The sequence below is a fragment of the Aquarana catesbeiana genome, linkage group LG12 (assembly GCF_042186555.1).
Source record: "Aquarana catesbeiana isolate 2022-GZ linkage group LG12, ASM4218655v1, whole genome shotgun sequence".
In the NCBI taxonomy this organism is placed as follows: domain Eukaryota; kingdom Metazoa; phylum Chordata; class Amphibia; order Anura; family Ranidae; genus Aquarana; species Aquarana catesbeiana.
This window is the reverse complement of record NC_133335.1, coordinates 184,497,082-184,569,170: the sequence shown is the minus strand read 5'-3', so window position 1 is coordinate 184,569,170 and position 72,089 is coordinate 184,497,082. Positions and strand designations below refer to the sequence as shown.

Sequence of the window (72,089 nt, the reverse complement as noted above, 5' to 3'; positions counted from 1 at the left end):
TAATGTCTAAACCGCTGGCAACAAAAGTGAGTACACCCCTAAGTGAAAATGCCCAAATTGGGCCCAATTAGCAATTTTCCCTCCCTGGTGTCATGTGACTCATTAGTGTTACAAGGTCTCAGGTGTGAATGGGGAGCAGGTGTGTTAAATTTGGTGTTATCGCTCTCACTCTCCCATACTGGTCACTGAGGATCTGAAAAAAAAACAATTTTTGCTCTATATAAAGATGGCCTAGGCTATAAGAAGATTGCCAAGACCCTGAAACTGAGCTGCAGCACAGTGGCCAAGACCATACAACGGTTTTGTAATTGTATTTTTATTTGAATTTTTTTTTGCAAAACAAAAAAACGTTACATCATAGTCATAGAATTACACATGTATCCGAAAACATGAAGTGCAAACAAGATGTCCAAGGTAGCAATACAAGAAGGAAGACTGTAGGTTACACATGAAAATATATTTTGTATGAGAATAAAAAAACTTATCGTATTGTAGAGGTCATACATATAAGTCATCAAAACAATGAGCATGTTATTGTTAGGAAGCCCTTGGTTTAGGGTGTAGAGATTTGAAGGGGAGCCCTGTACTCCGATTGATCCCATGGTTCCCAAATTTTATTAAATTGTGGGATGATGTCAGCCGTGGCCATAAGATACTCCATTCTTCTAATATCAGCTATGAGTTGGAGGAATCTAGACCACGGGGGAGAACAGTTGGACAACCAACACAAGTGAACAACTCTCTTGGCTGCTAACAATATGTACGAGGTCAAACATTTGGCTTGTTTAGTAATACCGGGAAAGGGTAGGCCCAAAAGGTATTGGGTCGAGCGGGGGCGTCTTGTTTATCAGTTTTATCAGCAGCATCACCTCGTGCCAAAAGGGTTTTATCAAAGGACAGAGCCAAAAAATTTGGAACATTGCGCCTGTATTGAGCCTGCATCTCCAACACATTGCAGAACACGATGGGTCGTATTTGTGAATGACCTCAGGGCTCTTGTACCAAAGCATAAGGATTTTGATAGAAGTTTCTCTTTGTACAACACGTTTAGAGGACTTAAAAGTGGATGTCCAGATCCTATTCCACATCTGGGAAGTTATAGGTCTATTTAACACCATACAGCAGTTTAACAGGACAGATTCCACTCAGAACAGGCCTCGCCATGGTCGACCAAAGAAGTTAAGTGCATGTGCTTAGTGTCATATCCAGAAGTTGTCTTTGGGGAATAGACATATGAGTGCTGCCAGCATTGCTGCAGAGGTTGAAGGGGTGGGGGGGTCAGCCTGTCAGTGCTCAGACCATACGCCGCACACCGCATCAAATTGGTCTGCATGGCTGTCGTCCCAGAAGGAAGCCTCTTCTAAAGATGATGCATAAGAAAGCCCTCAAACAGATTCAACTTAAGAACAAACCAACAGGACCCTAACTTGTTTGTAACCCGGGGGTCGCCTGTATTGATAAATTTTACAATTGTAACACTAGTTATGTAATATATTTTTTGCTCAGATTTAAGAGGATGTAAATCCACTAATGTAGCTCACCATTTTAACTCCATGCATGGGGGAGATTTATCACTGGTGCAGGTACAAGTATTTGAAAAGGTCAGGATCCCTCTAAGAGGAGAAGATGTGTTTTGTCTTCTTTGTAAGAGGAAAGTATTTTGGCTTAACACAATTTCACAATAACCATGAAATAAAACAAAGTTCAGAAATATTAATTTATGCCATTGCGTTGCAAATATATGTACACAACAAACTGTATGATTGTTTGAAGAGAAATGCATCTGTAGCAGGCTTTAAGTGTGAGGAGGAAGGGCAAGCAGTAAAAATGAAAGTGAAACCTTCTAAGCAGCTTACAAACTTTGTGGTCTTTCGGCACATAGCTTGAAGTGCTTTATTCCTCCCTCAAGAAGCAAAATGGCAGCAGGCCATATAAGAGACACAGTTTGGGAATATTTACTAACCTGACAGCAAATTATTCTAAATAAGAAACTTTCATGCTGTTTGCAAATTTTAAAGATTCTAACTACCGACAAGAATGAGTCCATACATTTAAAGAACACTTGCCATTTCAGATCTATCAAGGCAGTGCCTGTTGGTGGGCATCCACTCACCTGCTGCCCCCCATGTCCCTCACCTTGTTATGTCACTGCCACATCACCAGCTATCCCATTAAAGTGAATGGGACTGTCTGTGAGTCAACAGTGGGTCAGAGGAGGTGCCACTGCAGGACAGAGATGACAGTTGCTCTTTAAAAATTATGATTTAAATCGACATGATTTAAATCAAATCCACCCTGCAACAAGGATAACAATAATAATAGTGTAGCACCCTGGGGTTTAGTCAGGGAGCTCCTCACAAATTTTCTTCCCAGAAGTAGTTATCTTGGTCAATTGATAGAGAGCCATTGATTTCTCCCTAAGTTTGGCCTTGTTGCACTCTTCTCTTCTACCACTAGGTGGCCGGGTACTTGTTGATACTAGATATGAGAAGGGCAACCCAAGGTCAGGTTATGGGTATATGGGGTATCTCAGCCAATGGGCAGGGTTTTCTTGAATCCCTTGGCCTGCTGGGAGAACCTATATATTCGGGTGAGGTGATCTATATTCTGTGCCACCTGGCTGCCTGGCTTGACGTGTGTTGTATGCCCCGGGCTGCTAGGCCAGAGATTGGGCCTATCCCGGGGGCATCTGGCTGCCAGGCTGTGCGAGGGCCTATCCAGAAGTAAGAGGGCAGCGCAGGGTTGGGATTGCGGCTTGCAGTCCAACCAAAAGTGACGGTTCTGCCAGCCTGGAGAACCTGTCAGTGGTTGTAGGTAGAAGGGAAGCTGTTGCCACAAAGGGACCATCCACCTTGTTACCAGGGACCACAGTGAGTAACTGAAGCAAGTACCGGAACCATATTCTCACCGAACGGGCACAATAGAGAATTGGGAGACTTCAGGCGGTGATCAAGTCAGGGACGCTTGCAGAGCAGCCTTGTGAGTCAAGCCAGGGACCTCGCCGGTTAGCAGGGGTGAAGCTTGAGAAGTATCTGGAGTGCCACGCTAGGGACCCAACAGGGAAGCATGGGTGGCGTTTGAGGGGATACCACAGCAAACCTTGGAGGAGCTCAAGGGGTTCAGAGTCAGTGAATCAGAGGGTCTAGTGAGAGACCGGGAGCTCAGTTTTGAAGAACTACAAGAGGCAGTTGTAGTGAAGCTGAAAGGACTGTTACTATTGAGTTAGGAATTGTTAAAGACTGCAAGTGCAGATGTGTCTTCTTGCTGGGGCCTTTCCCTGCACGGCTGTTCTCTTATTGAAGTCTCGGAGTCTGCCAATTTAATTTGCAACTATCTAAGGGTGTCCTGGCCCTAACCCTCTTTCCCCCAAAAACACAAAAAGGACCGTTAAAAGAAATAAAAACCTCTTTTACATCCAAGAAGTGTCTGGCGCCCAATAACTTTGTCCATCTTGCCCCCACCATGCCTCACAACCCACCAAATACAGAAGGATGTCAGCTGTCTTTGGCTGGGAAAGTTCTCATTAGACTGGACAAGGCCAGAGACCTTGCTACAATAGTTTTTCATAACAATCATTGAAATGATGTTTGTGTTTATTATTTCATTTAAAGTAGAGTTCCACCCACTTTTACAACTCTTCAGCATCCCTCACTAAACTGTGCACTGTAAACGAATTGGATATTAAAAAAAAAAAATTCTCAGCACCTACTGTATATCTGCTGTATTCATTTTTCACTTCCTTCTCCCTGGCCGTGGCCCATCGCATCATTTCCTGTTTGCAATGCCTTCTGGGAAGGGGCGGCAACTTCCTCTGACACTGCCTTTGCTATGGATACCTGACCTGAAACCTATTACACTGCTTGTGCTGCACTGAGCATGTGCGAGATCTGCAAGAATGAGATCCAGGAAGAAATACAGTCTGGCTTCAGATGCCCACACTTAAGATGGCCACGGCCTGCTGTAGGTTTATAAAATAACAAACTACTGCTATAAACTAACAAAACAGACCTTAGTTTACAGACTAATTTTACTAGAATACATTAAGCTTGTGTATTATAGGGGTATTTTTATTTAAAAAGTATCATTTCGGCCGGAACACCACTTTAAAATAGGTAGATATTCACAATCATTAGATACAGTATGTGCAGTGGTAAAACCTAAGGGTGTGACTGATATATATGTTTGTTTGCCACTGGTTTGAAAGTAAAATACAACAATTTTTAGAAAATATTATTTTTCACATAGCTCTATATGCTTTTCTAATGGTGATTATATTTTGTTGTTGTTTTTTCCAACAAATGTAAAGCTCATTTACCAGTGGTGGATATATGAAGAGGTCTTTTTTGCTTGTGGAAAGTCTTTTTACATGCAAAGGAATTTTTTATATACATATTCTACATTTTCTTAAGTGTATATTGTTTTTAATACATGTACTGTATGTTTTTTGTGGTTTTTGTATATTTGTTTGCTGAAACTTTATAAAAGGGTTAATTGGCACAATTAAACACCGATCAATTTCAGCTGAGTATATGCTATTTTAGTGTTACGTTCAGTGGTGTTTTTTAGATTACGATTAAGCAAATATGATCCGTGAAACGTGTCAATCTCTGCTGTGTCTGCATTGATGTCATTTTGATGGATTTTTATCTTCAATAAAGTTACATTTATTCCTTCACACCTTGGAGTGCGGTCAACTTCTTCCTGTTTCTTTGATGTATCACACTGCTGCTTTACACAGACTCATCATTGGATCTCACCTCCCATGTGCTCGAGCTCCGTGCTCCCTCCCACAGTCTGTGATCAGCACTGTCATTGGAAGTTCCCTCCTTCTTCACCTCCCGCTCTTTGCACTACGCCTGTCGCCTCTCTCTGAGTTCACAGAAGTCAGAACTACAAAGGAGGCATTGGGTATCAATGCGCACTAACAGCATTGACTGTCAGCGCACATTCAGAATAACACTGGAAACAACATTGGGCGGTATAAATCTGCCACAATGTTGATTTGCAACAGAACCCCTGGGGACCATCAAAATTTTCTCATGGTCCACGGACCACTGGTTGGCAATCACTGTTATATGGCATAACTTTCTATCCTCTCTACCCTAGGCTGCCAGTCCATAGTCCTCTTTTGCCGCGTACACACGGCCGGACTTTCCGACAGAAAAAGTCTGCTGGGAGCTTTTGGTCAGACATTCCGATGGTGTGTATGCCCCTTTGGACTTTTTCTGTCGGCATTTCCGATGGACTCAGATATAGAACATGTTCTAAATCTTTCCGTCGGAAATGCCGACAGAGTTTAGCCCGTTGGCAAGTCCGCTCGTGTGTATGGGGCATTAGTGTGATAAAGTCCTTTGGTTCAGAAAGTTCACTTTATCTTCTGTGGGACCCTGCCTGGGTGCCCACAAAAAGGATTGCTCTCTTTGGAAGTGTCAGCTACATCAGTCGATAGTCTAGCTTTCCTTCCCCCATGCTCCAGCCAGCCTCAGGCAGAAACCTCTTCTACCTTTTATAGCACCACAGGGTATAGGGTAGAGGGAAGAGCCAAAAAAGACTGGGAAAAAACAGACCCCATGTTAACCCTTTACTAACCTTCTGGCAGCCTACTAGCTAAAGCACAGTATACATACCTGTAACTGAGGTTTTCAAAACATTTTTTGCCCTACACTGTAAGCAGCAGCCTACAACCCGCTTACATGCAATTAAAACAAATTGACCTTGTCTAACAATTTAAAAGAGGTTTTATTTGCAAATGTGTGCAACTAAAACCAGTTTTTAGGGCCGGTTTACACCACAATGCGTTTGCAGGTATCAGATTGCATGGTACTGCAGTGCCTTGCGATTTGGTGCGCCATGCTTTTCAAAAGTAGCTCATGCAATACTTTTTGTGCGTGCCGGTGTGATTTGCAGCCCATTCAAATAAATAGCCTGCAAAATCACACAGGAATGCGGACCACGTTCCTGTGTGATTGTGGTGTGAACTAGCCCTCAAGATAAATTGTCGGGGTCAATTTGTTTTAATAGCAGGCTAGATACTAAGTGTGCTGAGAAATCATTTTGTATTGTGTAATGCTCTTCCCTGTGCACCTTATTTCAAAAGCTAGTTCTACATTGTGGTGGTTGGTAGGGATAGGCCCGATGTTCAAGTTGAACAAAAGTTCGTCTCGAACAATGTGTGTTTGCCCGTTCAGCAAATACCGCACATTATGGGGCATTCACGGCAAATTTGAGCGCAAACACCCCATAATGCAGTACGAGATCGCAGTGCATTGATGTCTGATGATTGGCCAAAGCATACACCTGACCTGCGTGCTCTGCTGTGAAAGCCATGATTGGTCAAAAGCAGGGTGCCTTTAGCCAATCATGGCTCAGGGGGCTAAATCCACGCTCCACACTATATAAGGCTGCTTACACGGCAGCCGTATATAATGTAATGATTGAGAGAATGTTAGCTAGAGGCAGGTTAGTTAGTGGCATGCAGGCAGATATATATTTACCGTATATACTCGAGTATAAGTCGAGTTTTTCAGTACATTTTTTTGTGCTGAAAGTGCCCCCTCGATTTATACTCGAGTCAAGCACTTTTCTGCAGCAAAAAATGTCATTTTCTGAACCGACTTTGGGGCCCCATATCTCAGGGCCACTTGGTGCTAGGAACCCCAAATTTGGTGTGCAAACCCAGTGGAACTGGGGTTCCTAGCACCAAGTGGCCCTGAGATATGGGGCCCCAAAACCCGGTTCGGAAAATGTCATTCTCTGCTGCAGAAAAGTGCTTGACATTTTCTGAACTGATTTTTGGGGCCCTGTATCTCGGGGCCACTTGGTGCTAGAAACCCCAGCTTTGGAAATTTTATGGTGCTAGTTCCACTGGGTTTGCACACCAAATTTGGGGGTCTTAGCACTAAGTGGCCCCAAATTCGGTCAACTGTGTCCATCTGCAGCAATGTCATTTTGGGACCCTTTGGGTTCAGAGACCCCAAATTTTGGCTGCAGCTAGGGGGCAGCTAGGAACCCTTAACTACCGAGTTTGAAGTTCAGGAGACCTATGGCTGCAAATGGGCACAGTGAGGCATGCAAATGGGCACAGTGATGCTGCAAATGGGCATTGTTGACCCTCTTTTCCACTTACAGTAGCTGTGCATTTCTCACCCTCGTCTTATACATGGGTCAATAAGTTTTTCCCATTTTTTTGTGGTAAATTAGGGCCTTGACTTATACTCGGAACGACTTATACTCGAGTATATACGGTGTATATATATATATATATATATACACACACACACACACACACACACACACACAGTCAGGTCCATAAATATTGGGACATCAACACAATTCTAATCTTTTTGGCTCTATACACCACCACAATGGATTTCAAATGAAACAAACAAGATGTGCTTTAACTGCAGACTTTCAGCTTTAATTTGAGGGTATTTACATCCAAATCAGGTGAACGGTGTAGGAATTACAACAGTTTGTATATGTGCCTCCCACTTTTTAAGGGACCAAAAGTAATGGGACAATTGGCTGCTCTGCTGTTCCATGGCCAGGTGTGTGTTATTCCCTCATTATCCCATTTACAAGGAGCAGATAAAAGGTCCAGAGTTCATTTCAAGTGTGCTATTTGCATTTGGAATCTGTTGCTGTCAACTCTCAATATGAGATCCAAAGAGCTGTCACTATCAGTGAAGCAAGCCATCATTAGGCTGAAAAAACAAAACAAACCCATCAGAGAGATAGCAAAAACATTAGGTGTGGCCAAATCAACTGTTTGGAACATCCTTAAAAAGAAAGAACGCACCAGTGAGCTCAGCAACCCCAAAAGACCCGGAAGACCATGGAAAACAACTGTGGTGGATGACCGAAGAATTCTTTCCCTGGTGAAGAAAACACCCTTCACAACAGTTGGCCAGATCAAGAACACTCTCCAGGAGGTAGGTGTATGTGTGTCAAAGTCAACAATCAAGAGAAGACTTCACCAGAGTGAATACAGAGGGTTCACCACAAGATGTAAACCATTGGTGAGCCTCAAAAACAGGAAGGCCAGATTAGAGTTTGCCAAACATCTAAAAAAGCCATCACAGTTCTGGAACAACATCCTATAGACAGATGAGACCAAGATCAACTTGTACCAAAGTGATGGGAAGAGAAGAGTGTGGAGAAGGAAAGGAACTGCTCATGATCCAAAGCATACCACCTCATCAGTGAAGCATGGTGGTGGTAGTGTCATGGCGTGGGCATGTATGGCTGCCAATGGAACTGGTTCTCTTGTATTTATTGATGATGTGACTGCTGACAAAAGCAGCAGGATGAATTCTGAAGTATTTTGGGCAATATTATCTGCTCATATTCAGCAAAATGCTTCAGAACTCATTGGACGGCGCTTCACAGTGCAGATGGACAATGACCCAAAGCATACTGCAAAAGCAACCAAAGAGTTTTTTAAGAGAAAGAAGCGGAATGTTATGCAATGGCCAAGTCAATCACCTGACCTGAATCCGATTGAGCATGCATTTCACTTGCTGAAGACAAAACTGAAGGGAAAATGCCCCAACAACAAGCAGGAACTGAAGACAGTTGCAGTAGAGGCCTGGCAGAGCATCACCAGGGATGAAACCCAGCGTCTGGTGATGTCTATGCGTTCCAGACTTCAGGCTGTAATTGACTGCAAAGGATTTGCAACCAAGTATTAAAAAGTGAAAGTTTGATGGATGATTGTTAATCTGTCCCATTACTTTTGGTCCCTTTGAAAAGTGGGAGGCACATATACAAACTGTTGTAATTCCTTCACCGTTCACCTGATTTGGATGTAAATACCCTCAAATTAAAGCTGAAAGTCTGCAGTTAAAGCACATCTTGTTCGTTTCATTTCAAATCCATTGTGGTGGTGTATAGAGCCAAAAAGATTAGAATTGTATCAATGTCCCAATATTTATGGACCTGACTGTAATTTGGCATCCTTCTATTAATTGAAGTTCAATTTGGCCTGAGCCAAGTGATATAAATCATAAAATATAGCACCCTGACAGCCATGCATTTCAATGGAAAATTCTGAATAAGAAGCCAAGCTATTCCTATATGAAAACCATCTGGGCTCACCCAAATTCCACATGTTTTATACTAATTGGGCATACTACTATATAGGAAAGTTCAATTTGGCCCAAGCCAACTGATATAAATCATAAAATATGGCACCAAACGTGACACCATGACAAATTGAACTTTAACTAATAGAAGGATGCCAAAATATATGAAAACAAATCACATCTGGGTGAGCCAAGATGGTTCTCATATAGAAAAAGTTATTTATTCAGAATGTCCCCTTTAAATATATGGCAGTTAGGGAGACAGAATTGTTGTTAAAGCGGTTGTATACCCTTTTTCTTATTTTTACCTACAGGTAAGCCTATAATAAGGCTTACCTGTAGGTAAAATTAATATCTCCTAAACTTATAGGGTTTAGGAGATTTTCAGTTTGCATGCATCTGCTGACGTCAGAGGCGCGTGCGCTGTGAAGGCCCAGCAAAAGGTCCAGCAGGCGCTGCCAGACCTGGCCGGCAAGAAGACTCCAGCACGTATGCATGGGAGTGACGTAATCGCAGCTCCAGCCACTCACAGTGCCAGAGCTGCGAACCCGGAAGAAACGCCGAGGGAACATGTCAGCTCCCTCGACGTGGACCAGGATGAGATGTTGAGGCCTCGTTCTAAGATATTTCATAATAAAAGCAAATAAAAAACCCAAGGGGGCAACGCTGCGCGAAGAATAATAAAATTTGTGAATAAAAAATATATATATATCTTCAGCAAAACTGATGAATAATAATGCAAAAAAGAAAAACTAATGAATAATAATTGTGAAAAAGAAAAAGCAGCCAGTATCAAAAAAGTCCAGTATGCAAACTTCAAACAAATTGTAAAAGGGTGGATACAGCGCTAAAATTAATATGATCAGAGAAATTAATGTGAAAAAGAAAAGTGAAGTCCCATCACATAAAAAAAAAAATCCATGAGTGTCCGTTTTAAGTCCATCCATAAAAGATAGAAAATATACAATTTTCACACACAAAAAGCGTGGTGCATCCGGCTCCGCACACCCAAAGTGATATTCAGCTTACCAGATGGCGATGACTGCTATGGCAGTCTCGCCCAGCATAGGGATTTAATGGTTTCCCCAAAACCTAGGTGGTGATTGAAGTCTCCAAGGGATGATTCCTAATATCGCCAGCTAATGTTGCTGGTGAAAAGGAACCTCAAAGATTTTAACCACTTGCCGACCGCCTCACGCATATATACGTGAGCAGAATGGCACGGGCAGGCAAAATCACGTACCCATAGGTGATTGCCTTCCCGCGGGCGGGGGGGTCCTATCGGACCCCCCCCCCGGTGCCAGCGGCGGTCGGCATTTGGCTATGAGCGATGAGAGACGAGGGGGAGACCATCCGATCGTGGCCCCCCCCTCGCGATCGCTCCCAGCCAATGAGGAACATCCCCTGCCTGTGTATAGTACACACAGGCAGAGGATGTGATGTCATCTCTCCTCGGCTCGGCAGTTTCCGTTCTAGCGCCGAGGAGAGAAGACATGTAAGTGCACCAACACACACACACACAGTAGAACATGCCAGGCACACAAAACACCCCCGATCCCCCCCCCGATCGCCCCCCGATCCCCCCCCAATCACCCCTCCCCCCTCCCTGTCACACTGACACCAAGCAGTATTTTTTTTTTTTTTTTTATGATTACTGCATGGTGTCAGTTAGTGACAGTTACTGTGGTAGGACAGTGAGTGTTACCCCCCTTTAGGTCTACGGTACCCCCCTAACCCCCCCTAATAAAGTTTTAATCCCTTGATCACCCCCTGTCACCAGTGTCGCTAAGCGATCATTTTTCTGATCGCTGTATTAGTGTCGCTGGTGACGCTAGTTAGGAACGTAAATATTTAGGTTCGCCGTCAGCATTTTATAGCGACAGGGACCCCCATATACTATCTAATAAATGTTTTAACCCCTTGATTGCCCCCTAGTTAACCCTTTCACCACTGATCACCGTATAACCGTTACGGGTGACGCTGGTTAGTTGGTTTATTTTTCATAGTGTCAGGGCACCCGCCGTTTATTACCGAATAAAGGTTTAGCCCCCTGATCGCCCGGCGGTGATATGCGTCGCCCCAGGCAGCGTCAGATTAGCGCCAGTACCGCTAACACCCACGCACGCAGCATGCGCCTCCCTTAGTGGTATAGTATCTGAACGCATCAATATCTGATCCGATCAGATCTATACTAGCATCCCCAGCAGTTTAGGGTTCCCAAAAACGCAGTGTTAGCGGGATCAGCCCAGATACCTGCTAGCACCTGCGTTTTGCCCCTCCGCCCGGCCCAGCCCAGCCCACCCAAGTGCAGTATCGATCGATCACTGTCACTTACAAAACACTAAACACATAACTGCAGCGTTCACAGAGTCAGGCCTGATCCCTGCGATCGCTAACAGTTTTTTTGGTAGCGTTTTGGTGAACTGGCAAGCACCAGCCCCAGGCAGCGTCAGGTTAGCGCCAGTACCGCTAACACCCACGCACGCAGCGTACACCTCCCTTAGTGGTATAGTATCTGATCAGATCAATACCTGATCCGATCAGATCTATACTAGCGTCCCCAGCAGTTTAGGGTTCCCAAAAACGCAGTGTTAGTGGGATCAGCCCAGATACCTGCTAGCACCTGCGTTTTGCCCCTCCGCCCGGCCCAGCCCACCCAAGTGCAGTATCGATCGATCACTGTCACTTACAGAACACTAAACGCATAACTGCAGCGTTCGCAGAGTCAGGCCTGATCCCTGCGATCGCTAACAGTTTTTTTTGGTAGCGTTTTGGTGAACTGGCAAGCACCAGCCCCAGGCAGCGTCAGGTTAGCGCCAGTCGCGCTAACACCCACGCACGCACCGTACACCTCCCTTAGTGGTATAGTATCTGATCAGATCAATACCTGATCCGATCAGATCTATACTAGCGTCCCCAGCAGTTTAGGGTTCCCAAAAACGCAGTGTTAGTGGGATCAGCCCAGATACCTGCTAGCACCTGCGTTTTGCCCCTCCGCCCGGCCCAGCCCACCCAAGTGCAGTATCGATCGATCACTGTCACTTACAGAACACTAAACGCATAACTGCAGCGTTCGCAGAGTCAGGCCTGATCCCTGCGATCGCTAACAGTTTTTTTGGTAGCGTTTTGGTGAACTGGCAAGCACCAGCGGCCTAGTACACCCTGGTCATAGTCAAACCAGCACTGCAGTAACACTTGGTGACGTGGCGAGTCCCATAAATGCAGTTCAAGCTGGTGAGGTGGCAAGCACAAGTAGTGTCCCGCTGCCACCAAGAAGACAAACACAGGCCCGTCGTGCCCATAGTGCCCTTCCTGCTGCATTCGCCAATCCTAATTGGGAACCCACCACTTCTGCAGCGCCCGTACTTCCCCCATTCACATCCCCAACCAAATGCAGTCGGCTGCATGAGAGGCATTTTCTTTATGTCCTCCCGAGTACCCCTACCCAACGAACCCCCCCAAAAAAGATGTTGTGTCTGCTGCAAGCGCGGATATAGGCATGACACCCACTATTATTGTCCCTCCTGTCCTGACAATCCTGGTCTTTGCATTGGTGAATGTTTTGAATGCTACCATTCACTAGTTGAGTATTAGCGTAGGGTACAGCATTGCACAGACTAGGCACACTTTCACAGGGTCTCCCAAGATGCCATCACATTTTGAGAGACCCGAACCTGGAACCGGTTACAGTTATAAAAGTTAGTTACAAAAAAAAGTGTAAAAAAAAAAAAACAAAAAAAAAAAAAAACACATACAAAAATATAAAATAAAAAAAAAATAGTTGTCGTTTTATTGTTCTCCCTCTCTCTATTCTCTCTATTGTTCTGCTCTTTTTTACTGTATTCTATTCTGCAATGTTTTATTGTTATTATGTTTTATCATGTTTGTTTTTCAGGTCTGCAATTTTTTATACTTTACCGTTTACTGTGCTTTATTGTTAACCATTTTTTTGTCTTCAGGTACGCCATTCACGACTTTGAGTGGTTATACCAGCATGATGCCTGCAGGTTTAGGTATCATCTTGGTATCATTCTTTTCAGCCAGCGGTCGGCTTTCATGTAAAAGCAATCCTAGTGGCTAATTAGCCTCTAGACTGCTTTTACAAGCAGTGGGAGGGAATGCCCCCCCCCCACCGTCTTCCGTGTTTTTCTCTGGCTCTCCTGTCTCAACAGGGAACCTGAGAATGCAGCCGGTGATTCAGCCAGCTGACCATAGAGCTGACCAGAGACCAGAGTGGCTCCAAACATCTCTATGGCCTAAGAAACCGGAAGCTACGAGCATTTCATGACTTAGATTTCGCCGGATGTAAACAGCGCCATTGGGAAATTGGGAAAGCATTTTATCACACCGATCTTGGTGTGGTCAGATGCTTTGAGGGCAGAGGAGAAATCTAGGGTCTAATAGACCCCAATTTTTTCAAAAAAGAGTACCTGTCACTACCTATTGCTATCATAGGGGATATTTACATTCCCTGAGATAACAATAAAAATGATTTAAAAAAAAAAAAAAAATGAAAGGAACAGTTTAAAAATAAGATAAAAAAGCAAAAAAATAAAGAAAAAAAAAAAAAAAAAAAGCACCCCTGTCCCCCCTGCTCTCGCGCTAAGGCAAACGCAAGCGTCGGTCTGGCGTCAAATGTAAACAGCAATTGCACCATGCATGTGAGGTATCACCGCGAAGGTCAGATCGAGGGCAGTAATTTTAGCAGTAGACCTCCTCTGTAAATCTAAAGTGGTAACCTGTAAAGGCTTTTAAAGGCTTTTAAAAATGTATTCAGTTTGTCGCCACTGCACGTTTGTGCGCAATTTTAAAGCATGTCATGTTTGGTATCCATGTACTCGGCCTAAGATCATCTTTTTTATTTCATCAAACATTTGGGCAATATAGTGTGTTTTAGTGCATTAAAATTTAAAAAAGTGTGTTTTTTCCCCAAAAAATGCGTTTGAAAAATCGCTGCGCAAATACTGTGTGAAAAAAAAATGAAACACCCACCATTTTAATCTGTAGGGCATTTGCTTTAAAAAAATATATAATGTGTGGGGGTTCAAAGTAATTTTCTTGCAAAAAAAAATAATTTTTTCATGTAATCAAAAAGTGTCAGAAAGGGCTTTGTATTCAAGTGGTTAGAAGAGTGGGTGATGTGTGACATAAGTTTCTAAATGTTGTGCATAAAATGCCAGGACAGTTCAAACCCCCCCCAAATGACGCCATTTTGGAAAGTAGACACCCCAAGCTATTTGCTGAGAGGCATGTCGAGTCCATGGAATATTTTATATTGTGACACAAGTTGCGGGAAAGAGACAATTTTTTTTTTTTTTTTTGCACAAAGTTGTCACTAAATGATATATTGCTCAAACATGCCATGGGAATATGTGAAATTACACCGCAAAATACATTCTGATGCTTCTCCTGAGTACGGGGATACCACATGTGTGAGACTTTTTGGGAGCCTAGCCGCGCACGGGACCCCGAAAACCAAGCACCGCCTTCAGGCTTTCTAAGGCCGTAAATTTTTGATTTCACTCTTCACTGCCTATCACAGTTTCGGAGGCCATGGAATGCCCAGGTGGCAAACCCCCCCCCCCCCCAAATGACCCCATTTTGGAAAGTAGACATCCCAAGCTATTTGCTGAGAGGTATAGTGAGTATTTTGCAGACCTCACTTTTTGTCACAAAGTTTTGAAAATTGAAAAAAGAAAAAAAAAATTTTTTTTCTTGTCTTTCTTTATTTTCAAAAACAAATGAGAGCTGCAAAATACTCACCATGCCTCTCAGCAAATAGCTTGGGGTGTCTACTTTCCAAAATGGGGTCATTTGGGGGGGGGGGGGGGTTGTGCCACCTGGGCATTCCATGGCCTCCGAAACTGTGATAGGCAGTGAAGAGTGAAATCAAAAATTCACGCCCTTAGAAATCCTGAAGGCGGTGATTGGTTTTCGGGGCCCCGTACGCGGCTAGGCTCCTAAAAAGTCCCACACATGTGGTATCCCCGTACTCAGGAGAAGAAGCTAAATGTATTTTGGGGTGCAATTCCACATATTCCCATGGCCTGTGTGAGCAATATATCATTTAGTGACAACTTTGTGCAAAAAAAAAAAAAAAAAAAATTTCCCGCAACTTGTGTCAAAATATAAAACATTCCATGGACTCAACGTGCCTCAAAGCAAATAGCTTGGGGCGTCTACTTTCCAAAATGGGGTCATTTGGGGGGGGGTTTATGCCATCTGGGCATTTTATGGCATTCAAAACTGTGATAGGTAGTGAGGAGTAAAATAAAAAATGTACGCCCTTAGAAATCCTGAAGGCAGTGATTGGTTTTCGGGGCCACATACGCGGCTAGGCTTCCAAAAAGTCCCACACATGTGGTATCCCCATACTCAGGAGAAGCAGCTAAATGTATTTTGGGGTGCAATTCCACAAATGCCCATGGCCTGTGTGAGCAATATATCATTTAGTGACAACTTTTTGTAATTTTTTTTTTTTTTTTGTCATTATTCAATCACTTGGGACAAAAAAAATGAATATTCAATGGGCTCAACATGCCTCTCAGCAATTTCCTTGGGGTGTCTACTTTCCAAAATGGGGTCATTTGTGGGGGTTTTGTACTGCCCTGCCATTTTAGCACCTCAAGAAACGACATAGGCAGTCATAAATTAAAGGCTGTGTAAATTCCAGAAAATGTACCCTAGTTTGTAGGCACTATAACTTTTGCGCAAACCAATAAATATACACTTATTGACATTTTTTTTACCAAAGACATGTGGCCGAATACATTTTGGCCTAAATGTATGACTAAAATTGAGTTTATTGGATTTTTTTTAGAACAAAAATAGAAAATATCAATTTTTTTCAAAATTTTCGGTCTTTTTCCGTGTATAGCGCAAAAAATAAAAACGGCAGAGGTGATCAAATACCATCAAAAGAAAGCTCTATTTGTGGGAAGAAAAGGACGCAAATTTCGTTTGGGTACAGCATTGCATGACCGCGCAATTAGCAGTTAAAGCGACGCAGTGCCAAATTGTAAAAAGTGCTCTGGTCAGGAAGGGGGTAAATCCTTCCGGGGCTGAAGTGGTTAATGCGGAAGTCCACTTTGAGAAACTTGTCCAAACAAGGGAGGTAAAAAAACAGCCCTGGTCCTCTAGCTTGTCCTGGTAACAACCGCCCTAGTCGAAATATAATTATTATTATTATTATTATAGATTTGATGACACCCAAATATATCTGTCTACTCACCTCACTCCTTCAGTCTCCTCTCGCATTACTAACTTACTAACTGACATATCAGCATGGATGTTGCACCACTTCCTAACACTAAATCTCTCTAAAACTGAGCTATTAATATTCCCCCCCGCCCGTGCCCCCCTCCATGACTTTTCCATCAAAATCAACAATGCAACCATCAGTCCCTCCCCTCACGCCAGGGTACTCGGTGTAATCCTAGACTCTGACTTGTCATTTGAGCCTCAAATCCAATCGTTGTCAAAAGTTTGTAGAATTCACCTCCGTAACATCCCTAAAATTCGCACCTTTTTAACAAATGAAACCACCAAGCTCTTCATTCACTCCCTTGTTATCTCTCGCCTTGACTATTGCAACTCCCTTCTCATTGGCTTACCTCTCCATAGGCTATCCCCTCTTCAGTCTATCATGAATTCTGCTGCCAGACTTATACACCTTACCAACCGCTCAGTGTCTGCTACCCCTCTACTCCAATCCCTACACTGGCTCCCAATCACCCAGTGAATTAAATTTAAAATACTAACCACAACATACAAAGCCATTCACAACTCTGCCCCAAGCTACATCACTAATCTTCTTTTCAAATATCACCCAAATTGTCCTCTCCGCTCTTCTCAAGACCTCCTGCTTTCAAGCTCTCTCATCTCCTCCTCCCATGCTCGTCTCCAGGATTTCTCCAGAGCCTCTCTCTCCCATCCTCTGGAACTCGCTACCTCCATCTATCCGGCTATCCCCTACTCTTGCTACCTTCAGGCGATCCCTGAAAACTCATCTCTTCAGGAAAGCCTATCACGTCTCCAACTAATCTCCTACCACTTCCACCAGCTCATTCCCCACAGTTACAACCTTTTGTACCACCTGCCCCACCCTATTAGATTGTAAGCTCTTCTGAGCAGGGCCCTCTTAATCCTCTTGTATTTTATTGTATTATAACTGTATTGTCTCCCTTTTATATTGTAAAGCGCTGCGTAAACTGTTAGCGCTATATAAATCCTGTATAATAATAATAATAATAAAGGTAAAAAAACAGCCCTGGTCCTCTAGCTCGTCCTGGTAAGAACCGCCCTAGTCGAAATATAATAACTCGCTCATACTCCCTCCTATACTACTTACAATCTGGTAAAGGTGAAAGGTTCTGCGGTAGCAAGGGATTGATGTTCTGGTTCCCTCCCTAGCGGTCAGTTTCCAGTAGCAATCAGAACCAAACCCGGGTTACAGAGATCAATGACCTTGACACAGAACCAGATGGAGAGAGGGAAAGTGAGGATTAGCAGCAGAAGACAGATGAGGAGCACCTCACATACTCAGAGACCTGTAGGCTTCAAGGCTGCTACAAATTACAGCTGTTGCCACCCATATCCCTGGAAATCCTAGCAAAGGATCCGTAAGCTGGGATTTATTTTTTTACCAACAAAATGCAGATATATTAATGCACTATGTCACTTATCATGCCAAACCCCACGCCATCATTCTTCCACCACAGTGCGCGGGTCAGTATCACGTGACGCCTGAGGTTCCTCTATGGTCAGACACAAGCAGAGTGGTTCTCAGAAGGTGCGAATCACTCTGCTTGTATCAGTTGATATGAGTTATTATATTTCGACTAGGGCAGTTGTTACCAGGACGAGCTAGAGGACCACGGCTGTTTTTTTACCTCCCTTGTTTGGACAAGTGTCGCAAAGTGGACTTCCGCATTAAAATCTTTGAGGTTCCTTTTCACCAGCAACATGATCCATTAGCTGGCGATATTAGGAATCATCCCTTGGAAGCTTCAATCACCACCTAGGTTTTGGGGAAACCATTAAATCCCTATGCTGGGCGAGACTGCCATAGCAGTCATCGCCATCTGGTAAGCTGAATATGACTTTGGGTGTGCGGAGCCGGATGCACCACGCTTTTTGTGTGTGAAAATTGTATATTTTCTATCTTTCATGGATGGACATTAAACGGACACTCGTGGATTTTTTTTATGTGATGGGACTTCACTTTTCCTTTTCACAATAAAATGGAGGGCCACCCTAAAAAAAAAAAAAAAATTGCACCAAAAATCTTAAAAAAATGTAAAAAAAAAATATCCAACCGCTTTAAAGTTCACAATTTTATTCTAAACTTTGCAGATGATTGTTTAGTAAATAATCACCTTTGTGAATAAAGATCCAACCTGAATAAGAAGCTGTCCGAATAATCAGACAACCTCTGCATCATCAATAATTAGTTGTTAAAAGTAAAAATCCGAAAAGAATGTATTTTTGTACTAAATAAACGCTCTGCTCCCCTGTAGTGGGAGGTGTTCGGACAGGACTCGGGGTCCTTCGGGTTTTGTACACAGGGCTCAGTGTTGTCAGTGCTGAAACCAAATGAAGCGAACAAATCCCCTATGTTGGCCCTGGACCCGCCCCCTGAAACACATTGCCGTATTGGCTGGAGATCTAATCTGTCAGCCAATCACATGATGAACAGAAGCGTTAACAGTTCAGCTTACCCATCACTCCTCTTCCACACAGACGTCTGATGACAGACTCCTCCCCCAGAGGCACGTGGTTCCGGGAGGTGGAATTGCTTCCGGGTGTTGGTAGGAGTACACGTGCTGTGAGAAGAGTTCCGGATGGTATAGAGGCCGGTCAGTGGTGATCAGCAACATGTCCGATCTGATCAGAACTATTGACGATGATGAGGAGGTTCCGGAGGAGCCGGAGTCTGAGGAGGAGGACGAGGTAAGATCGGAGGGTGTGAAGAATGCTGTCCCTAATGTATGCAGTGCACAGGGGCCCCAAGGGGCATGGATTGGAGAAAGAAGGGTACGGGGGAGGCGCAAAGGTGAGCATTGGAGAAAGAAGGGTACGAGGGAGGCGCAGAGGTGAGCATTGGAGAAAGAAGGGTACGAGGGAGGCGCAGAGGTGAGCATTGGAGAAAGAAGGGTACGGGGGAGGAGCAGAGGTGAGCATTGGAGAAAGAGGGGTACGGGGGAGGCGCAGAGGTGAGCATTGGAGAAAGAAGGGTACGGGGGAGGCGCAGAGGTGAGCATTGGAGAAAGAAGGGTACGGGGGAGGAGCAGAGGTGAGCATTGGAGAAAGAGGGGTACGGGGGAGGCGCAGAGGTGAGCATTGGAGAAAGAAGGGTACGGGGGAGGCGCAGAGGTGAGCATTGGAGAAAGAAGGGTACGGGGGAGGCGCAGAGGTGAGCATTGGAGAAAGAAGGGTACGGGGGAGGAGCAGAGGTGAGCATTGGAGAAAGAGGGGTACGGGGGAGGCGCAGAGGTGAGCATTGGAGAAAGAAGGGTACGGGGGAGGCGCAGAGGTGAGCATTGGAGAAAGAAGGGTACGGGGGAGGCGCAGAGGTGAGCATTGGAGAAAGAAGGGTACGGGGGAGGCGCAGAGGTGAGCATTGGAGAAAGAAGGGTACGGGGGAGGAGCAGAGGCGAGCATTGGAGAAAGAAGGGTACGGGGAAGGTGCAGAGGTGAGCATTGGAGAAAGAAGGGTACGAGGGAGGCGCAGAGGTGAGCATTGGAGAAAGAAGGGTACGGGGGAGGCGCAGAGGCGAGCATTGGAGAAAGAAGGGTACGGGGGAGGAGCAGAGGCGAGCATTGGAGAAAGAAGGGTACGGGGGAGGCGCAGAGGTGAGCATTGGAGAAAGAAGGGTACGGGGGAGGCGCAGAGGTGAGCATTGGAGAAAGAAGGGTACGGGGGAGGCGCAGAGGTGAGCATTGGAGAAAGAAGGGTACGGGGGAGGCGCAGAGGCGAGCATTGGAGAAAGAGGGGTACGGGGGAGGCGCAAAGGTGAGCATTGGAGAAAGAAGGGTACGGGGGAGGCGCAGAGGTGAGCATTGGAGAAAGAAGGGTACGGGGGAGGCGCAGAGGTGAGCATTGGAGAAAGAAGGGTACGGGGGAGGCGCAGAGGTGAGCATTGGAGAAAGAAGGGTACGGGGGAGGCGCAGAGGTGAGCATTGGAGAAAGAAGGGTACGGGGGAGGCGCAGAGGCGAGCATTGGAGAAAGAGGGGTACGGGGGAGGCGCAAAGGTGAGCATTGGAGAAAGAAGGGTACGGGGGAGGCGCAGAGGTGAGCATTGGAGAAAGAAGGGTACGGGGGAGGCGCAGAGGTGAGCATTGGAGAAAGAAGGGTACGGGGGAGGCGCAGAGGTGAGCATTGGAGAAAGAAGGGTACGGGGGAGGAGCAGAGGCGAGCATTGGAGAAAGAAGGGTACGGGGGAGGAGCAGAGGCGAGCATTGGAGAAAGAAGGGTACGGGGGAGGAGCAGAGGCGAGCATTGGAGAAAGAAGGGTACGGGGGAGGAGCAGAGGTGAGCATTGGAGAAAGAAGGGTACGGGGGAGGAGCAGAGGCGAGCATTGGAGAAAGAAGGGTACGGGGGAGGAGCAGAGGTGAGCATTGGAGAAAGAAGGGTACGGGGGGCACAGAGGTGAGCATTGGAGAAAGAAGGGTACGGGGGGCACAGAGGTGAGCATTGGAGAAAGAAGGGTACGGGGGAGGAGCAGAGGCGAGCATTGGAGAAAGAAGGGTACGGGGGAGGAGCAGAGGTGAGCATTGGAGAAAGAAGGGTACGGGGGGCACAGAGGTGAGCATTGGAGAAAGAAGGGTACGGGGGAGGCGCAGAGGTGAGCATTGGAGAAAGAAGGGTACGGGGGAGGCGCAGAGGTGAGCATTGGAGAAAGAAGGGTACGGGGGAGGCGCAGAGGTGAGCATTGGAGAAAGAAGGGTACGGGGGAGGCGCAGAGGTGAGCATTGGAGAAAGAAGGGTACGGGGGGCACAGAGGTGAGCATTGGAGAAAGAAGGGTACGGGGGAGGCGCAGAGGTGAGCATTGGAGAAAGAAGGGTACGGGGGAGGCGCAGAGGTGAGCATTGGAGAAAGAAGGGTACGGGGGGCACAGAGGTGAGCATTGGAGAAAGAAGGGTACGGGGGAGGCGCAGAGGTGAGCATTGGAGAAAGAAGGGTACGGGGGAGGCGCAGAGGTGAGCATTGGAGAAAGAAGGGTACGGGGGAGGAGCAGAGGTGAGCATTGGAGAAAGAAGGGTACGGGGGGCACAGAGGTGAGCATTGGAGAAAGAAGGGTACAGTGAGGCGCAGAGGTGAGCATTGGAGAAAGAAGGGTACGGGGGAGGAGCAGAGGCGAGCATTGGAGAAAGAAGGGTACGGGGGAGGAGCAGAGGCGAGCATTGGAGAAAGAAGGGTACGGGGGAGGAGCAGAGGCGAGCATTGGAGAAAGAAGGGTACGGGGGAGGAGCAGAGGCGAGCATTGGAGAAAGAAGGGTACGGGGGAGGAGCAGAGGCGAGCATTGGAGAAAGAAGGGTACGGGGGAGGCGCAGAAGCGAGCATTGGAGAAAGAGGGGTACGGGGGAGGCGTAGAGGCGAGCATTCCGTTTGTGTTTGCTTTTTTTTTTTTTTTTTTCTTTGACGACTCGGTTGTTAAGGATGCGGCGGCTGGCTTTCTGGCCCCCTGCTTAGCAACCAGCTATATACACTGTTGAAATAACCACAAAACACATCAAAAATCGCATCACAAACACAACACTTGCATTTCTGGTGCGATTCCATTGAAGTCTATTACACGCAAAACAAGGAAAATAGTCCCCGACCCTTTTCAGAAACGCATCGGCTGCAAAACGCATAGATGTGAATGTGTACCATAGGAAACCATGTTAAATGGACTGTAGTGCTTTTCTGCAAACTGCACAACGCACTAAAAAAATGCATAGGTGTGAACCTAGGGTCAGGGTTCAATTGCAGTTTAGTTTTAAGTGCCCCCTCCTCTTAAGCTGCAAAGACATTGGACGTGGGGGGGGGGGGGGGGGGGTGGTGTTCACATGCCACGGTCATGCTTTGCAGAAATTATTGCTTTTGACGCACTTGGTGGGCAGCAGTCCCACTGAACGCAGCCTATCAAAGCAAATGGGGATGTGGCATGGTTGCGCCATGTTGGTGCAGCCGTTACAGGGTTAAAACTGGCAATGAGGAGGTGTCGTGTCACCTCCTTGCTGCCTTTCAAATGCCTCTGAAAAGTTATTTGGATGTGGATTGCTTTTCAGAAGAGCCTCAGTTTAGACACAAGTCTAAATTTAGCCTTATTGTTACCAGACAGACCAATGCTTTGGGACTGTTAGGCTCCTTTCACATTTCCAGCTGTTTTTGCCACTCTTCCTGAAAAGCTATTTTAAAACAGCAGCGCTAAACCCCAAAAAACTTGTGATCATTGTTAAGTGGACACCTTTTTAGGTGCTACCTTTAACCACTTACAGACCTGAAGATTTGCCTTCTTAATGACCAGGCCATTTTTTTGCGATACGGCACTGCGTCGGTTTAACTGACAATTGCGCGGTCGTGCGATGTTGTACCCAAACAAAATTGACATCAATTTTTCCCCACAAATAGAGCTTTCTTTTGGTGGTATTTGATCACCTCTGCGTTTTTTATTTTTCGCGCTATAAACAAAAAAAAGGACAATTTTGAAAAAAAACTATTACTTTTTGCTATAATAAATATCCCCAAAAATGTTTTAAAAAAAAAAAATTTTCTTTATCAGTTTAGGCCAGTATGTATTCTTATACATATTTTTGGTAAACAAATCGCAATAAGCATATATTGATTGGTTTGCGCAAATGTTATAGCGTCTAAAAACTATGGGAAAGGTTTGTTGCATTTTTATTTATTTTTTACTAGAACTAGAAATGGCGGTGATCTGCGTTTCTTTTTTTTTTTTACGGTACTGCGACATTATGGCAGACAGATCGGACACTTTTGACACATTTTTGGGACTATTGACATTTTTACAGCGATCGGTGCTATAAAAATGCACTGATTACTGTGTAAATGTTACTGGCAGGGAAGGGGTTAACACTAGGGGGCGATCAAGGGGTTAAATGTGTGAGTTTCTTACTGTGGGGGGGATGGGACTGACTGGGGGGGAGACATATCGCTGTATGTAATTACTACAAACAGCAGATGTGTCTCTTCTCCCCGGTCAGAACAGGGATTTATGTGTCTACACACACACATCGCCCTTCTGGCTCGTGCCTGCGATCGCGCCCACTGGCCAAGCGCATCGGGTCCTTCGACGTGCAGCGAGCGCCGCCTGCTATGGCTCTTAAAGGGGCTGACCGTACTGGTATATCGTTTTGCGGTAACTAACCACTTTACCAACGTAAATGTGCCTAGCCGGTCAGGCAAGTGGTTAAACAAAACAAAAAAATTGTGTAGAATTTGGAAAATATGTAACGCTGCCTTGGTATACATATTTTCCAGAAAAGCTATCTACGGTGGATCGTTTTTCAGAGGATGATAAAAATAGGTTTGCAGGCGTTCAGGTGGTAATGCACTTTATAGCAAAGGTTCCTAGGGGCGCCAAACGTTTAGGCCCCCATCTCCAGTTAAACTTCTGTTACGTTATGACAGCCCAGTGCATGCACAGGCTGCTGTAGACAATGTAATCGTGTGAGCCAGGGCTATGCTGACTATTGTGCCCACCACCTGTCAGTCCTGGCTGCTGTTAAGAGTGTGGTGGGTGGGCACAATAATCAGCTGTGGCTTTTGCCCACCACCGCCACCTTTTTTACAGACACGGGCACCTTCATTGTGGCTTGTTAAATCTGCAGACAGGGAATGCTGTAGCACCCCGCACAGAAGATATCTGCAGGCGTATGACATCATAGCCATTAAGTATAATAGCCAGTCGCATAGCATTTTTTTTTTTTTTTTTATAGGACAGGTCAGCAATGGCAGGTTTCATTTTTAATATAATAACGGGACTAGGAGGTCATTGGTAAACACTGGCTGCTGTGTATCTTGTATAATTGGAGAAAGAGAGCTGTATGATTCCAGTAACCCTTGACTGCTAAATACAGCGAACACTGAATGGAGCTGAAGGGTGTGATGATTACTTGTCATTGATTCCATTAACAGGAGCAACCAATTGTCCTCGGAAAGAAGAAGCAAGCCAACCATAAACGCAGTGAGGACTTCAATGCAGATTTTGTGTTTGCAGAGCGGGATGGAGGACAGGGTGATGACAGCTGGGTGATGGATGATGTTATGAAGCAGCTTAAAAAGGTACCAATAAAAGACACCCCCCCCCCCCTCCCCTGCCAATTGTGTATGTAGATGATGAGGCCTTTGTAAATCTCACTGCTTTGATCTTCCTTCTAAACTAGAGAACCGCAACGAGCTTAGATGAGAAGATTGAGTCGGTGAGAAAGAAGCGGAAGAACCAGGTCAGTAGCTGTGCCTAGATTTGTATTGTCCTCCCAGGATCAGCATTCTGATGTCTTTCCATTTCCTACAGGAAAAAGCAGAGAAAAACACTCAACAGTCAGAAAAGGAGGAAGACGTAAAGAGTGAGGAGGAGGAGGAGAATGAGGAGGAGAATAATGAAGAGAGCAATGAGGAGAGCGAGGAGGAATTCTCATCAGAGGAGGAAACTGTTCTAACTAAAGCAGGTAAGGTTCTTCACTGGCACCTTTTCTCTAGCCTCACTTTTACAATTGAATGGCTGTTGCATTAAGATTTTGCTCCTACAGCCTTGTTCACACAGGCATGCTACAGCGTATGCTCATGTTTGCCTGCACAGGTGATCCGTGAATCTCTGCTGGCAGTCCTATTGATTTCAGTTGCATGAACACAACCGCTGTTTCCAATGTGACATCTGTTAGGCTGCGGATGCACAACCCTGAATGCAGGCAGTTGGCATTGGGGGCCATGCAGCTGCTTGATCCCAATTGACATAAATAGGACTTTCTGCATGAGGATGCACAGAACGTGTGCATCCCCATGCCTGCAAACACAGCTCACATGGGTGTATGTTGTAGTGCACCCATGTGAAATGAGGCCTTATAGGCAGATTAGAACCTGCCCCATCTTTTTTGCCACCAAAGTCCCTGTTTGGAACATTCTAACTTTCCTCCACTTTACTGTTAACCTCTATGTTCCCGTTTGGGAGATTTTCCTTGAATTCCTGACCCAGTGGTATCACCATTAGTGAACAGAAATCTTCCCAGTGGTACACTCTATAAAAGTCTATTTGTTTACTCTCTTGCACCTCTGCATAAAAGATTGTAGAGTGTTTAAAGTGGTTGTAAAGATTTTTTAATTCAAATAATAAACATGTTATGGGTTTGCACAGAGCGGCACCTTACCTCCCCGTCTGGGGTCCCCCACTGGCACTGTCTGCTCCTCCTCTTACTCTGAGTGTCCCCATAGCATGCTGTGTGCTGTGGGTGCACTCATGCAGGTGTACTCCTGAGTACAGAGCAGCCCGGCCCCGCTCCCTCTTCACAGGCTTTGATTGACAGCAGCAGAAGCCAAGGGCTCCTGGCTCTGTGTCCTGTGAATATATGGAAGAGAGCGCAGCATTGTTGCAGACAGGCACAGCACTGGATCGAAAGAGGAGACATGTAAATATTTAAGGGGGGGGAGCTTATCATGGAAGGGGTTATTTACCTTCATGCAGAAACTGTATACCATTAGAACCACTATAAATTTTGAGACTTAAAAACACACAGGAAGGTGGATAGGTTTTAGTAGCAGGCAAAAGCAGACTTTTTTTTTTTTTATTTCTAAGAATTAAATTTTTCCTTTTTTCTTTATGGATGATTAGAGACATTATAACCACAGGCAAACATAAATCTATATGCTGGAAAATACAGATGTAGAACATGAATTGAGTCAGGAAGGTAACAATGCTAGAGTCAGTAGAGAATACGGTAGCCTAGTACATGTAAGTAGGGAGCGAGAACAAGACAGTGGGTGCTATGGCAGGGGTTGAAATCTTGGAGATGATTATTATCAATTAAAGTGGTTGTAAAGTCAGAAGGTTGTTTTAGCTTAAAGTGGATGTAAACCCAATTTTTTTTTTTCTGATATACTGTAGAGTATAAAATTTCCTATCATTTGAGCCCAGTCTTGCCACACAAAGTTAATCCAGCTCTGAGCAATCCTCTTTTATTGTTCAGTGAGAAAAATCTTGACAAACTGAGAAAAACTTTGTCAAATCCTCCCCCTTGCTGTGAGTGACAGCCTAAGACACAGGCATTATTTTTTAATTCCCACCCCCACTCCTTTCTTCAGCAGCTCTGCAAGGATTGGCTGTTCCACACCTCAGCATGATTTGGCATGCTGAAGTCATGTGGTTACTTTCCTGTCTTTTCACTGGATGTTAGAGATCATAGCAGAAGTTCAGTGTTAGAAATAAACAGGAAAAAATGCATATTGACAAGGGGAGTGTAGAGGTGGGCGGGTAGTCTACTGACATCATGACTCCACCCACCGAGCTCCAGACAACAGACCCACCCACAGAATATGCAGTTTTTAGGGTCTAATAACAGACAGAGGGAAGACATTTGACAGGTAAAGATACATGCAGGAGGCATGTATATCCTTATATATAACCCCTATGGCAGTAGTCTAGAAAGGATGACATTGGGTTTACATCCACTTTAATGCATTCTATGCATTAAGCTGAAAAACCTGTGTGCAGTAGCCCCCCCTAATACTTCCTGAGCCCCAGCTCTGTCCAGCGATGTGCGTGAATGCCTCAGCCATCCAGGACTCTCCCTCCTGATTGGCTGAGACACAGCATTGACGCCATTGGCTTCCGCTGTTAATCAAATCAGTTAGCCAATCAGGGGGGTGGGCCGAACCGAGAGTCTGTATCTGAATGGACACACAAAGCTGCGGCTCGGTTCGGGTACCCCCATAGCAAACTACTTGTTGTGGGAGCATTTGACGGGAGGGAGGGGCCAGGATCTGGGCTGCTCTATGCAAAACCACTGCTCAGAGCAGGTAAGTATGACCTGTTTATTATTTTTAGAAAAAATGAAACAAGACTTTAGTATCACTTTAAGCTCTGGGTCCCCCCCCCCCCCTTCATGACCAGGGCATATTTCTATATTTTTCTATTCTGCACTACACTACTTTAACTGGCAATTGTGCAGTCATGCAACACTGTATGAAAATTTAATTTTATATCATTTTTTGTTCATGTAAATAGAGCTTTTGGTCGTTTATTTTTTTTTATCACATAAATGAGAAAAAAACAAACTTATTTCTTCATAAATTTAGGCCAAAATGTATTCTGCTACATGTCTGAAAAAAAAAAAAAAATCCCAAAAAGTGTATATTGATTGGATTGTGTTTGTGATAAGTTATAGTGTCTACAAACGATGGGATATATATAGATATATAGATATATATAGATATATATGTGCATATGTAATATATATTTATTTAACTGTTGTTTTTATACCGGTAATGGCAGTGATCAGCGACTTATAGTGGGACAGCACAGCGAACAATCTGACACTGGGTGGGAACTGAGTGGCAATGACATCAATAGTGACACTATTACAGCAATCAGTGATGATAATATACACTGTCACTGCACAACACTGCCTGGGAAGGGGTTAACATCAAGGGGCAATCAAAGGGTTAACTGTGTGCCTAACAATGTCTAATGTGTGTAACGTGTGCTGATTTTTTAGTAGACACAGGGCTCTGTACTGTCATTTGCTAAGCCAGTCTGCAGGTCCCAGACATAAATCATTGACCAGGACCTGCCAACCGACTTGTGCTGTACCGAATGACAGCACAGATGGGGCGTGCGCTCCTTACCTGGAAATGCTGGATTATGTACATGTATGTGAATCAGTGCGGAGCGGCCACCCGTCCGCAGTAAAGAAGCAGTGGGCAGTCCACAACTGGATAAAGTAGTATACAAGTGCACCCATCTGTATGACTTCTGCATTTTTTCTCATTCAGATACACTAAGAGTTAAAGAAAAAAAGAAGAAGAAAGGAACTGGGGTACGATATTTGCATGACTGTGATATTTGCATGACCCAACCTGTCTCAACTTTTCACCTAATCAAATTAAAGAATGACTGACTCCAGCAAGACATTTTTTGTTTTTGTATTTTCTTTGATGGGGGACAGATTGGACATTGTTAGGTTTTTGCTGTCTTTGTCCTTATTAGAGATTTCCTCTTACTGCTTTGCATTATAACCAGAAAAGATGTTGGTGAAATCTGGCCCATGAGAACCCAGACTGCAATAGAAACCTAATCTGAGATTTCAACTGTTTCCATGCTGTGTGATAACAGACATCAGTAATTGTCTAAACTTCCACAAGCATGCTATCTACGGATTGTAAACCAGTTCTTACCCCTTCCCACCCAGCATCTCTTTAAAAGCTTCTGAATTCCAAGTGGAATGGGAAGGATTGACGAACATGTGACCACTGTAATTCGCTGTCACGGTGGTCATGTTATCGGGAGCCAGTCCTGCCCCAGCTACCGTTTGTTAGTGGGGGATAGAGAGCTGTCTTTGACAGGTCAATCTCAGTGCTGTGTGTGCATGCTGTCCGCACAGAGACATCAGCTGCCTAGTGACCCATATGTGCAGCGTGTAGACATTAAAGCCCACCCTTTTGCCTTTGCAAATGTGTGTTATGTGGGCGGCATCTGGGTGTGTGTGTGTGTGTGTGTGTGTGTGTATGGGCCCTTGCCAGTTAAATGTTTTATTCATTTATATGTTTTGATTTTCAGAACTCTGGTTTTTTTGAAGATGCTTCTCAGTTTGATGAAAGCTTGACTTTCCAGGACATGAATCTGTCTCGACCCCTGCTAAAGGTACTAGTAGGCAACACAATTTAAAACTGAATATACAAATGCATTAAATACAGAATTGCAGTTATGAGCCTTTTTTCTAGTTTATTATGATCTGTAATTTGCTATAGAATATTTGAGTTTTATAGAAGCTGTGGCATACAAACAGGAGTAACAGATGTTGCAGTAGCTTATGGGGGTCAAATAGTTTGCTTCTATACCACTTTTCCGGTAGGTGAAGGGCATTGGTTGAGGATTTTAGGTACCAGGTGTCTGTGCCTCTAGTGAGGAAATTCTTGCTCTCTCTGTGTCCTGGGGACCATTGACAAAGAGTGATGACAACTCCAAAAACTTACAGTAAGTATCGAGAGAAAAGCTTCCAATGGGAATACCTATTTTACATACACTTCTTAATGGGAAGTTAGTCTCACTTTGAAGAGCTTTCAGTTCCCTTGCTGTTGTGTCTTTGGAACAAAAAGTGGAGTGAAATTGCCCCAGTGGGACAAGACGGCACAAAAAATAAAAATAAATAAATTGACAGTTTTAACCATTTTGTACTCTACCTCAGCAGTCCCAAACCAGTGGCCTGTGGCCACGAGAAAATTGTGATGGTCTCCTGGGGTTCTGCCGCGAATCAACGTTGTGACAGATATATACCGCCCAATGTTGTTTCCAGGGTTATTCTCCATGCATGTTGACAGTCAATACTGTCAATGTGCGTTGATACCCAGTGTCTCCTCTTTTTGTTTCGTCTCCTGTGAACTCCCAATGGCAGCGGTGATCAGATTGTGGTATGGAGCACTGAGCTCAAGCACATGGCTGGATAAGGAGGGTGAGGTACAATGATGCCTCTGTGAAAGGTGGCGGGGGGTAGAGAGCCCAGGGCATAGTGTGTGTGTGTAGAAGGCATGTAAAAAAATCATGTTAGTGGTCCCGAGGACCAAGGGAATCAAAATTGTGAGGTCCAAAAGGTTGGTGACCATTGCTCTACCTAATGCTAGGTAGCTATAGATAACGTTGGTCTTGGGAAGTTGTACAGGATGGAAGCTCAGGGGCCCTGGTTTTCACTGCTGGGTCTAGTCATGGTATGCTAGCCCATTGTTAGTGGGACCTGCTGAATTTACTAGTGGCTACTATGTTAAGTCTTCCTGCTTTTAGGTCTTACTTGCTTGATTTTTAAATCTCCAGTAGAAATAAAAGCTGCTACTATATATACTGAGCAATGGCTAAAACCATAATAGAAAACTATGCTCAATTCCCTTGGTAGATAACCACTGAGCGACTTTTTTTTTATTTTTTTTTTTTTTTTTATTGAGCATTTGCCTTGAACTTTCATATTTCTGTTCCATTCCTTTTAAAGATTCCAGCTTCAGGTTCTCATCTTTACTTTCATTACCCAGTGTGTCACTGACCTGGATAAGTATCCCGGTCGGGGGGGGGCTTGAACATGGAGTGCGGAGTGAAGACGCTCACTGCTGGAGCTCCCGACCTGCCTGACTCGGCTATTATGCCCCTTTTCAGTGTGCTTTTTACCTGCCATGAGTTACTCTAAATGCAGGAGGACCAGGCTAGCCTTAACGGCTTCAGTCAGCAGATTTTTCCAGGATTCATCTAACTCTTCCCCTACGGCCCGCATCTCGGAGCCACGTGGCATTCACCGGAGCACCGACTTTCCTTCTCCTTCTATGGCCGCTTTCCAGTCACAGGTATCTGGCTCGCTGGACTACCGACCATCCTGGATCCCTCACTCAACAACTCCTGCGGCTCGTGATCTACCACGCAGACACCGCAGGAAGACACAGACATCAGGGCCCTGCTTCGAGCCCTCCCCACAAAAGCGGACATCGAGAAGCTGGTGCTGTGGGTGAAGAAGCAGCACCGTCGGGACTTCCAGCAGCTCCGAACCAAGGTGCACATCATCAATGATCGATTCTCTAAGGGAGAGTCGGTGGGAAGTGCTTTAGAGCACCGTGTCGCTCAACTGGAGCAGGGCCATGCATCTCACAGGACAGCCTTGCGGAGGTGCAACTCCATCTGGAGGATTTGGAAAACCGGGGCCTCAGAAACAACTTGCGGCTCCGGGGGTTGCCAGAGGCAAAGGGCCTGGAGAACTTGCAGGAGACTGGATTAGCGATCCTGCATAGAGTCCTGGACTCTGACCCCCCCTGTCAGTATGGAATTTGATAGAGTACACAGGGCACTTAGGCCTAAGCCGACTGATCCGGAACGCCCACAGTATGTGATGTGTCGCTTGCACCACTATGGGCAGAAGGAACAAGTGCTCCGTGCTGCCTGGGCCAAGGGGTGGATTGACTTTGATGGCATGGAAATCTCCATATTTCCTGACGTATTCAGGGCCACTCTGCAGCGGCGGGCCATGCTAAAGCCCTTACTGGGGATCTTGCAGCACTCTGAGCTGACATATCGTTGGGGTTTTCCCTTTCAATTGACTGTGCGTAAAGGCAGCTCTTCCTTTCTCCTTAGACTCCACACTGATTTTCCGGACCTATTTGCATTCTTGGACGTCGAGCCGGTGCCTATCCAGGACTGGCTGCGTCCGCTACCAGGCAGATAGCCTCGTTCTGCCACTAGGGATACCAGGTCTGGCCTACCAAGAAAAAGAGGTCTCTGACAGGGAGTAGTACTAAGCAGAGGGTGTGCCACATCCCAAAAATCCAAAATGACCAAAACATTCCCCTAGAGCGGGACTTTTGAGGCACTACCATCAATGATGCAATGTAAGTAAAAAATATATAATTTTATTACAAAATTCAAAAGTACAACAAAAAATATATACAAAAATACAAATCAAACACAAACAATATATACAATGGGATACATCAAAAAGCAAGGGCATGTAATTTGGACACAACTGCATCACATTGAGAGGAAAACCAAAAGTGGAAATGTGGGGAGACCTACAGGTTGTGATGTAGGGGGAAGGAGGAGGACTCTGGGTCCGGGCTGACAACCATAAAGCTGCAGATAGTAAGGGAGAGAGAGGGATCTAATTAGAAAAGGGGAAACGAGGTTCTAATATGGGTAAACATATTTAAATGGTAAAAGCCAGACACCACTGAGGTTACCTGTATAATCAGTCCAACAGCATAGTATCAACAAGGCATTCTCCTCCGATCACAAGATCAGAGTGAATGAACTCGGTATTTATAACACACACCTCACGCTGTCGGCTGATTACAATGCCGAACAGCTGAAGCCAAGATCCGTCCCCTATGTTAATTCCTCCCACCTCCCAACAGCTGACTCATTGTCAGCCTGAAGGGATACACCCTACGTCAAGTCCTGTCAATGGGCCCCCTGAGCGTGGACCGTGCCACGCCTCCCCGAAAGCGCCGAGTCCGTACCGCTCATGCGGTTTTCAGCACCCATTGGGATTGCATTATATGCACCAGTCATTACAATTTTACTCTACATGGTCCGCGATCTGGCTCTCTTTGTATGCACATGGCCTGGGAGACCGTTGTAAAGCTGATTTTATGCTTTGGATACTTCTATAGCACATGTATTTTGGAAGTGAGTATGACTCTCACACATACCTTCACTGGATGTGGGGGGAATATTATCTGTTTTTTGTGTGTGATGTTAATGTTTCTTTTTAATTTTGTAATTTCTTAGATGGTAACTCTCACTTAATGAACCCTGATGAAGGATTCCCCGAAACGCGTTGGTTCAGTGAGACTTATTACATTTCCACTTTTGGTTTTCCTCTCAATGTGATGCAGTTGTGTCCAAATTACATGTCATGGCTTTTTGATGTATCCCATTGTATATATTGTTTGTGTTTGATTTGTATTTTTGTATATATTTTTTGTTGTACTTTTGAATTTTGTAATAAAATTATATATTTTTTACTTACATTGCATCATTGATGGTAGTGCCTCAAAAGTCCCGCTCTAGGGGAATGTTTTGGTCTTTTTAGGTCTGGCCTACCACGCCGCTCCTCCAGAAGACAGAGGGGTGACCAACCCCCAGCGAGGAGGAATGACCCTGAAATGTGACTCCTGCGATGAGGGGATGTGAGTGTATGGCACATTACCTTGGGCATCATTTGTTTGGCTACAAGGCTTGACTCTTTGTTGCTGTCCCCTGCTGCAGGCAAACTCCCTTCCCCCACTACCCCCATCCTGTGCTGCTCTGCCGAACCTTTTACTGCAACAACCCTGGGGTGTTACCAAGGGCACTTGCTAGCTCGAGTGCCGGAAACGCTGGGGTCAACAAGTTTAAATTACTCTGCTTCACCTGCAGATAAACTGAACTGGTTAAGTGCCCCATTGGGCAATAATCTTTGCGATATATTTGATGGGGATTACATGGCTATGTCTAAATGCTTGAGGATGGTGGGTAGGGCTGTATGTTTAGGGGGATAAGGCAGTCGTTGCTCACTGCGTGTAATTACGCTTCCGCAGTAAGGGAGACCGTTGCTTTTGGCTCCTGCTGAGTGTTCTTTAGTAAGCTCTTGGTTGGGGCATGAGCTGAGCAGGCAACTTGCCTGTTGGGGGGGGGGGGCTTACAGTTCCTGGCCGTTAATGTTTCCCTTCCTGTGTTCCCTGTGTCCCTTCCCTTGTGTTCCTGTTTCCCTGTCCCCTTCTACCTGTTCTATTTCCCCCTGCCTGAATTGTTCGACCAGGTGGGGTTTGTCTCAACGAGAGAGGCCAGGGACAATACCACTAAGGTGCTGAATCTGATTTACGCCGCGCAGGCCTGAAAGATCCCCCTGTTGCTCCTTTCGACTGATGCCGAGAAGGCGCTTGACAGGGTGGATTGGACCTTTTTGACTGACTCTTAGGTTTCTGGGCTTGGGGCAACGGATGATGCATTGGGTTCGGGTTCAAGTAAAAGTGAATAGAAACCTCTCCCAATCATTTGGGATATTTAATGGGACGCGTCAGGGATGCCCCCTGTCCCCCCCCCATATTAATTCTGACCCTGGAACCCTTTGTATGTTCCATCAGAAATCACCCGGACATCACTGGCTTGCCCTTGTATGCAACTCTGTCCCCAAAGATTGCAGCGTTCGCAGACGACTTGCTTTTCTTTCTGACTAAACCTCTGGTCTCTGTCCCTAACTTGCTCTTGGAGCTGAAGACTTATGAGGCACTCTCATCTTTCCGAATAAACTATCAGAAATCGGAGGCGCTGAACATTTCTATGTCGACCTCAATGTCCACAGTACTAAGGGTGGACTTCCCCTTCAAGTAGCCACAGCATATATAAAATGCTTGAGCATACTTTTACCCAATAGGGTGGAAGATGCGTTCTCTATAAATTTCCCTCCCTTGTTGACAACTATTAAAAAAGATCTTCAGTCTTGGCAGAAAGGACTGTTTTTTCCTGGTTTGGAAGTAGTATAGTGAAAATTAATGTTTTGCCAAGATAGCTGTATCACAGGGATATGCAATAAGTGGACCTCCAGCTGTTGCAAAACTACCCATCACGCCTCTGCCTCTAGGTGTCATGCTTGTGGCTGTCAGAGTCTTGCTATGCCTCATGGGATTTGTAGTTCTGCAACAGCTGGAGGTCCACTAATTGCATATCCCTGCTGTATCACTTTCAGGCACTCCCAGTGCATATCCTGAGTTTTTTTCTTAGGGCTGTGAATCAAGCTTTCACCACTTTCCTATGGGCCCTGAAACCTCCCTCGGTTGGCACCATCCATACTAAGACTTCCAAAGCTATGGGGGGGTATGGCCCTACTGGAGGCCAACCTTTACCACACTGCTTGCCATATGACCTGAGTCCTGGACTGGTGTCACCACAGCTCGCTTAAGCAATGGGTGCTGTTGGAACAGGCTATAGCTGAGATCCCACTGGAGTTGGTACCATGGTTGTACCTCGCCAAATTACAGACCACCTAACGATTGGAGATACGCGGAAGATATGTCTTAAGGCGTTCAGAGATTTCTCTGTCGCACCGTCGCCATCGCCGCTCACCCCCATAATCTGCAATCTGGTCTTCAGCCCTGGACTTCATGATCTGAGGTTGGTGGAGCGATCACAGGCATGTCATTTCATTGTCAACGGGCGATGGATGACTAGACAACAGGTCTTTAAAGATTTGAATCTGGAGGGCCTGTCTTTTTGGCAAAAGATACAACTAGCCCACTTCCTGGGTTCTTTACCTGCACCTGAGCCCTTTCAAAGAAACCTTACTACATTTGAAATACTGTGTATGGAACAGTCTCCAATACAGCATGCAGCTTCTATGGCCTACCAACTGCTGATAGCTTTTCCACGAGACTACAAACTTCCATATATCACTAGATGGGAACGGGAGCTGGAGCCCCAATTTACAGAGAAACCAGTGGACAGAATGCTTCTGTTGTATAAAACCTCGATCTGTGCGAAACATCAGGAAGCTGGGTTCAAGTTGTTGACCCGGTGGTATCATACCTCGGTGAAGATTCATAGAATGTTTCCCCAGTGCTCGGATCTGTGCTGGAGATGTGGGGAGGAGGCTGGTTCTCTTCTCTACGTCTTCTGGTCATGCCGGCTATTGCAGTCCTACTGGACAGAGGTCCACCGCATTGTTCAAAAGTTCACTGATAGAGAGTTGGAGAGGGATCCTGCGTTCTTCCTTATGTACCACCACGAGATTCCGAGCAAATCTATCCTGCCACTCCTGCTCACAGCTGTGAAAAGCTGCATCCCGCTGTTCTGGAAGCAGACACAGTTGCCGTCTGGCTGAAGAAAATAGCAGAAATGAATGCGATGGAGGACTTGGTAGCCACAGAGAAGGGCCTGAGGGAGAAATTTCTCAAAAAAAATGTTTTTTATTGGCATGAGTTTGTCTACTCTGAAGAATATGCGGAACTGGTGACTTAAATCCCCGGAAGTAAAGGCCTTTACTGTTGGCTCCCCAGGCTTGGAAAGAGTATCTGGATGGTGGTACCTTGCCCATACAACCCCCCACCCCCCTTCCTTTTTGTTTTGATTCCTTTCTCAAAAATCATAAAGTGTTAGCTAGCCCTTAAAATGTTTCCATTGAGTTTGATGGCATTTTGGTTTTCATATTCAGCATCCACCCCTGCGAAACATTCTGGGAATTGTTTTCAATATGCAAATTTTTATGGAAGTTCTTACTTTCTTCTGTTACAGGCAATTTCTTCTCTTAGCTTCAACCAGCCCACTCCTATCCAGAAGGCCTGCATTCCTGTTGGATTGTTGGGAAGAGACATCTGTGCCTGTGCTGCTACTGGGACTGGTGAGCAGAGAGAATGAGGTTTAATAAAGTAAATATGGTTGTTATAATGGAATTCAATGGGGATTTTCACCTCCATGTGACCATATATGTGCATTGTCACTATTCACTTCCAAAAGGAGCAAATATAGTGACTATTGTAAGTAGGGTTGTCCCGATACCGATACTAGTATCGGTATCGGTATCGGCACCGATACCGAGCATTTGCCCAAGTACTTGTACTCAGGCAAATGCTCCCGATGCTTCCCCCGATACCTGGAAGACAGCTGTGATCGGCGCGTGGGGGAGTTACAAGATTCTCCCCCAGCGGCTTTCAGCAGCTTTAGTGACATACAGCGGTGATTGTCACCGCTGACTGTCACTGCGTCCTCCTCCATGCCCCCTCCGTTCCTCTGTCCCCCTCCGTTCCTCTCTCCTTCTCTGTGTCTCTCCGCTGTCCCCTCCGTTCCTCTCTCCTTCCCTGTGCCCTCTCCGCTGTCCCCTCCGTTCTGCTGTGTCTCTCCGCTGTCCCTCTCCGTTCCTCTCTCCTTCCCTGTGCCTCTCCGCTGTCCCTCTCCATTCCTCTCTCCTTCCCTGTGCCTCTCCGCTGTCCCCCTCCGTTCCTCTCTCCTTCCCTGTGTCTGTCCGCTGTCCCCCTCCGTTCCTCTCTCCTTCCCTGTGCCTCTCCGCTGTCCCCTCCGTTCTGCTGTGTCTCTCCGCTGTCCCTCTCCGTTCCTCTCTCCTTCCCTGTGCCTCTCCGCTGTCCCACTCCGTTCCTCTCTCCTTCCCTGTGTCTCTCCGCTGTCCCCCTCCATTCCTCTCTCCTTCTCTGTGCCTCTCCTCTGTCCCCTCCGTTCCCCTCTCCTTCTCTGTCCCCTCCGTTCTGCTGTCTCTCTCCGCTGACTCTGTCCATTCACATAACTGAAACATTGTAATCTCTTGTGATCACGATGTGTCAGTTTATGAATGGAGAGGAGCCGCTGTCTTCTCTCCATTCATTCTCAGTGCAGCTGAGGCTGCAGAGAAAGGGACTGGGGAATCTCTATCCTCTGTCTCTTTCTCTGTCTCAAGGGGGAGATATCAGAGGTCTGTTAAGACCCCTGATATCTCACCAAAGCCCCCCAACAGGGCTGATTAAAAAAAAAAAAAAAAAAAAAAACATATAAAGAATAAAAAAAATATTATTGTAAAAAATAAAAATTGTAAAAAAAAAAAAAAAAAAAAACACACACACATACACCGTTCACCCCCCCCCCCCAAAAAAAACAAAAAAAAAACCACTGCCACGTGACATTAAAAAAAAAAGTATCGGTATCGGCGAGTACTTGAAAAAAAGTATCGGTACTTGTACTCGGTCCTAAAAAAGTGGTATCGGGACAACCCTAATTGTAAGTGGTATAGTGACAATGCACAAATATAGTCTCATGAGCTAAAAAGGTGCAAGTATAGGGACTATTCACCTCATGAGACTATATTTGTGTATTTTCACTATATCACTCATAATAGTCGCTATATTTGCGCTTTCTCACCTCATGAGACTATATTTGTGCAGTGTATCGCTTACAAAAGGAGCAAACATAGTTACTATTGTGAGTAATATAGGGGCAGTGCACAAATATAGTCTCATGAGGGGATAATGTACAAATAGTCTCATGAGGTAAAAGGTGCAAATACTGTACCTATATCCCTGCCTATGGAAGCAAACCTCTACACTTGCACATTGGTTGGATTGGGCAGCTGATATATAGTTCATGAAGTTAACAGACAATTTTAAGGGACAAACTGAAAAAAGTTTTCAAAATCTTGGACTCCGTAGTTCCTTTACCATGATCCCCTGACTCTAGGTGATGAGGCCTAGATGGGCTGCGGGAGTCAACTCCCACACCTATCCTCCTTAATACAGGTTTTTTTTTTTTTCTCCTCTTCCTCCACTCTTCTTTTTCAACATCCCCCACTGTTTATCATTCTTGCCTTAATCTTCAGTAAACATTATATATATATATATATATATATATATACACACAAAATGATATTTACTGAACATGAAGATTGAGGCAAGAATGATAAACGGGGGGGGGGGATATATATATATATATATATATATATATATATACACACACACACACACCTTTTTAAGACTGTTTGTGCATGGTCACTGTCTTCAGATTACATTGTAATTGACATAATTTATTTTAAATTGAACACATTGCTTTACTCTTAGATCACAAATAGCCGTTTTTTGGTATATACAGCAGATACCCCGACATGTACTGTGGTGGTGTTTTGAATAGTCTGTGTATATACAGCTCTTTGACATCCTCTCAGACATCGTTCACATGTGGAGATGTGTTTTTCTGCACCTGCCTCTGCAAGGACACAAAAAACAATTGATTTCTATGTGCCCCATTCACATTACTGGAGTCGTGTGTGTTTTTGTTTTTTGTGCAGAAATATGCAACGTGTATCCATTTTTCTGAACAGAAAGACTTCACGTTACACCAACATTGTGGTGTAAACAGGGAAGATAGAAAACAATTGTTTACTTTGTGTTCTTGTAGAGAAATGGTGGACCAAGCCCAAGTGATCTATGCAAGTCAATTCTACCCTTTTTTTTTTTTTTTTTTTTTTAATCTTTTTTTTTATATCCGTTTTTATGTATGAATGGTGTGGACAAGGCCATAAGGTGACTATACAATATTCTGTAGATCTACAATCCACTATGTAGTGCAGGGGCCTGCCTGTTTGGATAGATTAGTTGTGTCATCCTATAAGTTTTTGTACATCCAAAGGAAATTCTATCGAGATTTTACATACAGATTGTATAGTGTATGGGCACCTTCCGATTTACCAAAACGATAGAATATGATGAGGACACGCCTATCTATACAATCAATTTGTATCCAGTCTTGCAGGCACTGCAGACTACATAGTTGATTGTAGACCCAGAGAAGATTTTACAATCAGATTGTATGGTGAGCTTAAGGCTGCACATACACAATAAAGTCTCCTAAATCTTCCTCTAATGGATTAATATGTGCATGGTGTTTGTGAAGCTAGGTGGGATTATCCAGGGATTGTATAGTGTTTGGCTTGAGTTATATGCTAATTTGTAGACATGTATTTAAATACTTATTCTTAAGTCCACATTTTAATTGAGATGTATTATTTGTATTACTTATGCAATTATAAGTTATGCAATTTTTGGACACCTGAAACGCTTGGACTACTCTCCTTTAATTGTCCCTCTAAACTTTTTGGAATAAAGTCATATCTGGACCTTTTAGCAGTGGTGTGGTGCTTCAGTTTACATTTATGTTAAAGGATCAGTCCATCCAAATAATGGCTCTTCTAAATCTTGGCAAACTCATGACCCCTGACAGTTTGATATATGTTGGGGGCTCTGTTGATGAGATCTCCAGGAGGTCCTGAGTTTGTACACCTGCTGTGACCTCTCAGACGGGGCGAACTCTGTCCTGATCCATTCACAGATCCCTTTTGATCAGATCAGAGTGGACACGGACAGAGCCAACTCTGCTCTATGGGTGGCCAAGTGTAAACTTACTCCGCTGTCTGTTTACACCCAACTACCCTCGGATCCGATCTGCCCAAATGGAAAATTACTTCTCCCCTTTAAAAATGTTGTGGTCTGTGTGTGGTGGTTTTTTTTTTTTTTAGCAGACTGGAGTCTATTTACACCAGTCTGTCCTTTTAGCGGTGAATGGATCATCCAATCAGCTCTGCCTGAAAAACTGATAGGTGGACCTGATCAGACCCACTGTGTGAATTAGGCCCTATAAGAAACTTCTGTTCTGCCTGCTGGATTTTTATTTATTCTTTTGATTGTGCAAAATGCAGAAGGTGGTGGAATGCATATCAATGGGTGGAAACACTTAAACTTCCAGGTGGACAGTACCAGTTTTATGTTAACATGCTCACTTGAAGGCAGCAGCGGATTCAGCCTGCCAGGCATTTTCTATAAATAAAATGCCTTTTGGGGGGACTGAGCCTTCAGAATAAGGGGTGCCAAGTCCTGCTTCAAAGCTAGTGACTTGTGTTTTGTGATGACAGCTTTTGTTTGTTGAAGTATTCCTCGATTTTAAATGCAATTTTTTATGGGACCAAGCACCTGTATGGTAAACTTTAGATGATCGCTGTCATCCCAGCTCCTGCACTTTATTCGCATGACACTGAAAGCAATTTTTTCTCCTTTTTTTTTTTTTTTTGTTTTTTTTTTGTTTTTTGTTTTTTGCATAGTAATATTTCTGTGATCTTCTCCGACAGGTAAAACAGCTGCATTCATGCTTCCAGTTCTGGAACGTCTCATTTACAAGCCACGGGAAGCACCGGTCACCAGGGTCCTGGTTCTGGTCCCAACGCGTGAGCTCGGCATTCAGGTGCATACAGTCGCCAGACAGCTGGCCCAGTTCTCAGAGGTTACCTGCTGCCTAACTGTGGGTGAGTGTGCTGGGTAGATTTCTTGAAACATGTAGCCTGTTTTCTTTAAAATGCAGAAGTAGTTAGGCTTTAGACTTGACAGGCAGTAGACTAAAACTGTCCACTTTATTAAATACCACGCGTGGCTCTTTCTTTTTTTTGGCATTATTGAGGACCAATACTGTATTTAAAATGTTCCACATATATGATGGTAGGCACAGTAACAAATAAATGACCCCACTGTATTTTTTTAACCGCTTGCCAACCGCCTCATGCAGATATACTTTGGCAGAAGGGATCGTACAGGCAGAATCACGTACCTGTACGTTCCCCTTTTAAGAGGCGGCCATCGGGCACACGCGGCAAGCTCCATGAGTCGGGTCCCGGGGACTCGAACGCTGCAGGGATATCCGCGATCGCCTCATGGGGAGGAAGAATGGGGAGATAATGTAAACTACGGTAATGTAAACTAGCATCTCCCCGTTCTACTTGGTGATAGTGTCGCTGATCTCTGCTCCCTGTCATCGAAGCAGAGATCAGTGACGTGTCACACACAACCACGCCCCTCACAGTTAGAAACACGCCCCTAGGACACACTTAACCCCTACACTGCCACCTAGTGGTTAACCCCTTCACTGCCAGTGTCATTTACACAGGAATCAGTGCATTTGTATAGCACTGATTGCTGTATAAATGACAATGGTCCCAAAAATGTCCGATGTGTCCGCCATAATGTCGCAGTTACAATAAAAATCGCTGATCGCCGCCATTTAAAAAAAATATTAATAAAAATGCCATAAAACTATCTCCTATTTTGTAAACGCTATAAGTTTTGAGCAAAACGATTAATAATCGCTTATTGCGATAAAAAAAATGTTCTATATATTTTTGGGGGATATTTATTATAGCAAAAAGTAAAAAATAATGCGGGTTCTTTTTTTTTTTTTTTTTTTTTCAAAATGTTCACTCTTTTTTTGTTTATAGGGCAAAAAATAGCACAGGGGTGATCAAATACCACCAAAAGAAAGCCTCTATTTGTGGGAAAAAAAGGATGTCAATTTTGTTTGGGAGCCACGTGGCACGACCGCACAATTGTCAGTTAAAGTGACGCAGTGCCGAATCGAAAAAGGGCTCTGGTCAGGAAGAGGGTAAATTCTTCCGGGGCTGAAGTGGTTAATAAAGAACTCGGCTAAGTGCTGTTTTAAAGGCTTTTCCACTGGACTAAAGTTATTCTTTCGATCTGTGCCTCTGGTAAGCTGATCGTGGGAATGTGGAGGAAGGATTTCCAGTTGACTACATGCACATTTCACTTTTTCATTCTTATGGCCTCAGGACCCTGAAATTCTCAAACCCAGTGGTTTGCTGCTATGCAATTTGCAGCCATGGTAGTGCTCTGGCCCACCGCAGTTGACTGGCGAGGCCGCCTATTTCATCTACTGGTCAACAGGGTTTGGGCCTTGGCATGATCATAGATGTTGCAATTTGCACAATGGGGCAACCTGGGTTTAACTAGCCATGAGCATTGAAGCCTAACTATTCATAACCAGTGTCACATTTTACCAGCAGGTTGAGCTCCACATGAATTCTCTAAGTATACTGGGAATCCCCTTCAGTTTACTTGTATTTTCAGTAGTTTGCAGCCCTTGCTATGCTTTGTCTTAACGATCAATCTGTATCTCCCCTATATTCTAGGTGGTTTGGATGTGAAGTCACAGGAAGCGGCCTTACGAGCTGGTCCAGATATCCTGATTGCCACCCCTGGGAGGCTCATTGACCATCTGCACAATTGCCCCTCATTCAGCCTCAATGCCATTGAAGTGCTGATCTTGGATGAAGCAGATAGGTGAGTATATGGGAACCATGCATTTGATTTTGCATCACAGCTTGCGCTAATCCTCCAAACAGCTTAAAATATATTTAATTTTTATAATTTTACAGCTCATGACAGGGAGAGAGTTATCCTCATTCAATACAGTACATGTGCTGACTTCATTAAGACCCCAAGGAAACACACAAACCGTTTTTTTTTTCCAAAGACCAGCACTGTGGGGAAATATAGCACCTGTATATCATCCTCTTACATTTATTTTATACTAATGGTGAAATAACCTAACAACTCAAAGGCGTTTTATGTTGGTGTTTCAACATGTAACAGATGAATAACTGGCTCATATGGACAGAGAAGTAATTGTTCTCTATTTTATGTGTAGGATGCTGGATGAATACTTTGAAGAACAGATGAAAGAGATCATTAGACTTTGTTCTCACCAGCGGCAGACACTGCTCTTCTCCGCAACTATGTCCGAAGAGGTGATGCTGTAATCTAAGTCATATTAAAAAAAAAAAATGCAATAGGTGGGAGCTGGAAGGCCTGATTCAACTCCTGGCTTCTTATGTCAGGAATACATTAGATTTCAGATATCTCCCTGCCATAGTTAATAAGTTTGGTCCTGTCTACCTGGGAGTTTGGGTTGTTTCCCATCAGGATTGTGTTCCAGCTAATTCCATTACATCTTCAGAAACAAAACTAAGTAGTAATCCCACAGGGAAAGAAGGAACTCTTTCCATTGGCCACAACAGGTGTGGAGACCCAAGAACACAGTCATCATCATCATGTGTCCCAAAGAAGCTGTCGGGTCGTTTAACCACTTCCGGACCGCCCACCATCGTTATACATCGGCTGTTTGAAGAGGAGTATCGTTATTATGGCAGCAGCTAGCTGCCATAACCCCGGTATCCTCTCCTTCAGTGAGCGGTCTGGTGTAAGATAAGTGGTCTCTGCGGCGGATTTGCCGCAAGATCACTTTTATCGGCGGCTGGAGAGGGTCCCCTCCCTCCCGCCGCACTCCAGTGCCCTCTGCTGCTTACCGGAGCCGTCGGCAGCGGCGGAGGCAATCGGATCTTCACCCTTGCTGTGCATGAAAACGAGTGAGGGGAAGATGGCCCCCACCCGTCTCCATAACAATGCAGGGACGTCACTTCCGCCCACAGCTTTTAAAGGGCCATTTTTTTTAAACGATTTTTTTAAATTACAATTTTTTTTTTTTATTGCATTTTAGTGTAAATATGAGATCTGAGGTCTTTTTGACCCCAGATCTCATATTTAAGAGGTCCAGTCATGCTTTTTTTCTATTATAAGGGATCTTTACATTCCTTGTAATAGGAATAAAAGTGATATTTTTTTTTTTTTTTTTGTAAAATAAATAAATAAAAAAAATATATTTTTTTTAAACTTGCCCCGTCTCAATGAGCTCGGGTGCAGAAGCGAACGCATATGTGAGTAGCGCCCGCATATGAAAAATGGGTTCAAACCACACATGTGAGGTATTGCCACAATCGGTAGAGCGAGAGCAAAAATTTTAGCCCTAGACCTCCTCTATAGCTCAAAACATGCAACCTGTAGAATTTTTTAAACGTTGCCTATGGAGATTTTTAAGGGTAAAAATTTGTTGCCATTCCACGAGCGGGCACAATTTTGAAGCGTGACATGTTGGGTATCAATTTACTTGGCGTAACATTATCTTTCACAATATAAAAAAAAATTGGGCTAACTTTACTGTTGTCTTATTTTTTCCCACAAAAAAGTGCACTGCGCAAATACGGTGTGACAGAAAGTATTGCAACGACCGCCATTTTATTCTCTAGGGTGTTAGAAAAAACTAATTATAATGTTTGGGGGTTCTAAGTAATTTTCTAGAAAAAAAAACTGTTTTTAACTTGTAAACAACAAATCTCACAAAGAGGTTCGGCCCTTAAGTGGTTAAATAAAATTACACTTTTTGCGTGAACAGACACTAATGATGTACAGTGGGCATTCTGGCCACATATCGGGTTTTCGGGTTTTAGCTATTAGTAGTTAACCACTTAAAGACTAGCCTTGTTTTGAGATTTTGGTGTTTACAAGTTTGAAACCGTTTTTTTTTTTTTTTTTTGCTAGAAAATTACTTCGAACCCCCAAACATTATATATTGTTTTTTTTTTTCTAACACCCTAGAGAATAAAATGGCTGTCATTGCAAAACTTTTTTTCACACTGTATTTGCACAGCGGTATTACAAGCGCACTTTTTTTGTAAAAAATTCACTTTTTTGAATAAAACAGTAGGAACAGTAAAGTTAGCCCAATTTTTTTTATATTGTGAAAGATAATGTTACGCCAAGTAAATTTGATACCCAACATGTCACACTTCAAAATTGCGCCCGTTTGTGGAATGGCGTTAAACTTTCACCCTTAAAAATCTCCATAGGCGACGTTTTAAAAATTCTACAGGTTGCATGTTTTGAGTTAGAGAAGGTCTGAGGCTAGAATTATTGCTCTCGGTCTAACGATCGCGGTGATACCTCACGTGTGGTTTGACCACCGTTTTCATATGTGGGCGCTACTCACGTATGCGTTCGCTTCTGCGCGAGAGCTCGTCGGGACAGGGCGCTTTAAAAAATTTTTTTTTTTCTTATTTATTTTACTTTGATTTTATTTATTTTTTCATTGTTTAAAAAAAAAAAAAATTGGGTCACTTTTATTCCTATTACAAGGAATGTAAACATCCCTTGTAATAGAATAAAGCATGACAGGACCTCTTAAATATGAGATCTGGGGTCAAAAAGTCCTCAGATCTCATATTTAGACTAAAATGCAATAATAATAAAAAAAATTTTGTCATTTTGAAAAAAAGTGCCTTTAAGACGTATGGGCGGAAGTGACGTTTTGACGTCGCTTCTGCCCTGCTATGGTATGGAGATGGGTGGGGGCCATCTTAGCCTCACTCGTCTCCATACCCAGCCACGACAAGGACCCGATCGCTGCCGACGGCTCCGGTAAGTGGCGGAGGGAGGGGGGCGGTGATCCTGTGGCGAATCCGCCGCAGAGAACACCATTATCGTAAACACGACCGGCTCCTGAAGAGATGGATACCTCGGTTGTGGCAGCAGCTGCTGCTTTTACCGAGATATCGATCTTCAAAGTGCTGACATATATGTACAGGAGCCGGTTGGCAAGTGGTTAAAGTGGAGCTCTACTCAAAAAGGGCAAGCTCCGCTTGTTTGCTTCCTACCCCCTCCCACCGCAGCCAAATTTTGGCACCTTTCGGGGGGTATCCGCACCCACTTCTATGTAAGATCACCGCATCTTTGTGTGGCGATCTACGAATTTTCCAGCCCTTCAGCATGCCGATTACATTTTTTTTTTTTTCTTGTACAATCCGTTTACAAGCTAGATACCGTACATTTTTTTTGTTTTTTTCAACCGCAATTGGAGCAGCTAAAACTGAACTTTATGTCGATATAATGGACACAAATGATTGCAGCTCTGTAATCAGTACTATATCATGAAATTTATTTTGTGAATATAAGCCGTGAGAATACTTACATCTGACCTGGTAACCTTGCCATCCCTGTACAGCAGGACTGAAGTGTCAATCAGTTCATATGCATGCACAGGGCACATGCTTATAGCAGGAAAGAGCAGAGTGACGCTGAGTTGAGCTGCTTTTCATTTCACTGTCCAGTCATGGGTTCGGATGGGTCTGGGGCAATATGGGTTCACAGAAGTGGGTTGGTTGATGCATGTCCTCAGACTGAGGACATCTTGTGGAAATAAGCATATATTGCGATAAAATTTATTTTTCGATAGGTTTTTTATGTTTGTCTTGTTTTTGGCTTAAAGTGATTGTAAAGTTTTTTTTGTTTTTTTTTTTTAGTTTTGTTTTGCTTTTTCACTCAAAATAACAAATCTGTTATACTTACCTGCTCTATGCAGTGGTTTTGCACCAAGCAGCCCTGTTGAGTGCCTCAACCGCAAGCAGCTTGCTTACATTTTTTTAGAATGCATTGAGATAAAAAAAACGTTTGCCTTTACAACCACTTTAAGAACTTGAATAAGGTTTGGGTCAAGTTTGGCAGGAAAAGTTGTGGATTAAACATTTGACTGCCTTTTTTGTCTTCTGGATCTTTTTGATTGTTTTCATTGAAGTTGCTCTGTTTAAATTGCCCAGGTTTCCTTGAAGACATATGAGCCTATTGACATTTGCATTCCTTTTACAGGTTCAAGATTTGGCTGCTGTGTCTCTCCGCAATCCAGTGCGTGTCTTTGTAAATAGTAACACAGATGTGGCCCCATTCCTGCGCCAAGAATTTGTGAGGATCCGACCAAACCGTGAAGGGGATCGGGAAGCTGTTGTGTGTGGTGTGTAAAGAACAGACTGAAGTGATCGGTCATTACACTACTTTATTACATATGTTTTATATTTGTTAGGCCAGGAATAACAATTTAAAAAAAAAAAAGTTTTTTTTAATTTGGTGAGTTGTCAGCTGTATGTATTATTGTACTCCACATTTACAGCCAACAAGTGCAGTAACCTCCTCTACAGAGCTCAACAGCTAAAGCTGAGTTGTGCACATGCAGGTGACTCTCTACCGTTAAGTACAATTTCAAACAGAGCTAAAGAGTCTGAAGGCAACTGCTTTTGTCATGTTCCTATAATGCTGTAGTTGGGCCACATTCACACAGGGCATACAGTACTGTACACTCGTACAGTGATGTGTTTATCTGCAGAGTGAGATTGGGGACACACGCACCTACATGGATGTCATATCGGGACACAGCGGCTGTGTCCATGCAGCCTCTGTGTCCCAATAGACCCCAACAGAACTGCCAGCCAGGGATGTATGGGTATTGCACTCCCTGCGTGAACAAAGCCTAATCGTGTGTCTTTCCTAGGATCTGCATACTCCATGTTATGTGTCTGCAGCATTTAACCCAACTACCATTTTCAATATATCCCATTACTAGAACCAAGTGGTAGCTGCCACGTCAGAGAGCAATACACAAAATCATTATTTTAAATCTATAAAATCAAGGTATTATAACCTACCATGACCTTTCTTTTAGCTCTCCTGACCCGCACCTTCCAGGATCACGTTATGCTCTTTACACAAACCAAGAAACAAGCTCACCGAATGCACATCGTATTGGGTCTGATGGGTCTGCGAGTTGGTGAGCTTCACGGAAATCTTTCACAGACACAGCGTCTGGAGGCCCTCAGGTAACGAGATTCTTCTTTTAAAGCAGAACTACACTGCATCTGAGTACCAAAAACACAATTTAATTCATTTTTAGTATTCAGAACAAACTCATCCATCCATGTCTCCATGCTTTATTATGCTGAGAAACCACTTTGAAAAATGCTACCCTAGCATTTCTGGCAGTGGCCATCTTGAGTAAAAGCAGATGATTCATGTAGCATTTACTTCTGAAATCCACCTACCCTTATCTCAGGAATGCAGGCAGGCAGGAGGGTGTACTTAGCTGAGAAAGCCCCTCCTGAAGACTCCTGGGATATATGACATAATGGGAGACACGCAGAGACCATTCAGAACATGCAACATGACTTGCGCATGCGCAGTAGGGAACCAGACTGGGAAGCTACAAGGCTTCACTTCTTGATTCCCTTACTGAAGATGCCGGCGCCTGCACCCTGAGCCGAGGGACAGGTCGGCTTCGGGTGAGGACATCGTGGGCGCCCTGGACAGGTAAGTGTTCTTATTTTAAAAGTCAGCAGCTGCTGTATTTGTAGCTGCTGACTTTTTCAAAAAAAAAAAAATTCCGGCTGAACTCCACTTTAAAGATGTTCTTTCCTTCGAGGGAAAAAAAAAAGAAAGAAAAGAATATTATATTTTCTATCTATCTATGAATGTTAGAGCAGTATAAGGATTAAAAGTTGTCAGTGTTGATTAAAAGAATGAAGTTCGGTTTAAGATATGATCACCAAAACTGATCTTTAAACCACTGTTTGCTATTGTTTGCCCTTTACTCCTATTTTGTAGACGATTTAAAGATGAGCAGATCGATATTCTGGTGGCTACAGATGTTGCAGCTCGAGGGTTGGATATTCAAGGAGTTAAAACGGTGAGCTAAATGCAGAGCAACTGTATGATATCTTCAGTATGGTTAAAACAACTTGGTAATTTTGTTGGCCTTCAATCAAATAAGTGGAACCAGTGATATCTGTCACCTCTTCAGCAATGATCGAGGTATCTTTTTTTTTTTTTTTTTTTTTTTTTTTTTTTTTTTTTTTTTTTTGGGGCCAACTATTTTCTACATAGTAAAAGTGATCCAAGCAGCTGTTTTCTGCCCACCCGTTCACTTTTACAGGCGGCAGAAGGGGGTCACCCGACCCTACCACCGCCTTTACAGGGCTCTCCCATCTCACTGAGGAGCCCGGTATCAATGCAACTGGTAGTATCTGATGCTGTACAAAGAGTGAGAGGAACTTCTGTTGTTACCCCCCCCCTGTGATGTCAGAAACCAATACTGGCATGTAAAGCATCTGATCAATATCTATGTGATCCGATGCTTTTGTAGCCAGATGGGGATAAAAAATAAATTGTAAAGCGACCCTGTATCTCCTCCATACTGCCTTTCCCACACGCATGTTGGTCCTGCATGCATATGTAAACAGCGATTGCACCATACATGTGCGATATCGTCAGAGTGAGAGCAATAATTCTAGGGCCAGACCTCCTGTGTAACTCCTAAGCTGAGATTTTTAGGTAGCATAGTACCACAGGCATATGCAATTTTAAAGTGTGACATGTTTGGTATCTGTTTACAGGTCGTCATATATCAACTTTTTATATTTTACAAAAAAAAATGTAATTGTGTTTTTTGTATGCACTGAAATTCATGAAAGTGTATTTTCCTGAAAATTTGTGTTTTGATAAACCGTTACACAAATATTGTGCAACATAAAAAATTGCAACAATCATTTTGTTCTCCAGGGCATCTGCTTAAAAGAAATATTCATACAATTTCTCATACAACATCCTGTTATTCCTTCAGGTAATTAATCTTACTATGCCCGCCACAATGAAGCACTACGTTCACAGGGTTGGCCGTACAGCCCGTGCTGGCAAGGCTGGGCGTTCTGTTTCTCTGGTTGGCGAAGAAGAAAGGAAAATAATGAAGGACATTGTTAAGAAAGCACAGGCTCCCGTGAAGGCCAGAGTCCTTCCTCAAGGTGAGACTGGCTGGTGAGAGGCTTGGTGACATTTCAGCTGAATGACAGAGACTCTTGTAATTTTAACCTTTTATGGGTGTTTTCCATCAGATGTGATCTCTAAGTTTCGGGAAAAGATCAAGAACATGGAAAAGGAGATTTATGCAGTGTTACAGCTAGAAAAAGAGGAGAAGGAGATGCATAAGTCTGAGGCTCAGGTGGGAGGAACTTATTTGTACCGCTCTGTGTGTGTTTGTTTTTAATTTTTTTATTTTTTCCCTCTGTGCCAAAATCTGATATGTGCTCTATGCTTGCTGCACTGTTATTAGTTGTTGTTCCCAGCTCTGTGGACTAAACACATCTCCCTCTTATGTTACGGAGAATTCGGGGGAAGTGTCCAGTAGTCTTTTTAGGGTTCCCCACAACATGGTAGGGAGATGTTCTGTATTTCTGTCCTAGGCTGACTGTTGCTTTTCCATAGGTACAGTATGGTGAGTGTTCACCTAGGACAGGAAGTGTCTTATTAGCAGGATCCCCAGGTAACAAAGCCTGACAAAAAAACAAATGCAGCCACCACTGGACTGGAAACTGTTTTCTTGGGTTTAGATGGAAGTAAACCCTCCTCTTCTTTTCAGCCATGGAAGCTGCCATCTTGGCCTCTGCTTGATCAACTTTTTTTCCTCTGTGTCAAATGTGTCAAAATCTGATATGTGCTCTATGACAGTTTGGTTGAGAGCACAACCAATCTGACCACTACATTTCCGACACGTGCCGGGCATGGGACACTTTTTTTAAACTTAAATCGTTGGGTTGACTTCCGCTTTAAGTTTTGTTTTTTGTTTTTTTTTTTTTTTGTTTTTTTCTTCAATGCATTAAGGTGGAAAACCTGTGCTGTAGCAGCCCCCCAGACCCCCCCCCCCCTTTTCTTACCTAAGCCCGATACGATCCAGCGATGTGCACGAGTGCCTCCTCATTGGACAGATTGATAGCAGCTATTGGCTCCCGCTGCTGTCAATCAAATCCAGTGACGCAGGGCTGAGTCCCGCTGCCTGTGTCAATGGACACAGCAGCGGGACTCAGGAGTGAGCCCACATGGGTGCCCCAAGCAGGTTTCCGTGGGGACACCCAATGAAGAGGAGGAGCCCGGAGTGCAGGCGGGGGACCCAAGAAGAAGAGGATCGGGGGCTGCTCTGTGCTTACATGGAGCAGGTAAGTATGGGCATGTTTGTTATTTTTATAGTTAAAAAAAAAATTGGTTTACAAGCACTTTAAGTGTGTGATTACATATCCTGACAAAAACATACTATTTGGAACAAAAGCTCTAATTACACTGGCAAGTACAAATTAAGCCACACTGGCGCATTAAAAAGTACCACTGTAAAGTGTGAGGCAAATTACACACATACACAATTGGTATGTGCCCCCCCCCAACACAACTGTTACATGAATAGCCACTTTTTCTCTGCTTGGTATTGCTTTGGTTTCTTTTGAAGTTGCAAATGTGCATTTTTGTGTGGTTTTCAGATAAAGTCGGCACAAGATAGACTGCAAGAAGGAAATCAACCTCAGGGTCTGGAGAGAAGCTGGTTCCAGACCAGGGAAGAGAGAAAGAAAGAAAAGTGTAGGTGGAGAAATGGGCCTGCAGCGGGGGTTATAACAAAAAAAAAAATTGTAGCATGTTTAGACTTGAATTGGCCTTGGGTGTAGAAAAATTTCAGTAAAGCAACCTGTTTGTATTAGCACTTGCAGCTAGTTGGGTTACAATGAAAATTTTATTAGTGTTTACCTGCCATTAAGAATTGTATTGCTGTCATGGCAGTCGTGAGATTTACATTGCCTTTCCAGATAACATGGTCATCTTGGTGACCTTGTCTTCCTCTACTGCTAAGCCAAGGCTCGCCAAATCTCAAGTGCCAGGTCACCATATCGACCAAAAATTGCATTTCGACTCCTGGGCTCCCACCAGCCCATCCACCGCTGGCACCAAGCGCAAGCAACTCCCACTGCCTGACTCCCCGAACATGCAGGGCCAGGTAGCCGATCCAGTGGCTGAGCTACCAAGGTTGCAATTGCGGCCGAGCCCTGAAGTTCTGCCATTGTGGAGGGCGTCCCCAGGACGGCTGTACCAACTTTTAGCACTGGGCTCTGCTAATGTCAGCTGCGCCTGCCTTCCTGTGGTCTCTGCCTTCTCCCCTGCCTGCCTCAGTGATCTCTTTTGCATTCCAGTCATTGGTTGTGGGACCGCTGGGTGTGCTAGCAACTAATGACACACTGCACAGACTAGATGGGTGAACAATACCCCTGGAGTCGCAGCTGCTCCACCTTCCAGCTCCATCCTTCAACTCTGGCTCCCAGCTGCAGACACCTGTTGGCTTGCAGGTGCTTCTGAGTCCCACTGGTAAGACAATCTATGGGTAGAGGCGCTGATGTACAGGGACCGAGAGCTAATTGGGTTGCTGACTGCTGCTGACCAGATGAGACGTCGCCACCCCCTCCCATTAGATCAGAGTCCCCCAATATCAGCATCCACCCCCCTTAGTGACCTACCATTACATCAGCACCCCCCCCCCCCCCAGTTAGATCAGTCCCTTTATATTCTCATCCCCGATTAGATCAGAGTCCCTTCATATTAGCGCCCCCCCCCCCCCCCAATTGTATCAGAGTCCCCTTGTAGAGATCAGTGTTTGCCCATCTCTGCCTCCATAAACAAAGCCCTGCCAGTCAAAAGGGCTAGAATCAATGCAAATTTCTCAAGCCCTGTGTTAAGCAACACAACTTCGCGAACTCCCTACCCCTGCATGAGCTGCAGCATCTGGATGACCTTCTCCTCTGCTCACGGTTCTCCATTCTGCATGATCCTTGTCAGCATATGCAAAACACGATTGGCCCTGCTGGTCTACAATATTGTTGGAGACGTCACATGATTGGCCAGTAATGCCACCGGCGCATGCACACTGTGCTCTGAATGATAGCAACATTCAAGTGTGCCATCCATTCAGAGTGCTGTGCCTCGATCGTGACTCCCATGTGCATGCGTCTTTATTACCGATTTAAGACTAAGTCACATTCAGCTGCTCACATTGGTTTAATTAAAAATAGTGGAGAGTAGATATCCCAATCCAGTCTCCTTTATGCATCACTGTGCTAAGCACACCACAGTCCATCTGGGTCATAAAATTGACCCACAGTGTGTGGCCAGTTGGGAGCTCCCTTGAAGTCTTCTCCACAGAGCATATTCGTAAAGCACATTGTATTTGGCATAAGTATTCAGACCCTTTGCAACACTTATAATTTAGCTCAGGTGTCCCGTTCTCATGATCGTTGCTTAGATGTTTCTACACCCGGATTGGAGTCCACCTGTGGTAAATTAAATTGATTGGACATGATTTGGAAAGGCACACACCTCTCTATAAAAGGCCTTAAGCTGGCAATACATTATACAATTTTCTTATTCAATTTTCTTTAGATTTACCTTCAACTATGTAGTATAAAGGCCTACCTGATTGCATACAATTTGAAACTGTCTAGGTTTGACCTCATATTCTATGGTTTTGGTAAATCTAAAGGGAAATTATACAAGAACATTGTATAATATGTATGGGCCAGCCTTACAGGTGACAATGCATACTGTATTAGAGCAAAAGCCACAAGGTAAAAGGAACTGCTTGCAGGGCTCAGAGACAGGATTATTGCCAGTCACAGATCTGGGGAAGGCTACAAAAAATTTCTGCTGCACTGAAGGTTCCTAAGGGCACCATAATTCTCAAATGAAAGAAGTGTGGCACAATCTGGACTTCCAAGAGCTGGTCGTCTGGCCAAACTGAGCAATTGGGGGACAAGGGTCTTAGTAAGAGCGGTGACTTAGAACCTGATAGTCACTCTGAGCTCCAGAAATCCTGTGTGGAGATGGAGAGAAAAAGTTCCAGAAGAATAACCATCACTGCAACCCTCCACCAATTTGGGCTTTATGGCAGAGTGGCTAGACGGAAGCCTCTCCTCAGTACAAATCACATGAAAGCGTGCATGGAGTTTGCTAAAAAAAAAGCTTTTTTTATGCAGTGTGTTGTTTCAAGCTAAGGTGCTTATTTCTTTTTCTTTTTCAATCTACCAGTATCCCATGCTCTTCAGGAATTTGATTTGGCATTGCGAGGAAAAAAAAAGAGGAAGAAGTTCATAGCGGATGTTAAAAAGAAAGACATGACAGTAAGACAGAACAAAAGGACTGTTCAGTTTCCTGAATTCCATCTTTGCTTTTGTGTGACCTGTATTCTCTCTTTACAGGCTGAAGAGCGCTCTCAGTTTGAAGTCTTGAAGGCTCAGATGTATGCGGAGCGTGTGGCCAAGAGAGACCGCAAGCCCAAGAGAGCACGGGCAATGCCTGTGGAAGATGAAGTCGCAGGTAAGCACAAGTAGTGGTATTAGTGGAAAATAGTTGCCTATTTTAACTGAAAGATGCTTGTCATAACAAACAGGAAAACCGAACCTGCTGAGATTGCCTTTGAAAATGCTAGTTGGATGCCTCTCATGCTTCTATGTTTTTCCCCTTTCCCCATTCTTTGTCAACATCTCTCTGCTGGCTTCTTGATCATAGTGTACATCCCTGCCTTTGTAGTTGGGGTTCATTGACTTTTAAGTGGTTGGTGGACGGATCAGATCTTATGTCTACCAGCCCCATAGAAGCCTCTCGGACTAACCTGTGCGAGTGCAATTGTTGAATCAAAAAGCCAGCAGAAAGATGTAAACAATGCTGCAGTTTTAGGAGCAAGATCTAGGCACAACCCCTGGCAAAATGTATGGAATCACCACTCTTGTAAAATGTTCATTCATTTGTTTAATTGTGTAAAAAAAAAAAAAACTATATTTTTATTTAACGTGGTTTCGAAACTTCTGGTTTTAAGAAACATTTAAAAAAAAATAGCTGTAGTCAGTTGCAACTGTTTTTGCAGATCAAGCAGGAAAGAAAGGAAAAAAATATGGAATTACTAAACTCTGAGGAATATGTTATTGGAATCACCATGTACGTTGCAGTTCTAAAACAAACATCTGCATCAGATTACATCCTGAAAAATGATGTCCTCATCACCAAACATCCTTTCAGATGATGGAATAAGAAAGTGTCCAAAATCTCAATATATTTGAAGATTTAATAACATCATCTCCCCCCGTACCTTTTACCTGACATGCAACCCCATATCATCAATGATTGTGGAAATTTGCATGTTTTTCTTCAGTCTTCATACATTTCATTAAAACAGCACCAAACAAAAGTTCCCGCATCATCACCCTTGCCCAATGCAGATTTGTGATTCATCGCTGTATATCCCTTTCATCCAGTCATCCACGGTCATGATTGCTTTTCTTTAGCCTACTGTAGGCTAAATAAAAGCAATTATGAACTGTAGATGACTGGATGAAAGTGATATTCAGCGATGAATTCCGAATCTGCATTGGGCAGGGTGATGATGCTGGAACGTTTATTATTGTGTTTTGGAGGGGGAGAATGGGCTACAGATGCTTTGTGTAGTGTGGACAAAAATCTAAGGTCAGCAGACCTTAGACAGAGCGATAGTTGCAGGAAAGAATCTCTTGAATCGCTCATGACACATCACAGGAAGCACTTCCATGGTTAACAGAGGACAGAATTCAAATTAGACTTGGGAAACTTAACATTAATCACTGGGACCAAATGGCTTGCATCTGAGGGTACTTGGGGAACTCAGTCAAGTAATTGCCAGACCATTGTTCCTAATTTTTACTGACAGTCTACTGACTGGAATGGTACCAGCTGATTGGAGGAAAGCCAATGTAGCACCAGTTTTTAAAAAGGGCCCAAAACATATCCCTGGGAATTACAGACCAGTTAGCCTAACATCAATAGTATGCAAACTCTTGGAGGGGATGATAAGGGACTATATACAAGATTTTAGTAATGAGAATGGTATCATAAGCAGTAATCAGCATGGATTCATGAAGAATCTTTCTTGCCAAACCAATCTATTAACCTTCTATGAGGAGGTGAGTTGCCATCTAGATAAAGGAAGGCCCGTGGATGTGGTGTATCTGGATTTTGCAAAAGCATTTGACACAGTTCCCCATAAACATTTACTGTACAAAATAAGGTTCGTTGGCATGGATCATAGGGTGAATACATGGATTGAAAACTTGCTACAAGGGCGAGTTCAAAGGGTGGTGATAAATGGGGAGTACTCGGAATGGTCAGGGGTGGGCAGTGGGGTTCAATCTCTGTATTTTTAGATGATACTAAGCTAAGAAGGGCAATAACTTCTCTGTAGGATGTGGAAACCTTGCAAAAAGATCTGAACAAATTAATGGGGTGGGCAACTACATGGCAAATTAGGTTTAATGTAGAAAAATGTAAAATAATGCATTTGGGTGGCAAAAATATGAATGCAATCTACTCACTAGGGGGTGAACTTCTGGGGGAATCTAGGATGGAAAAGGACCTGGGGGTCCTAGCAGATGATAGGCTCAGCAATGGCAGGTAATGCCAAGCTGCTGCTAATAAAGCAAACAGAATATTGGCATGCATTAAAAAGGGGACCAACTTCAGAGAGAAAACGATAATTCTCCCGCTCTACAAGACTCTGGTCCAGCCGCACCTAGAGTATGCTGTCCAGTTCTGGGCACCAGTCCTCAGGAAGGATGTACTGGAGATGGAGTGAGTACAAAGAAGGGCAACAAAGCTAATAAAGGGTCTGGAGGATATTAGTTATGAGGAAAGGTTGTGAGCACTGAACTTATTCCCTCTGGAGAAGAGACGCTTGAGAGGGAATATGATTTTAATTTACAAATATCATACTGGTGACCCCACAATAGGGATAAAACTTTTTCATGGAAGGGAGTTTAACAAGACACTCATTAAAATTAGAAGAAGTGAAAGTGATGGGAAATCCAAACTGGAATAGAAGGGAACTCATCTTGGTTACCACTAAGAGGGTATTTTCCTTACTGTGAAGAGATTTCCTCTACTTCCTGTTGTGTCAACAGAACATGGAGAAGGGAAATCTCCCTGATGGGGACGTAGGTGCTGAAAAAAACCTGACAATTAAGCTCTTGCTAATCTACAACTAAAAACCTGTTGCCCTGTAATACAAGTTACTCTAATTTCAAATCATGGCAGAGCCCTCTACTTTTTGTTTTTCAGCCAAACCATCAAAGCCAAAGAAACAGAAGAAAAGCACAGTGTTTGATGAGGAACTAACAAACACAAGCCGCAAAGCCCTGAAAAAATACAGAGCGGGGTAAGTCACTTCTCATCCATCATCCCATGATGAGGAAGTAGTGGTTCATTAAGTCAAGTGCAGCAGTCAGAGGGTTTATTATTCATATAGGCACAATTGATTACCCTTTGGCAGAGGCTGGTAGAAGGAACTGCAGTATTGAAACACATCCAAAAACCAAAGCAGTTTCAACCAAAAAAAAAAAAAAGTCTACAATATTATTGGTAACAGCATTAATGTAAAACGGCATTGAACAATAACTGGCCCTCCTAAATGGCCAGCATTCCCAGTAAAACACTACAGTATGCATTTCTCTCTGGACCGTACAGTCAGTTATACACAGGACCAGGTTCAGTTTTTGACTGCTGTAGTACCCAGCAATAGAATAATGCTGGGAACATTTTGGGGTTTGTGAATTGCCTTGCACTTTAACCCACAGCTGAGCTAAGATAACCATGCAGGCACTTCAGATGGTCATTCAGAGGCATTGTAGTGTGAATACTTTGAAGCGTTGTGGCCACAAACAGGAAAAGTCGCATTTAAAATTTTTCCAGTTCATGTTTTGTGTGGAAATCTTCCTGTTTGTGCTCTTTTCAGAGATCTAAACTAGTTTGTAGTTTGTGTAAATAGTGTGGTTTGAGGTTCTTTTTTTCTTGCAGCCCATCTTTTGAAGACCGAAAACGCCTGGGAATACAGCAGCGCAGGAAAGGAAATTTTAAATCTAAGTCACGGTATGTTGGGAAATATAAGATTGTAATCTTTAATATTTTTGTTCTTTGTTAATCAGAAGAGTTATGTTCCACCCATGTGGTGCTTTGTGTTATTTTTGCCTTCCATGAGGGAACAGCATTCTTTTTGATATTGATGAACCCTATGCAAGGGGCATTAAAGTGGTTTAAAGTCAAGTTTTTTTTTTTTATCTTAATGCAATCTATGCATTAAGATAAAAAGCCTTCTGTGTGCAGCAGTGCCCCCCCCCCCAATACTTACCTGAGCCCCATCTCTATCCAGCAATGTCCGAGTGCCTCATCCGTTTGGGACTCTCCCTCCTGATTGGCTGAGATACAGCAGCACCATTGGCTCCCGCTGCTGTTAAACTGTTAGCCAATCAGGAGAGAGGAGCAGGGCCTAGTCGCGGCTCCATGTGTGAATGGATACACGGAGCTTCAGCTCTGTTCGGGTGCCCAGTGACCTGAGAAGAGGAGGTTCTGGGCTGCCCTGTGCAAAACCACTGCTCAGAGCAGGTAAGTATAACGTGTTTGTTATTTTTATTAAAAAAAAAAACGAGACTTTACATTACATCACTTTAATGTGCATGAGAATTTGATGCCAGAGCTACATGTAATTCATCCTCAACTGATGCCCATATATTGCCTGGAGTGTGGTTTACAAGCTTTATCACTTCAGTGCCGTTAATGTCCAAGTATATTCAGATGATTTTGCAGTTTTTCTATTACCTTGTGGCCATGTACAATGATTGATGCACACCCCCATTAATACATAACGCCACCTAATTCTGATCAAAAGATAACAATTGATTACTTACTTTTCGAGTCTATACACTGTGCCATTGTACCTCTGTTTAGAGGCAGTAGTAAAGTAAACCTGTTATGCATCTAACTTACCAGTTCTGTTGCTTCTTAAAATATTATTGAATATGACAATTTTTATTTTTTTTTGTCATATCTTTATACCAAAATAAATATAATTTTGTAAAAAAAGAATTGAGTAAACCTGTTGGTGGATACCAATTGCATATTTCTTTTCCATAGCAGCCTCACTAGGTGACACAAAAAAAAAAGCTCTGACAATGTATCATATTTTGTTTTTCTTCAAAGCTGACAAAATCCTTGCTTTTTTTTTTTTTTTTTTTTAATTTATAACAAACGTCTTAGTTGCCTCCTCTGTGGAGTTCGTTTTGCACAGAGTGGCCCCGATCATCCTCTTCTGGGGTCCCTCAGCGGCGCTAGTAGCTCCTCCCCGCATCGAGTGCCCACGTCTGAGAAGCGCTCTCCTTCGGTGGACACACGTGCGGGTCACACAGAAAGCAGGACTCAGCCCCGCGTCATTGGATTTGATTGAGAGTAGCAGGAGCCAATTGCTGCACTACTATCAATCTATCCAATCAGGACACGAGACACCAGCTAGAGCTGGTGTGCTCGTCCCCGTGGAGAAGAAAACCGGGTTCAGGTAAGTAAAACGGGAGCACTGGGGGGCTGCAATGCTACAGAAGGTTTTTCACCTTAATGCATTAGGATGAAAAACCATGAGGGTTTACAACCCCTTTAAAATACATTTCTGGAATGGCTCCAACTTGGACCTCTTGCAGTGCCGGTTGGTAGACAGTGTTTAACTTAACCACTTGCCGACCGCCTAACGCAGATATACGTCGGCAGAATGGCACGGGCAGGCAGAATCACGTACGATCGGACCCCCCCCCCGGTGCCAGCGGCAGTCGGCATTTCACTGGGAGCGTTGGGAGGCGAGGGGGAGACCATCCGATCGTGGCCCCCCCTCGCGATCGCTCCCAGCCAATCGGAATCCTCCCCTGCCTGTGTGTAGTTTCACACAGGCAGAGGATGTGATGTCATCTCTCCATGGCTTGCCAGTTTCCGTTCCAGCGCCGAGGAGAGAAGACATGTAAGTGCACAAAACACAAACACACACAGTAGAACATGCCAGTAAAACACCCCCGATCGCCCCCCGATCCCTCCCACCCCCCTCCCTGTCACAAACTGACACCAAGCAGTATTTTTTTTTTTTTTCTGATTACTGATTGGTGTCAGTTTGTGACAGTTACAGTGTTAGGGCAGTGAGTGGTAGACCCCAATTTTTTCAAAAAAGAGTACCTGTCACTACCTATTGCTATCATAGGGGATATTTACATTCCCTGAGATAACAATAAAAATGATTTAAAAAAAAAAATGAAAGGAACAGTTTTAAAATAAGATAAAAAAAAATAATAATAATAAAGAAGAAGAAAAAAAAAAAAAAAAAAAAAAAAAAAAAAAGCACCCCTGTCCCCCCTGCTCTCGCGCTAAGGCGAACGCAAGCGTCGGTCTGGCGTCAAATGTAAACAGCAATTGCACCATGCATGTGAGGTATCACCGCGAACGTCAGATCGAGGGCAGTAATTTTAGCAGTAGACCTCCTCTGTAAATCTAAAGTGGTAACCTGTAAAGGCTTTTAAAAATGTATTTAGTTTGTCGCCACTGCACGTTTGTGCGCAATTTTAAAGCATGTCATGTTTGGTATCCATGTACTCGGCCTAAGATCATATTTTTTATTTCTTCAAACATTTGGGCAATATAGTGTGTTTTAGTGCATTAAAATTTCAAAAAGTGTGTTTTTTCCCCAAAAAATGCGTTTGAAAAATCGCTGCGCAAATACTGTGTGAAAAAAAAAAAAAATGAAACACCCACCATTTTAATCTGTAGGGCATTTGCTTTAAAAAAAATATATAATGTTTGGGGGTTCAAAGTAATTTTCTTGCAAAAAAAAATTTATTTTTTTATGTAATCAAAAAGCGTCAGAAAGGGCTTTGTCTTCAAGTGGTTAGAAGAGTGGGTTATGTGTGAAGCTTCTAAATGTTGTGCATAAAATGCCAGGACAGTTCAAAACCCCCCCAAATGACCCCATTTTGGAAAGTAGACACCCCAAGCTATTTGCTGAGAGGCATGTCGAGTCCATGGAATATTTTATATTGTGACACAAGTTGCGGGAAAGAGACAATTTTTTATTTTTTTTATTTTTTTTTTGCGCAAAGTTGTCACTAAATGATATATTGCTCAAACATGCCATGGGAATATGTGAAATTACACCCCAAAATACATTCTGTTGCTTCTCCTGAGTACGGGGATACCACATGTGTGAGACTTTTTGGGAGCCTAGCCGCGTACGGGACCCCGAAAACCAAGCACCGCCTTCAGGCTTTCTAAGGCCGTAAATTTTTGATTTCACTCTTCACTGCCTATCACAGTTTCGGAGGCCATGGAATGCCCAGGTCGCAAAAAACCCCCCCAAATGACCCCATTTTGGAAAGTAGACACCCCAAGCTATTTGATGAGAGGTATAGTGAGTATTTTGCAGACCTCACTTTTTGTCACAAAGTTTTGAAAATTGAAAAAAGAAAAAAAAAATGTTTTTTTCTCGTCTTTCTTTATTTTCAAAAACAAATGAGAGCTGCAAAATACTCATCATGCCTCTCAGCAAATAGCTTGGGGTGTCTACTTTCCAAAATGGGGTCATTTGGGGGGGGTTTGTGCCACCTGGGCATTCCATGGCCTCTGAAACTGTGATAGGTAGTGAAGAGTGAAATCAAAAATTTACACCCTTAGAAATCCTGAAGGCGGTGATTGGTTTTCGGGGCCCCGTACGCGGCTAGGCTCCCAAAAAGTCTCACACATGTGGTATCCCCGTACTCAGGAGAAGTAGCTAAATGTATTTTGGGGTGCAATTCCACATATGCCCATGGCCTGTGTGAGCAATATATCATTTAGTGACAACTTTGTGCAGAAAAAAAAAAAATTTGTCACTTTCCCGCAACTTGTGTCAAAATATAAAACATTCCATGGACTCAACATGCCTCAAAGCAAATAGCTTGGGGTGTCTACTTTCCAAAATGGGGTCATTTGGGGGGGGTTTATGCCATCTGGGCATTTTATGGCCTTCAAAATTGTGATAGGTAGTGAGGAGTAAAATCAAAAATGTACGCCCTTAGAAATCCTGAAGGTAGTGATTGGTTTTCGGGGCCCCGTACGCGGCTAGGCTCCCAAAAAGTCCCACACATGTGGTATCCCCATACTCAGGAGAAGCAGCTAAATGTATTTTGGGGTGCAATTCCACATATGCCCATGGCCTGTGTGAGCAATATATCATTTAGTGACAACTTTTTGTAATTTTTTTTTTTTTTTGTCATTATTCAATCACTTGGGACAAAAAAAATGAATATTCAATGGGCTCAACATGCCTCTCAGCAATTTCCTTGGGGTGTCTACTTTCCAAAATGGGGTCATTTGTGGGGGTCATTTGTGGGGGTTTTGTACTGCCCTGCCATTTTAGCACCTCAAGAAACGACATAGGCAGTCATAAATTAAAGGCTGTGTAAATTCCAGAAAATGTACCCTAGTTTGTAGGCGCTATAACTTTTGCGCAAACCAATAAATATACACTTATTGACATTTTTTTTACCAAAGACATGTGGCCGAATACATTTTGGCCTAAATGTATGACTAAAATTGAGTTTATTGGATTTTTTTTTAGAACAAAAAGTAGAAAATATCATTTTTTTTCAAAATTTTCGGTCTTTTTCCGTGTATAGCGCAAAAAATAAAAATGGCAGAGGTGATCAAATACCATCAAAAGAAAGCTCTATTTGTGGGAAGAAAAGGACGCAAATTTCGTTTGGGTACAGCATTGCATGACAGCGCAATTAGCAGTTAAAGCGACGCAGTGTCAAATTGTAAAAAGTGCTCTGGTCAGGAAGGGGGTAAAACCTTCCGGGGCTGAAGTGGTTAATTGGCCCTCAACCTTTATGTAACTGGTGCTGGATACGTCAGTCAGCCTTTTGTTTGAAACCTGTCAGACGACACTTTGAGACTGGTGGCGCTCAATCCCAGCTGTCACTGACAGCTCTGGGTCCTCCCAGATGCTTGACAACCAATTCAAAATGGCTCCCAATCATGTGATCACTATTGTTAGCTACTGTATGACCTAGTGATCACATGTAGGCTGGAGGCTTCCTTGACACAATAAGCTTTCATCCTGCAGATGGCAGTGTTTATCTGTCCAATCTTGTAATTGTCCGATAGAATGACATAGTTATGTTGAAAATGGACACAAGTCCATCCAGTTCAAACCAATTACAGTAATAAATATATTTTTGGACATATTGTCAGCCTATAATAAACCCAGTGTGTCAAATAAAACTTCATAATGTACTCAAAAATGTATAAACATTTATATAGTTAAAAATTAGTCATACAGCTATTGTCTGGTTAACTGAAATTGCTAAACTTGGGAATCTGACCTCCAATCAGGAAATGGTTAAGAGCAAGGCTGTTATAGGTAAAAGATGCCTAATCTAATAAAAATGTATTTTTCGTCTCAGGTATCGCAGGAAGTGATGTCGTCATGTTCTGATTTTTGCAAGACATTCTACAAAAAAGACTTTATCTGGACTAAATACTTCATGTATCTGGAGGTCAAGCACTATCCAACACAGAGTATTCCGGTACAAGTGATGTATGTACTGGTTCTGGTCAGCAATTAAGTAATGAAAACAGGACAGCCCCCAGAGCTCTCTGTTTTTTTTCAAAAACAAGTGGCTGATTTACTATGTATATTTTCTTGATGGGTACCCTATAAGCCCAGAAGATGGTTCCATGATCACAGCAACCAATGGATGAAAGAACACCATATTGTATTTTTGTTTGCAATGTGAACTAATTTTTATTAAAATATTTTTTTGAAATTCTTGCATGAGTTTCAGTCACAAGTACATTCCCTCTGTTTAGCCTCCTTTCCCTTATTACGATCTCTGGATCCAGAATGTGCAAAGATGGTTGGAGGGTGTTGTCACAAATGATGTAGACTACAGGACTGCTGCATTTGAGCCATATCCATACTCAAAAAAAAATGCATTTAAAAGTGAATTTGTAATTGATTTGTCAGTTAGGCCTCATGTACACTGCTGTTGCTAAACGGACGTTTAGGAGCAGTTGGGCATTTTCTTCAACTGCTCCTGAACCTCTGTTATCTTATCAGTACATGTACACAGGGAATCATTTTTTGGAACGCAAAGAAAAAAATGGGTTCAGAAGCTGAGTTTAGAGGCATTTCAAGCGCCAAACACTTCTAAACATGGTAACTCACGGTTAGCCGTGTTTCGTTTACAGGCATTTTTATATATATTTTTGGTTTTTTAAACGCTAAACACGGCATGTAAACGCGGCGAAACTGACGTTTTAAATGTGGGTTACTATCTGTCAAGTTAAATCATTCAGGAGAGGTTGTAAAAATGTCCCGTGTACATTAAGCCTTACTGCAGTACCTAACAACAGGTTTGTGTAGTTCTATAGTCAGCAAACGGATCTGTCCTGCTCCAGGATGCATACTGTATGGAAACTGACTTGATGTACCACCCAGGAATTAATCTACAACTATTGACTTTCTAAAGGAGTGGTGAACACTGAGATATTTGATTAGCTTCTTCCCGGCCACTGGAGCTGGGAAATATATGAACTGAAATTGGAAGTGATGGATGTTCCCTGAGTTCCTCCTGCTCTCCACACTAAAGCAAGTTACTGTGCTCCCCACATGTACTGTACAAGTCATCACTTTTAAGCCTCTTGCACAAGATACTCCTGTTTGAGCATCAATTTTTTTTTCCAGTATGTATTTGCGTGCATATGCATTCACAATTTTCGCACACTTATTCTCACGTTCACAATATGTTAATTGACATTTGCGTGCATGAGGTGTAAATTACTGACCAAAAATGCAGATTTTTTTTTTTTTCACTGAAGAATACATGGCGCTTGTTTACGTGCATAGGCACACTACAATTAATGGGCTGTATTTTAGCTCCGTAAAAAAATGTAGGCTTTCCTGAGCTTTTTCAAGCTTTTTCAAGCTGCGGTGTGCAAGATGCCTAACTGAAAAGCCAATAGCTTGTGAACTTGTTTAAACCACTTAATGTCTCTAACGTGTGTGTGTGTGTGTGTGTGTGTGTGTGTGTGTGTATATATGTACCCTGTTTCCCCCGAAAATAAGACCTAGCGTGATTGTCGGTGATGGCTGCAATATAAGCCCTACCCCATGGATTGTTTGAGGATTTGCATCATGTCATTTTCAGGACATGCCCACAACTTTGAAGAGGTTTTTGTTTTTTTTATTGTGAAGCAATCAACAAATAGGACAAAATAACAGAAAAAGACAATGTGCATAACTATTCACCCCCCTAAAGTCAATAACTTGTAGAGCCACCTGTTGCGGCTATCACAGCTCCAAGTCGCTTTGGATAAGTCTCTATGAGCTCACCACATCTTACCACTGGGACTTTTGCCCATTCCTCCTTGCAAAACTGCTCCAGCTCCTTCAAGTTGGATGGTTTGCGCTTGTGAACAGCAATCTTTAAGTCTGACCACAGATTTTCTATTGGATTGAGGTCTGGGCATTGACTAGGCCATTCCAACACACTTACATGTTTCCCCTTAAACCACTCAAGTGTTGCTTTAGCAGTGTGTTTGGGGACATTGTCCTGCTGGAAGGTGAACCTCCATCCTAGCCTCAAATCACACAGAGTGGTACAGGTTTTGATCAAGAATATCCCTGTATTTAGCACAATCCATCTTTCCCTCAACCAGTTTCCCAGTCCCGACTGCTGAAAAACATCCCCACAGCATGATGGTGCCACCACCATGTTTCACTGTGGGAATGGTGTTCTTTGGGTGATGTGATGGGTTTGCGCTAGACATAGCGTTTTCTTTGCTGGCCAAAAAGTTCAATTTTAGTCTCATCAGATCAGAGCACCTTCCTCCATACATTTTGGAGTCTCCCACATGCCTTTTCGCAAACTCAAAACATGCCATTTTGTTTTTTGCTGAAAGTAATGGCTTTCTTCTGGCCACTCTACCATAAAGCCCAACTCTATGGAGCGTACGGCTTTTTGTCATCCTATGTACAGATCCTCCAGTCTCTGCTGTGGAACTCTGCAGCTCCTCCAGGGTTCCCTTAGGTCTCTGTGCTGCCTCTCTGATTAATGCCCTCCTTGCCTGGTTGGTGAGTTTTGGTGTGCGGCCGTCTCTTGGCAGGTTTGCTCTAGTGCCATGTTCTTTCCATTTGGTTATAATAGATTTGATGGTGCTCCTAGGGATCATCTTGTACTTCTCAACAACATTGTCCCTTACTTGTTTGGAGAGTTCCTTGGTCTTCATGGCAGTGTTTGGTTAGTGGTGCCTCTTGCTTAAGTGTTGCAGCCTCCGGGGCCTTTCAAAAAGGTGTGTATATGTAATGACAGATCATGTGACACTTAGATTGCACACAGGTGGACATCATTTCACTAATTATGTGACTTATGAAGGTAATTGGTTGCACCAGAGCTTTTTATGAGCTTCATAACAAAGTGGGTGAATACATACGCACATGCCAATTATCAGTTTTTTTTTTTTATTTCTGAAAAATAGTTTTATGTATATATTTTTCTAATTTTACTTCACCAACTTATACTATTGTGTTCTGAGCCATCCCATATAATTCAGATAAAAAAAAACAAAACATTGAACTAAAGGTTGTAATGTAACAAATAAGGTAAGAAGCCAAGGGGGTTGAATACTTTTGCAAGACTGTATGTGTGGTGTATATATATATATGTGTGTGTATATATATGTGTGTATGTGTGTATATATATATATATATATATATATATATAGTAAGTGGCAAAAAGAAAGCAGGTGTGTGTGTACAAACTCCAAGGACATTCACTTTTCCATACTATATAACCTTTCATTCATGCTGGAAACTAGTGTTTTGTTATACTGTATTTTCACAAAATACAAGAAGTTCTGTAAATGGAGGGGTGTGTGCTTTCCTTATGCTGCAAGTAGGGAGGTATTACCCCACTCTATTTGTAGCTGACATCTGTGGGGTCTCTGACTCCAATAACTAAAACAATTCATTCTTGGTCACCTTTTGGTATTAAATACCTTTGACATTAAAGGAGAAGTATAGCCAAAGCTAGTTTTGGCTGTACTCCTGTGGATCACAGGAGAGCAGTTTGTTCTGCACTCCGGTGACCCGTTTTCAACTGAAAGCAAGCTGCAGGCCTCTGTTGGCTGACATCAGAGCCGGTCTTGGTTGGGGAAAGATAGTGTTCATACAGTTGGGATCCATCCAGGAGCCTGAACCAGCACCCCTACACAGCCGATCTGGGAACGGAACATTCCCAATCAGCTCTTTGGCATATGAAACTGGAAGCAACGAGTATTTTGTCATCTCCGGTTTCAGCCGGCCATTACCAACAAGGAAAAGCTTTGGATCGAACAGATTACAGTTTGATCTGAAGCTTTCAAGGGCAGAGCAGAGGTCTGGGATCTAAGCAATACGCAGTACTTGTCACTGCATTTGCCATCACAAGGGATGTTTGCGTTCCTTGTGAAAACAAGTGATATTTAACCACTTACATACCAGGCACTCCCCCCCCCCCCCCCCCCCTTCCTGCCCAGGACAATTTTTAGCTTTCAGCACTGTCGCACTTTGAATGACAATTGCGCGGTCATGCAACACTGTATGCAAACTAAAAAATGTTTAATTTTCTTCTCACAAATAGCTTTCTTTTGGTGATATTTGATCGCCTCTGCAGTTTAATTTTTGCGCTATAAACGAAAAAAAAAAAAAAAAAACTGATGGCCACTGATAGGCAGCACTGATGAGGAGCTACTGACAGGCATTACTGATGGGGCACTGATTCGCATTATTTATGGGGGACAGGTTGGCAGGTGTTGGGCACAGATTATCAGCACAGCATCAAAAGGTGCTAATTATCAGCACAGACCCCCTCTGAAAGAAAATATAGAAAACCATATTACAAATTTTTGTGCATCCATTCTTTGCTTTAGCATGTGGATACTAATTTTCTACCTTTACTCAGGCATGCAGCTTGCAAAGAATACTTATGACCCAGTAAGTCAGAATCCATGTGAATAGACCCAAGACCACACCTTCAAAATAAATAGGCTGAAATTGCACTGCACAGAACTGCATGTGAATTGCACCACACTCTTGCTATTCACATGCAGTTTAGTGTCAATGGGCCTGTAAAGTCAGTTTGGAAGAATTTCCATGACAAAATAAATAATCTGCAGTGCAAGACAGAACACTAAAAAGGCATTTTTGGAACTAAGCCCCATTGATGACATCAGAACTGGCCCTGACATTGAGGCTTTTTTTTTGTAAATAATGCCGGTTTCCCTTTAATAAATTTGTTTCAAACAGGTTATCACAAACCAAGACTGATGCTGCACAGAAGACACTAGATTGCACTAGTAGAGCCTACCTCCCTAACGCACCCTCCTATATGTGGAATTTCAGGTCTAGGGTTACACTTGGGATCAATTAAAGCAGTCCTTCAGGAAATATACTTTGCAACCCCAACAAGCTTCCCCCCCCCATGTAAAAAGGCTGTATTTGTTTCTGTACTACACCCCATCCCCCTACTTTCATCATCACCTAGGGGAAGGACATGCGCCTCGTGGGACATGCACATCACATCTGAGGTTATCGACTTCCAACCTTTGGCTAATCGGGGGACCGGTGTTGATTACCGCAGATAATGCCTCAGACGATCTGCGCATGCACAGTAGTAACATCACTCCAGCTAATCTGCAGATCAGCTGGTGCGACCTTAAAAACTTGCACATTCACATAATGTCAGAGGCATTCAACGATCAGCAAAGCGCAGAATCAGAATCTGCTTGTCAGATTCTAGCTCGCTCTTTACGCATGAGCGAGACTTCACAGGCAGAAGGTGGTGGATATTGGTTACACACACAACTTCCACTATCCTGCAACACACCCAAAATCCACAAGGGCAGAATCAGATTCTGCCTCCACGCTTTGCTGATCATCAGATAATGCCTCTGACAATCTGCACGTGTTGATACGCCAGCTGATGTGATGTCACTACTGCACATGCACAGATCATCTGAGGACGATCTGCGGTAAGACAGAACACTGTCTGCAGGAACCAGAAGACAGCTGGCTCCTGACAACACAAGTAAGGAAGATGGTGATGTGGAGCCCAGCTTGTGGTGGAAACTTTTGGCTCCAAGGAAGAGGGTTTCACCCTCAAAATGCATTTAGCTGTTTTTGGACACAGGTCTTCCTAGGAGCTGAAAACTGAATTTGGAGACAGTCTCATCTGTATGTTTAGATATGCTTGTGCATGACATGTGTTTGGCTGCTTTCACACTGATCTGCTTTTTTTTTTTTAAATGCAAAAAAGTGAAGAAAATGTGCAACCATGTAATTCTATGGAACCCTTTCCACTGATCTGTTGTGGGTTAGCTGCATTTAGTAAAATCCTGCATTTTTGGTGCGGGGTGACACCTCCCGATTAAAATGCATAGAAAAACGTGGCAAAGACACATACACTGTCACATTTCCAGATACCCGGGGGGGGGATAATTTTTTTTGAATACAGGAGTACATGCAAACTCCAAAAGGTTGGATGCACAAAGGGCAGTAAAATCACAACTATTGGAGGCATTTGACTTTGTCTCTAAACACCCCTCTAAATAGGCCCTGTGTTAGAATTCACACTCCCCAATTCACCAGCTCAGAGGTGGAGAATTGGGGAGTGAAGAGAGAATCCTGTGGGATCTGAGGGGGAAAGAAGATTTTTTTTAAGTTCCTTCTACCTCATTCAGACCCCCCTGAACACTAATATATAACATACTAATTATATATAATTGTGCATGTATACATATAATGTAGGGGGGCTCTTTAACATTAACCACACCGTCTGTCCGTGTACTGAGCGGTGATAATTTCTCACTGCTTAATAAACGGCCATCTGTTTCTGTGAATTTCTGGTACTGTAATCACGTAAAGTCTCACGAGATTCCAGTATCAGGGGCCGTTCCACACTGTTCGAAGCGTTTGTAGATCACTTCACTCCAAATGTGACGCGAACTACTCCGCTTCATAAACTGGCACACAGGAGAAAGATCTCCACTGTGAATGCCGGAGAATGAAGCGGTGAATAGCTTTCACTGCTTCATAAAAGGACACCACACTCGGTTCAAAGTATAGTAATGTGGTAATTAGCATGATTCCAATGTGGGTTTCCCATCACCCTCACTGGCAGTTCACACTGCCCACTGAACTGCTGTGGATGTCAATACAAAGAGTTAATGGACACCATCAGATCGCAGTGCGAACTGTAAAATGGTTTAAAGATCTGATCGCCAACACAATCCGATCCCAATGCGGGGCGGGGGGGGGGGGGGAAGAAGTTCCTGCATTTGTGCAAATGCAAACTGTATGGCTGAATTTGCAATAGTGTGAACCCAGGCTCAGGGGGAAAAAAAAAAAAAAAAAAAGTGTGTGCATGAGACCAAACAGTGTCTGGGTGGGACAGAAGACAAGGCAGAGCTGACACTTATTCTGGACTTCCCTCATAGGAGCCAATACAACCATTAGTAGCCAAGCATGGCCTACATCACTGATCAGCATGAGGGAGGAACTCAACAGCTAGATAGAGGACCCCCTCACCAAGTCAGAGGGACACACTGGGTGGTGGAGCTCATCCTCCACACAGGAGCGCTCTCGTCTGCCTCCTCACAATAGAATCCCACCAATACTTGTCTCGGCCAGGTCCCCCCTCATCCCACACTTAACATGGCTGCAGGTCAGATGCTGCAAAATCGCAACAGAGTCGGGGAATGAAAGATATTGCACCAGGAGCCTCTCTCCTTAGGTGCTCTTTATACTGGAAGCGAAGCGTACTATTGCTGTCTGATGTGTAGGGAAGAGCGACTGCTGATGCACGGACTATAGATGTACAAGGAGGGAAGACTAGCAGGAAAAGTTCACTCACATCGCAGGGTACTCTTCCAATCGCTTCCCTGCATACAGTATCCTCCCTGCTGACTTAACCAGCACGATAAAATTGCTTCCACCATAATCGCTGTAGCCCTGAAAGGTTGAGCAATGAGGATCTCGGTCTGGCACTGACTCGGACACCTCCCCTGGAACAGTGCATGGAGCTTGCAGCTCCTGACCACCTGGTCAGTGTTTGCTACCAACATGGCTGCCCCGCAAGCATCAGGACAGCACGAGCGCACACTGTCCCCTGGGAGACTCACCTGAGTGAAAATCCCATACAAAATACCAGGGCAGCCTGAACGAACCCGAGCTACGTTCCTCCCCAGGTTTGGGATGCTGTAGCTGGGAGACCCCTGCCACCTAGCACAAAGGCCTAGATAAGTACAAACTTCAGAGTTCCTGTCTGGCAGGAGGAATCATACTGAGGGGCTGCTGCCTGTGGTCTGTCTTTTATAATGTGGATCATGAGTTTCCTGTGCTAGGTGGGGAGGAGCCTCTGCAAGCCATCCTGGAAGATACTTGGGAAAGAATCCTACCCACCACTTTAAGGGCAGCAAAGGTTTTCACTGCTGTCCTTGTAAAAGTGTGGGGAAATGCAGTGCTTAACGCGGAGTTACGTCATGTGGAACAAGAGGGCTCAATTAGCATTTCAGCTGACAAACTAGTGAGTTTTTTTACTTTATTAAAAATTTACAAATAAAAGGTTACAAAACATTTAACTACAACAGTCCCATGACAAGAGCAAATGAGGAACACCAGATGTACAAGTGAAGTCTTCAGGCAGCTTGGATCATGGCCTGGTTGGCCTCATGCCTGGTGGTGGAGGACCTATAAAATAAGAGACAATGTTAGAGCAAACAGTAGGGCAACTTTACTCCTTCCATTTAAGGCAAAATAAACCTGTTTATATCACATGACTGTATCCGAGTTTACTTTATTGCATTTTTAGTTTATCACTGATTACTATTCTATTCTATTGGCTAAATAGGTTTACACCATCATTAATATACAGTAGGGCTACAACTAACGATTATTTTCATAATCGATTATTCGGTTAATAAAAAAAAGTAAAAAAAAAAGTGTGGTGTATAATTTAGTTAATGTGTACAGTTTTAAAAAAAGGTAATTTATTGTTAAATATCTCTATACAGTGGTAAATATAAATAACCAACTATATGGTTAGGGAGCAAAATATCGAATCCACTCTGAGCATAACAGACAGAAGAGACATACTGTATATACTATTAGAAGAGTTGTACTGTATAAACTATTAGAGATATACTGTATATACTATTAGGAGGATATATACTGTACATACTATTAAAAAGGTAGAATCTGGTAAATATCAGACTCAGTGATCAAATTTTTTTTATTAAAAACAAAGTCTTCCTTCAAAAAAAAAAAAAAAAGTCATTTTAAGAACGTTCGTTCTTTCATTCAGTGAATGTACAAAGATTTTGTCTGAATATTCTCGTCTGAAAATTGATCGGTGTGACCAGCATAAGGCTCAGTACACACCTATGCAGTTTGCTTTTCATCTGTTTCTGCAGTGCTTTTTGCTGTGCGTTTTGATTTTTGTGCACGTGATTTTGCTGCGATTTGCGTTTTTTGCATTTTTTTTGGCCAGGTTAAAAAAAACACATATTGCTGCAAAAAACACATTACATGCTTTTCCGCAGCTTCTCTATTGAAGTA

General features: G+C 43.6%; 2 protein-coding genes across 2 annotated transcripts in view; one reads left to right on the top strand and one right to left on the bottom strand.

The window, feature by feature from the left end:
- Positions 1 to 18,237: 18,237 nt before the first annotated feature.
- Positions 18,238 to 63,261, top strand: DDX27 (DEAD-box helicase 27). Its single transcript, XM_073606294.1, has 21 exons — positions 18,238 to 19,034; positions 24,233 to 24,379; positions 24,481 to 24,540; positions 24,612 to 24,765; positions 28,082 to 28,125; positions 28,866 to 28,949; positions 36,042 to 36,147; positions 40,405 to 40,578; positions 42,250 to 42,400; positions 42,768 to 42,867; positions 46,595 to 46,736; positions 47,442 to 47,595; positions 48,377 to 48,458; positions 49,392 to 49,569; positions 49,660 to 49,766; positions 51,073 to 51,169; positions 53,660 to 53,751; positions 53,830 to 53,947; positions 56,714 to 56,810; positions 57,449 to 57,520; positions 62,899 to 63,261. Exons 1-21 carry the CDS (start codon positions 18,960 to 18,962, stop codon positions 62,912 to 62,914), a joined length of 2,250 nt encoding a protein of 749 aa, XP_073462395.1. The 5' UTR covers positions 18,238 to 18,959; the 3' UTR covers positions 62,915 to 63,261.
- A 7,798-nt stretch (positions 63,262 to 71,059) lies between these two features.
- LOC141113270 (small nuclear ribonucleoprotein-associated protein B') overlaps positions 71,060 to 72,089 on the bottom strand; it is a 9,277-nt gene continuing 8,247 nt past the window's right edge. Inside the window, exon 7 of the mRNA XM_073606293.1 lies at positions 71,060 to 71,222. Coding sequence (XP_073462394.1) covers positions 71,185 to 71,222 — 38 coding nt within the window. The 3' untranslated portion in view covers positions 71,060 to 71,184. The remainder of the gene's footprint in view (positions 71,223 to 72,089) is intronic.

What these genes read in the sequence shown, in the direction of transcription:
- DDX27 (XM_073606294.1), top strand. Translation starts at nt 18,960, where the DNA reads ATGTCCGATCTGATCAGAACTATTGACGATGATGAGGAGGTTCCGGAG. An exon ending in ATCTTGGATGAAGCAGATAG is followed by an intron (nt 42,401 to 42,767) that starts GTGAGTATATGG and finishes TTTTATGTGTAG; the next exon opens with GATGCTGGATGAATACTTTG. An exon ending in ATATTCAAGGAGTTAAAACG is followed by an intron (nt 48,459 to 49,391) that starts GTGAGCTAAATG and finishes TTATTCCTTCAG; the next exon opens with GTAATTAATCTTACTATGCC.